General features: G+C 44.7%; 2 protein-coding genes across 2 annotated transcripts in view; one reads left to right on the top strand and one right to left on the bottom strand.

Moving 5' to 3' along the window:
• Positions 1-13,579, top strand: part of LOC311233934 (very long chain fatty acid elongase 6-like) — a 17,423-nt gene extending 3,844 nt beyond the window's left edge. The window contains exons 3-4 of the mRNA XM_084320990.1: positions 10,485-10,636; positions 11,436-13,579. Coding sequence (XP_084177116.1) covers positions 10,485-10,636; positions 11,436-11,866 — 583 coding nt within the window. The 3' untranslated portion in view covers positions 11,867-13,579. The remainder of the gene's footprint in view (positions 1-10,484; positions 10,637-11,435) is intronic.
• Positions 13,580-34,750: 21,171 nt separating this feature from the next.
• Positions 34,751-69,737, bottom strand: aifm2 (AIF family member 2). Its single transcript, XM_084321374.1, has 9 exons — positions 69,713-69,737; positions 65,861-66,040; positions 57,884-57,999; positions 54,899-55,018; positions 51,777-51,869; positions 43,299-43,407; positions 41,888-42,040; positions 38,624-38,824; positions 34,751-38,167 (listed from the first exon to the last, which is right to left on the bottom strand). Exons 2-9 carry the CDS (start codon positions 66,030-66,032, stop codon positions 38,016-38,018), a joined length of 1,116 nt encoding a protein of 371 aa, XP_084177500.1. The 5' UTR covers positions 66,033-66,040; positions 69,713-69,737; the 3' UTR covers positions 34,751-38,015.
• Positions 69,738-72,089: the final 2,352 nt, after the last annotated feature.

Here is a 72,089-nt window from a genome sequence, read left to right as displayed (position 1 = left end):
CGTGGAGGAAAACGCTGTACAAAATAAACGTCTTTTCCGGTGTTTTAGACTTTGCTCTTTTATTTTGAAACCCACCGACCGGAAGTATTGTTATTATCCTAGCAGAACCTATGAGCGGACAACTTGTGTCGTCCGGTTCTGTGTTTTTGAGCTAATGATAAAACAAATGTTGAGATTGTTGGTGAACAACTAACTTTAGGTTAGTTTTAACGTTAGCTACTAACGTTAGATGCAGCTACTACAGGCAATCAACGATGAGGAGGAAGCGTCATAGCATCAACACTAGATCTTTAATCTTTATTTAGCAGTCCAGTTTCTCCGGGCAGTAGCGTATAGCGTTTGTTCACGCTACATCACTACTTGGGTCTAAAAATAGCTACACTACAAAGAACGCTACTTGGTTCAAAAGGAGCGACGCTACCATCACGCTACTGAGAAATGTAGTTAAGCTATGTAGCGTTGCTACTGCCCAACATACGCTCCCGTCCTGTACTCTGTAGTAACGCCAGCGGCCCGCCTCCCCACACGGAGAGGTACTGGTTCCCGCCTCATTAAAACAAACACGCAAATAGCAATTAATTGCGCCCATCAAAATCATTGCATTCATTTTCATTATTGCGCGATAAATTGATTTATTGCTTATTGCAACAGGCCTAGTTCTGATGCACACATCACAGCCCAGCTTACCCCACATGGCTGTTGCGCACTCCCTCTGCAATTCGTTCCCCGCATACATGATCGCCGACATGATGCAAAAGGTCTTCGATCACCCTCCCGGGGGCTCGGATAGTTCTGCTGGCTTGTTCATATATTCCTTTACTGCGAATGCAGCGTCCCAAAAGTCCAAAACTATCCCAGCCGCTGTGTCTATTTTTTTTACCAACGGATTTCCAGTTCCGCGTTGACGCTTCCGGGCCGCGTCTATTCGAATCCCAACCGGTTCATGCGTCGGCTACACGCTGTTAATAATAACACTGCATTATCGAGACAGCGCCCCTATGACGATCTGAATGAATTCCAAGAGTAGGGTAAATCTGCAGTGCCGTTCCGCTCTGTGACATGAGTAGCCTCGGTTACAAATTTGGAATAAAATCCAAAACAACCTTGCAGTTGCAGTTACACTCCCATCCAGCAGGGGGTGCTGCAGCCCCTGCCGCACCCCCCCTTCTCGCGTCCCTGCCCGTTAGCATAAGCTACAACAAGCTAAAAGCCCTGTTCAGAGCGACAGAGAACAGCAGGGTGGGGACTAGTTGGAAGGAGGACTGGGAAGGAGGGGGGGGGGGCATTCTCCCTCTATGTGTGTGCGTTTGAAAAGATGATGAAGTCAGACTACTATATTATATTGATAGTAAATGTACTGAGGGTGGACAGACAGATTATGTTGATATTTAAACATAAAAAATACAATACATAATAAATGTATCCATGATCATCATGCAACATAAAACAATTGCAGGAACGGTTTGGGAGAGGAAGGTGTTTTAGATTGCGTGTTCCAAAAAATGTACTTAAAGTTTAAAGCTCAATATATCAAAACGTGGCACTTTATAGTGAACAGGCACTTTATAGTGAATCCAAATTCTTTTTGGATTACAGAAAATTATCCCTAAAGTGCTATCTGTTGCAGCTGCACTGTTTTCCATGAAAATACCATATTTGGATAAGTTTGACCATTTCTAAAAATCTGAAAATCATTATTTAATAAAACACAGAAAAGGATCACCAAGTTACTCTGGATTAAAAAAAACTTTACAGACAACATTGAGACAAAGCTTCCTGACACATCTCCATCCAAACTCTTGGAAGAACTCATTGAAATCTCATCTGATACCACCTGGAGAGCTAGTTTCAGAGTGTGGTGCTGAGTACCAAGTATCTCATGATGCTGCAGTTAAGGTGTTGATACCATTCAGCCCCACATATCTGTGTGAAGCTGGCTTTTCATCCATGACAGCTCTGAAAACAAAATATAGGGCCAAGTTGAGCCTTGATGATGACATGCGTGTTGCCTTGTCAAAGATCTCCCCACGTATTGACCGTATTATTAGCCAGCAGCAGCGGACCTCGCATTGAGCTAGAAATGTCCACTGAGTGAACGAGTGCTTATTTTCTGTATTTATTTATATTTTTTGAGAAATGGTAACTTGGTGATCCTTTTCTGTATTTAAAAAAAAATACATGATTTTCTGTTTTTGAGAAATTGTCAAACTTATCCAAATATGCTATTTTTATGGAGAACAGTGCAGCTGCAACAGATAGCACTTTAGTGATCCTTTTCTGTATTTAAAAAAAAAACTTGTCATCAGATTCAGATTCAGACAACTTTATTGATCCCGCGTGGGGCAATTCATATTTGCAGATTCACCAACAAGCAACAAAGACAAACAAACCACAAAACATCTCAACGACAGCACGGCAAATAAAGAGTCATTGTATCATCATTGTAGCAAAAAAGACAGGACCGGGAAAGTCTTTATCGTATGTAGGGGTGCCCTGGAATATTTTATTGAACACAGGGGTGCCTTGGCAGCAGAAAGGTTGAGAACCCCTGGCCTAGGGGATGATGGCCTCCTCGAGACCAATGTGACCTTTTTAACCATTTGTCACCCTGGTAACTGAGGCTCTTGCGCTTTGTGCTCCTGTTATGTTAAGATGTCGTTTTATGGTATCCAGTAGCGTCGTGATTGCACAGCCCTGTCAAATGTTCCATCCCTGTATTTTTATTGTAATTAGTATATATATTCGACTACATTGTGCACTATTGTACAGCCCTGGCCCATTTTATTTTATATTACATTCTATTGTACTTTATTTTAATTTAGTTTATATTCCATTTTATTCTACCTTATTTTATTCAACCTTAATTGTCTTGTCTGTTAATGTCGCACCAAACGACTAAATCAAATTTCTTATAAGTGCAAACTACTTTTTTCTTTCTTATGAATGTATGTTTACATAGTGGCATCTACCAAGAATTTTACGACTCCCAAGAAATGTCCTTTATTGGATGTCCGTGGTGTCATCATATCTGCCGTTTGTTACATGAGATCTTGGTTGTTGTTTGGTTTTATTTGGTTACGCATTAATTAAACAAGAAACATCACCCGTTGCAGTTCACCAAGAGGCTGGCGTGTGGAAGGATTTAAAAAACGCCTTCTAACATCATCCTCGATGTGAAACAAAACGTAAAATCAAATGCACAGTCCTAACCTTTTTCTGTTTTTGGTTGTACATTTAGTGGGAGACTATTCTGACTCATGCCTGTGGACAGGAAGGAAGCTCTTGGTAGCAATACCGGTTATCGTGGTTACCAGTAGTGTTGCTCAGTAAGACTTTAGATTAGATTCAAATCTATTGTCATTAAACCGCACAAGTACAGTACAACGAAAATAAGTTGTAACAGTAAAGTGCAAATGTAACGGTAAAGTGAAATGGTAATCTACAATGTACAGGTGACTAAATAGAGTATAAAATATATAAATGAGTACTACTGTCATTTGCTGTAAATTTGTAAAAGAAAAGAGAAATTAAAAGGCAATTGCCTGGCTTTTAATATTTTTTTGCGAAAGCACTTGCGCTATTAATGGTATTCGATCGCAGACATATTTGCAAAAGGGTGTTCGTAATCAACTGGCAGGTGATCATTAAATGACAACCGCCGAGCTGTGATAATCAGGACGTAGACACAGGTTTCAGTTGAATGGGATTTAGCTGTAGATGTATTTTCAATTATCCTTTTTTAGTTTTTTATGTTTGCTTGAAATGCAAACCATTTGAATGCCAAGATAGTTCTACTGAGGGTGGTTCTACGCACGGTGGTTCTATGCAGGGTGGTTCTACTCATCTAGGCCATTTAAAAATGTACAAGGGTTTCATTTTATGCCACAAATCTTAATGTTAAAAATTAATTCAAGGGGGAGCTCCAGTAGCTCACCGCGTATCTCTGCGCTATTTCGGCGTCGGGGACAACCGTGCGCGTCACGGATCTGGGGTACACGAGTTCGACTCCCGGACTCGCCGTATTTTCTCAGAGTGTCTTCCCCTGATCTATATCCCATTCAACCTGTTTCTGTCGGTCATGCTTGACCAGAAAAAGCGATAAACGCTAAAAAATGAAGTTAAAAAAAAAAAAAAATCATTCAAATGAACGATGTATGAATTACCTAACTGTGCTGGGAGGCGCAGAATACAACCCTCGTAATTTAAAATGGCAGCCTGTTGGGCGAGTACATCAACCATGGGATTAAAATGATCTATACAACTATAACGTTAGCACAATGGCTTTTCTGTATATGGGATTGTGTAGTGAGATGAACAAAAGACCAATTTACTAAGTGCTTCAGTGTGTGCGTGTTGCCCAGCCCACCCCTACTCCTAATCCAAGACTAGGAAGGAATGGCTTCCAAATCATTCCTCTTGAAAACAATTTACATTTAGTCATTTAGCGGACTCTTTTATCCAAAGCGAAGGGTACAACTCTTATCAGCTGAGTAACGATGTTCATCAAAGTGTTCAGACTTGAGTGCTGCAGTGTTGAGTGTAAATTAGTACATTAGGAAGAGTGCATGACAATAAGTTAGTGTTTAAAAAATAATAATAATTTCAGATATTGATTGAAGAAGTGTGTCTTTAGTCGACGGCGAAAGATTGGTCAGGTTTCGGCTGTCCTAACTGGTGGGATGTTCGTTCCACCATTGTGGGGCAAGGTCCGAGAATAGGCCGCTTCTCTTTGATGACCCTCTCGGAGCTCTGATAGAAGTGGGTCTGAGGCGGCCAGATGATGCAGAGCATAGATGTCTTGAGGGAGTGTAGTTGGAGACCATTGACCGGAGGTAGGCGGTTGCCATTCCCTTTGCCAGGAGCCAGTGCAGGTCCCTGAGAAGTGGGGTGACATGGGCTGACTTTGGTAGGTTTGAGATCAGGCGGGGGCGGCTGCATTCTAGAAGCTTGGTGGCAGCGGTCAGAAGGCCAGCAAGCTGTGCATTGCAGTAGTCTAGGCGGGAGATGACTATTGATTGGACGAGGAGTTGGGTGGCTTCTTTTGTCGGGAAGGGGCGTATCCTTCTAACGTTGCTTTTACTAAAGCATGTTACATTCAGAGCCCTGTCTCATCTGTCATCTCTCATCACATTTACATAATTTCCATTGACCTGTATCTGAATTACAACCATATACATGTCTTAAAAGCTATAGCGATAGAAATTAATCTCTTGAATTATAAATATCAATCTTTTGCACTGTTAAAATGTCTACCTAACTGTATTTCTTCCTGATAACTTTTCCCATCGGCAGCTAATGTTAATAAAATCGATATCATATTATTTCCAGATCTTAACGTTGTTGAGGAGCGACACAAATTCTTTCCAATGTATTTGAGAGAAACATGCCAATTTTTATCGTGTGCACAAATGCAATAATTGGACCGATCTCAAACCCTGCCCTCTTTTCTTGATCCTCCAATCACCACTCGGGGTGGGTGGGTCTCTTCATTGTTACATAAGTGTCCCTGCTATTGATTTGCTTGTCATCTGTCTTTAATGAACAAGACTCCATTGTCATCATGGCAGCGTGTTACTAATTCTTTTAAAAGATGAACTCTCCTCAAACACTGTAGTGCAAATGTAAGAATAGTGCAATAGCAGGGCTGTACGCTAAGCTTTTTCACTAGGGGCACACTAGTTGGGGGCAAATTTTTTTAATAACTATTTTACCATGTAAGTAAGTCATACTGGCCAGCAGCGTAACTAGTAAGGGATATGTAGCTACAGATGTTACAAAATATATATATATTAAAAAAAGGAAATGTGCAGGTATGTACAGACAAATGTGGATATGTATCATATACAGCAGTGTTTCCCAAACTCTGGGTTGTGACCCAAAATGGGTCGCGGACCCATTTTTATTGGGTCGCCAATAAAAAAAGTTTTTTTTTTTTATAAAAAAGCTGCATATGTGTTTATTCGGTTGGGTTTTCTACTCTAGCATACCTGAAAAACAAATGCAGAAACAGACTAAATGCTCAGCATGACCTCAGAATAGCACTTTCAAAAACCAAGCACAGAATAGATCTTCAACCAGCCACATACCTCTCATTAGATTTCATTGTGCCATAGATTAAATATTATACCCCTTCTAGCATGATGTCAGGTCAGTAGAGTTTTTAAATAAGTCAGTACAAATTTATCAGAATGTTGCTCAATGTTTGGGGTTTAAGGTTGAGGGACGGAGGGAGGGGGTAAGAAATGGAGAGTTGAAAAAGGGGTGAGAAATGGAAAGGATAGTAGAACATGTTTGTTCATTTAAAAGTGTTACAAAATTGTATGTACATATGTTATGAGGTGGTGAGCAACTTAACATTACACTCTGATTATTGCTGATGTACTTTTATAATTAAATAAATACATTTCATATACATTTGAAATTCATGGTTTGTTGTGTTCTTTATCAGTAGTTTATAAATGTATGTTATGGCAATACTTTTTTTTGTATCTATTTTTTTCTCCCCCTTTTTCTGTATTTTTCTCCCATCCCAATTTAGTCGTTATGCCAATTCCCTTCCCTCCCTTCCTGGCCGTTGCCCGCATTTTCCCCCCACTTGCCGGTCTAGGGAGGGTTGATAGATACTATCACATGTCCCCTCCGATACATGTGGAGTCAGCCAGCCGCTTCTTTTCACCTGACAGCGAGGACTCTCACTGGGCAGGCGCCCCGACCGACCTGTAGGAGTCGCTGTTTACAACGACCAGGATACACACCCCACCGGCTTCTCACCCTCTAACACTGCCAATTGTGTTAGTATGGACGACCGACCAAGCCGGAGGTACCGCTGACAGCTGGATTCGATACCAGTGTCTCTGCGGTGGTAGGCAGGTGCTTAGTCCGCTGCGCTACCCAGCCGCCCATGTTATGCTTACCATGTTATGCAACTTGTTCCTGTTTGCGGACGACTCAGCCCTGCTGGTCTCTGACAAGAACAAGTTGCAGGTTGAGAAAACCCTCAGCTCGGAACTAGGCAAAATCTGCATATGGCTTGCTGATAACAAACTATCATTACATAGAGTCCATTCTCTTCGGTTCAAATAACAAACTCAGCAAGACCGACGGCTTCTCAGTTACAGTGGGTGACAATATTGTCACAAGGAAAGATGAAATTACCTTCCTGGGTTCCATCCTAGAGGCAAATCTTTCCTGTGACAAAATGGCATCCAATGTAATAAAAAGTCAACCAACGAACTAGATTCTTGTACCGGATCTCCTCTCTGGTAAACAAGAATACCCTGAAGACTCTGGCAGGAGCACTCATTCAAGGGTACTACGACTATGCTTGTACCTCATGGTACCAAAGCACCTCAAAGGTGCTAAAAACAAGATTACAAACATCACAAAACAAACTGGTCAGACTACTACTTGACCTTACCCCTAGAACCCACCTCACCCCTGCCCACTTTGACAACCTAGGATGGCTTAGAGTAGACGAGTACAGCAACTTGCAATGGGCCTGGTCTACAAGATACACTATACGACTAAGGTACCCATGTACATGTCAAAATACTTCCCAAAGGTCAGTGAATACCATGACCACAACACCAGAGGAAGCTCAACAAATCATGTTGAACCCAGATTCGGCTCAAACAAGGGACTAAACACGTTTCGCAATTATGCCACATCAATGTGGAACGCCCTACCCAAAGCTGTAAAGGAATGTGAATCCCTACCCACATTCAAAACCACTCTTAAAGAGCACCTACGGGAGGCTGCAATTCGAAACTGGCCACCGTAAATGTCCAAACCCCCCACCCCCTCCTAATAGACAGTCTCCTCTTCACCGCATGTATATATTCTCTCCCTGCCGTATGTATATTTCTCTCCCACCCCCTCCAAATGTACAGTCTCCTCACCACCGTATGTATATTTCTCTCCTACCCACCCCCTCCTAATGTACAGTTCCCTCCCCATCATATGTATATACTCTGTCAGGATCTATGGGTAACAGTACTGTATATTTGAATACCGTATATGTCACAAATGTATCCGTACTAAATACCTGTATGTCCCTATGCCATAAATGTCATGTATGTTGAGTGTCATAAATGTCAATATGAATTGAAAATGGGGGACCCTGATGTAAACAAGACAAACGTCTTTCTCTGGTCTGCATCCCCTTAACAATTGTGTGTATTGAGCCGTACTGTATTGTACCCATTCTGCAATCTGGTAAATAAAGTTTTCATTCATTCATTTATTCATGATTTATTTTAGTTTGGGTCCCGGGGAAACACCAAATTTCTCTTTTGGGTCTCGAGCTGAAAAAGTTTGGGAACCCCTGATATATAGCATTATTGCACATGCTATCATACAGTTATATGCAGGTATATAGAAGGATTATATGCAGTTATTCAGATGGATGTGTGTATATTAGTGATGCACCGATGTGAAAATTGTGGCCGATACCGATATTAATATTGCTGTTCTGGCCGATACCGATATTTACCGATGTCGATATCTCTGTATAGAAAACACTTTTTTTATGATAATCAAATAAAGAGCTATTTTCCAAAACACATTTTTTTTACTTGTAACTTATTTTCAGAAATGACTGATATTTAAGGCCAAAACATGCTAAAAAAAACTGCCATATCGGCCGATATATCGTGCATCACTAATATATATATATATATATATGCAGTAAATGTGTGTGTATGTATGTGTATATATATACACGCCATGTGTACATGTAAAAGAGCTACTTTTCAGGTCATTAAGGGCATAGCAGTGCTTTCCTCTCCTGGCAGCTCCTCGCTGTTAAGGGCATCACAGTGCTTTCCTCTTTTGTTTTTTAACACTTTGATCGCCGGGGTTAAATTCATAATTTACCATCCCTCGCCAGCCCTATTTAACATGGAGAAGTTCCCCTTCTTTGCAGGGCTATAACTTTTTTAATTGTATTGCTCAATTGACATTACTATGGCCCATTCAACGTCCTAGATCTATTGTTCAGGGTGTAGCAACGTTATACTTTTTCATTCACATATTCATACTAAAATACGGTCTAAAGTATAAGTATGTTTTTATCGTTTTCTGCAGCTTTCTCCAGAACTTGATTTATAGCCCCAAATGCATTATATTGATGATCAAATACAGTTTGGTAGGAATCTGTGCGAGATAAAAAATGTCAACTGGACGTGGTTCTAGGAGTTACTACGTATGATCTGATGTTGACCGGATGGGCGGGGGGTCGTTTATAATTCCGTGGGCAACGTTATATCATTCATCTAGTGTGGGTGATATGATCATCAGAGCAGTTAGTATCGAAGAAATTAAAAAATAATGCTGAAACTCACCGTAGCTTCCTCTCGCCGTTGGGAGATGAGCGTGGAACAGATTTTTTTCTATTATGGGATGTCGAAATATCTGATCCATTTCCAGGTTGTATAATAGTATATACGTCCAAATCATGTTGTTTATCGAGTTATTGGTAACGGATCACTATCCGTTGTGATCAGCTCGAGTCCTGGGACTATTACCGAGTGATCGGACCCAATTGAAATGAGCACCAGCTTCCACTTCCTGTTTCCCCCCTGGGCGATCCGCCGATCGGCCACCAGATGGTCGCTCTTGAACCGTTGTAGAGTTGAGAGGGACTCAACAGTACATCTCATGTCTCCGGGGGAGAAATATGATTTCGATCACAGATTTTTGAAATATTGATATCAAAGACGCTGTCCAGCGTCTTCGGCAGAATGAGCATGGCGGGGAAAGACGTGTTTCAACGGCGATTAAAGTGTTAAGATAAAATGTTTAGCATTTATTGCTTTATCCGGATAGGCCCGTCAGAGAGGAAGGATGGGAGAAGACATGGGGGGGAAGACATGCGGCAAAGGTCTCCGGGTCCGGGAGTCGAACCCGGGACGTCCGCGTTGCACTGCAGCGTAGCTACGTGGTGTGCCACCCTGGCGCCCCAACAGTGCTTTCCTCTCCTGGCCGTTGCTTCTAGAAGGGTCTTGTTTGCTGGGGTCATTTACCTCCTTCAGGATGTTTGATGGTTAACTTTACACAGGCGGGTCAGCGCTTATCGGTAGTTTCCCATTCAAAGCATCCTGACAAGTTTCATCCTGGTTGGTGGAAGGCTGCCTAGCTAGCAGATCGGTTAGAGATATGAACAAACGGTTGTGTGTGCCTGGTGGAAAATGTGTGGCTGTTGACCAGAGCGGGTTACATTTCCCAAGAAAAGGCAGTTCCCACGAGTGTGAACGAGTTTCAAAAACATAAAATGTATTGGGGCCGACCTCGACTAGTCGACTATCAAAAAATGTTGGCCAATCAAAGTCGACTATACAAATCCTTAGTCGGGGACGGGCGTAAAATGTATTGACATGAAGAAAATATCTTGACATTTCCATGATCTGCAAATTGATGATAATCTCTTTATCTTCTAGTAGACTCTGAGGTTTCTAATGCGTTTGTATACCTTTGTTTATTTGCAGTATTATCGGGGCCGTGCGAACGGGCTGGTACATGTTTAACGTCCTCTCAGCCAGCGGCTTCAGACGCTCCATCTGTGACCAGAGCTTCTACAGCGGACCGGTCAGCAAGTTCTGGGCCTGCGCGTTCGTCCTGAGCAAAGCCCCTGAGCTGGGTAAGGGAAGAGCCATTGGTTTCACTGAAGCTCATTAATTAACTTGGTCTCTTATGTGTTCAGTTCCGGGAGGTTTATATCATCCCCAAAGATGCCAGTGATCGTACACATTACTCCCAACGATGTGTTCCGTCCATTTCAGCTTCTGTGAAGATACCGTTGTATATATTTTAATAAATCTTGTTTTATTGACTTTTTTTAATGTACATACTAGGAACATTTAATTAAACGTATACACTCCTGCCCTCCCAGGGCACCTACTTCCCTCACACCTTCAAAACATGAATAGTAAATAATATTAAGCGCAAAATTGTAAATTAATAAATAATACTAGTACAAACAAAGTAAAAAATAAATAATAAATAAATTATAATTAAAAAGCTGTAGCTCAGGCCCACGTCACTCATCTGCTTGTATCAGAGTGTGTGGCTGATGAAGGCTCTCAAAGTTCTCAAACTTGGCTTGTTTCAAGTTGTTTATTTGTCACAAGGTCACATGTACATTACAGTGAAATGCTTGGTTCTGTGTGAGCCTCCTGAGATTGTGCTTCATACTCGTACAGTAGAAAAATGTTACAAGAATAAAGACCAAACACTGTAATATACAAAACGAAGTAGAAGATGCAAACAAAATGCTAAAATGAGGTAGTGCCAATTCAAAGATCTCCCCTCCATCCTCTATCTTGCTTCAGGTGAACTAGCTAGCCTCGCCTCCATCCGCTTCCTGTACGTTTTGTTTGTGTATGTCTCCTCCCGAAGCTTCCAATCACAAACGTCCTTCCTCTCCCTCCTCCCCCCAGGTGACACGGCTTTCATCGTCCTCCGCAAGCAGCGCCTGATCTTCCTCCACTGGTACCACCACATCACTGTGCTGCTCTATTCCTGGTACTCCTACAAGGACATGGTGGCTGGCGGCGGCTGGTTCATGACCATGAACTACTCGGTCCACGCCCTCATGTACAGCTACTACACGGCGCGGGCGGCCCGCCTCCGCGTGCCTCGGCCCTTCGCCATGCTCATCACCTGCGCCCAGATCACCCAGATGGCCATGGGCCTGACTGTCAGCGGCCTGGTGTACAGCTGGATGCGGCAGGGAGACTGTCACTCGTACACCGACAACATCATGTGGGCCTCGCTCATGTACCTCAGCTACCTGGTGCTGTTCGCCCAGTTCTTCTACCAGACCTACCTCCGAGGAGGCCCAGCCAGTAAGAAGGTCAAGACCAACTAGAAGATCAGGGGTCAATTTGGTACCGTTTCTGCGATTTCCCGGAGCCTGTTCTTGCAAGTAACTCCCTACGAAGTCCGTCCTGGAATTGCAACTCAAGAACTAGAGCCAGAGACTTGTTTTAAATCTTAGAAGGGAAGCAAGCTTCAACCCCCCCCCCCCGACGGACTTCTTCACAGTAAAATACCTCCTTCACACGTCATCTACCTTGTATTAGTCTGGTTCTACTCAAGTGTGCCAAGAAGAACTTGAAACTTGAACTTGAAGACCAGGTCCAGCGCTGAGGTGAAGAAAAGATCTTCTGCGTTTATTGACTTAACAGCCTTTCCCCTCTCCATCCAGCCACGTTGGGCGAACGTGCAGCACAGAGCTTACAGACTTGTTCGACCAGATGTTTCATAATTTTAAAAGTTCTCGTGACTCGCACCTTCAGAAGTACGTTGCAAAAAGAACATTCCTACAGGGTTCTCACCCTTGTGTTCTCTTTTGTTTGGTTCATGACTCATGCAAGTCTGGGTACATTCTAACTGTTTATGTAACAGCCTCCCCCCGCCCCCCCCCAAGTGTTTCAGGTGTGGAACCGGTTTAACAGGTGTCACACCCCTGATGCAGAGGAGCCTGTACAGGGTGCTGGGATGATACTGCTACTGCCGAACTCACCAGCCGTCTCTTTTGAGTATCTAATTTAGACGTAGACGATGGTGGGTTTTGTCACAGCAGTTGATCTGGCAGTGGCCCTTCCTGTTCTCTCTCTCTCTCAAGTCCTCTCTCAACCTTCATATTACAATGTGTCTCATCACAGTGGTGTCTTGTATTCTGACATAATCCCTCTGAAAGCAGCTAACTGTGGTGTATTACGTTCCTTATATTTATACTATAGATTTATTTATTTTGATGGCATGATGGCGACTGAAACGGTGGCCGGAAGGATCAAAACATTCCTAATGGTGTCTCACTTCCACAGAATATACTATCTAGGTTAATATTTATTTTTACACCAGATATTGTAAATATTGTTTTGTACACTGACGCTATGGAGCTGTTTACGTCTTGAATCTCTGGATTATACACCAGAGGAGTGGTCTTGGGTCTCTGTCGTCGTGTTCTGGCTGTGTGGGTGATCGCCATCTCTTGTGGAGGCTTGACATACGTCCAGTTGCAGGTTCTGGTTTGTACCAGTTGTGCTCTGAAGTTTAGCTTGGGCCTGTCTCCCTCCCTCTACCTCTTAAGAAAATAGTTTTTACAGGCTTGTTTTTAATCAAGGAAGAGTTTATAGACTTGTTTTATGTTACTGCAAAGAGGCTTTGAACTTATTATTGTTCTGAAGGAGTGAGTACCCCCGTCTTGCTGATTTGTATTTATGATTCACTAGTATTTATTTTTAAAACTTGTTTATTTGAATTTGGTTTACAGCTCTTGACGGAAATGTAGATTTCTTTCATAAGATTTCTGGCCTGGTTAATGCAAAAGCGCACGATAAACCATAAACTGTTTCCCCCTAGTTTTCCTTGGAATATATTTTTTGTGAAACTCGTTGGTGGAAAAAGAGCAGCACTATAAATCCTAATGTGATGTAAAGATGTGCCAAAGACGTAACGGAGACACACAGAGCCAACGTTGACACCAGCCAAGAACCACTGTGATCCTGTTGTATAGAATGAAAACGCAACCAATCAAGGTTTTAATGTTAATAAAGATGAATGTTTTGAAGTTGTCTTTTGTTGTTTCAAGTCTTTTCTTGAACTTAAAAAAAAATTAATGTTTTGCTTGAGCTTGCTTCATGCAAATGGGATCTTGCTAAACAGAATGGTGTTGAAGATCCGGTCTCACTAGAGGCGTCTCCAATTGTCTCAAGTGATTTCAACAGATCCTTTGTTGTTGCAGAAGTGAGACGTTTGGCCACATTCGTGGTTAAGGGGAGACCACCCCCCCTCCCCCCTAGATAGGGAAAGAAAATCATTTGCAAACATCTTAATTGTTTAGAATAGTCAAAAGTATTACACATTTTTTGGTCGCATAATGTTATTACCCAAAAAAGGGGCGTGGTGACATGGTCTATTCAAAATGGCCCCTTTTTTCATGTTACCCTGAGCAAAATTGTGCAAAAAATTATTATATAGTACTTTTTGTTAGGATCTTTTGAATAAATAAATCATAAATCTATTTTTTGCATAAATTTTTTGTATAAAATGTTCTAAAAATCTGGTTTGAGTGATATATCAAAAAATCCTGTAACAGAAAGTTGTGGTATATGGATAGGAGGAAACGTGGCCAGTTTGGTGTGTGGAGGTACTAGAGAAATTGAGATTTTGTTTTATGTGTAATACAAACTCAATCTCATTTTGAGAAAAACGCCTTTAAAGTTTTGTATTGTCTGTAAATCAGGCTATGTATGACATATCAACAAACCCTTTGGCACAAAGAAGCAGGATATAGATATGAATAAAGGTGGAAAGTTTGGTGTTTGTAGATGCTAGGGAAATGGTACATGTCTACCCTTTGGGAAAACGCCTTCAAAGTTCTGTATTGTAAAATGCCATACATTTTTTTTAACGCTATTTACAAACACCCAATCAAACCATTAGTAATAGACAACCTAAACACATGCCTGATAACTGAATAACATAATAATAATGATGTAGTAGTAGTAACGGTGTAGTAACAAACAACACAACCGATTACTGTACCCCCTAATAGGCAAACATTTTTATTTAATCACTATTAAACTTTCCCAGTTTGTTATGTACATATAAACTAAGAAAAAATATATTGCAAGTTTTTTGAATTTTATGTTTAAATATGCAAATGAGCACATTTATGGATGCAATCATGCAAAATGAAGCAAAACTAAATGTGTTTTTTTGACGTTTTCTTGTCACTATAGTTTGAAAGAAGACATGTAAAGGGACAACATTATACAAAAATCTCAAAATTGCCCCAAAATCTGGAAAATGGTATTTCAGGTGGGTGCACCCACACCGGTCTTTCTGACATGTGGGTTCCAAGTCATTCTTACCTCAATACCAAAATCACTGCTGCTCTTTTTATTTTTGTATTATCCTCAACCAAAAAGATGTGGTCATTACCACTGCTGTCGGCTTCAAGTATATCTGTAGGCCTATACATGTGTAGAGCAACTTTTCAGGAGGAAAAACAAAACCTTTCTGGAAAATAAATGCACCTCAGATGTTGGCATGGTGTTTTAGTCGGATCATGTGAGGATGGTGTGTTAGTTAGATGTTAGCATGGTGTTTTAGTCTGATGTAAAACGTGGTGTTTTAGTTAGATGTTAGCATGGTGTTTTAGTCTGATGTAAAACGTGGTGTTTAGTTAGATAGCATGAGTTTTAGTCAGATGTAAACATGGTGTTTTAGTCAGATGTTATCATTGTGTTTTAGTTAGATGTTAGCATGAGTTTTATTCAGATGTAAACATGGTGTTTTAGTTAGATGTTAGCATGAGTTTTATTCAGATGTAAACGTATGTTTTAGTTAGATGTTAGCATGAGTTTTAGTCTGATGTAAACGTGGTGTTTTAGTTAGCATGGTGTTTTAGTCTGTAAACATGGTGTTTTAGTTGGATGTTAGCATGGTGTTTTAGTCAGATGTAAACATGGTGTTTTAGTCAGATGTTAGCATGGTGTTTTAGTCAAATGTAAACATCGTGTTTTAGTCAAATGTAAACATCGTGTTTTAGTCGGATGTAAACATGGTGTTTTAGTCTGATGTAAACATGGTGTTTTAGTCTGATGTAAACGTAGTGTTTTAATTAGATGTTAGCATTATTTTCTTTACCCATCACCCATACAAAAATATAAACAAAAGAGTGAGTACCAGTAGGCCTATAGATGTTACTGATCCTGGACTGGTAAACCTATCCATCCCTTCATAGTATACATCCAATATCCATCCCTACTCATCCCCACATACATATATAAAAAAAAAAAGGGAAAAAGGACTTGAATTGTCATTATAGGTGTAGGCCTATGGGGTATTCCCCAACAATTGAGTAGTAGATCAAATATAACTCTCTTCCTACTACTACTGCTACTACTACTCTAGTTTTCTATTACTGTTTCATATTACTTAAATCCTCATCTCAAAGCCTGATCTGTCTGTCGTCTAATACCTTTCCATAGTTTAAAGAAACCCCATCTGCTTTCCAGCATATTTTCATTCTTATTAATTTTGTAAGTTACCTTTTCCATAGTATATATGTCCTCTACAGTTTCTAACCACTTGTTTACTTTGGGAGATTCAAGTTTTTTCCAAGCCCTTTTATTTGCTTAAGAGCTGCAGCTCTCAAAATAAAATAAAAAGGTATAATTCTTATTTGTGTAGGTGTTTGGGGCGTGTTCCTAACAGTATATCTTGTTTTTCTAGATACCCCACTTTCTCGAACATCTGTTCCATTATATGTAGAATATCTGACCAGTAGATTTGTATTTTTTTTTTACATGTGAAGAATATATGTGTATGGTCAGCATTATTCTCCCCACATTCCCTCCAGCAACTGGGATTATTTTGTGTGAATTTGGATATATTCGATGGTGTTCTAAACAAAGTACCTCATATTTATTTTCCAAGCATACTCCTGCCAAAAGGGTGATTTTATGTAATGGAAGATATCTTTAAAACTTTGATTCCACTCATTATCTAGTATATTTGTTTTCAGTTCCTTCTCCCATTTATTTTTAATATAGCTTAAATCATAAGTATTTGGTTTTGTCCAGTTGTGTTTTTGAGGTTATGGCTTTGGTGAGTCTTTAATTTGATCATGTATTTCAGAAGGGGATGGAGATCTTCAAGAGTTTTAATTTGGACCTTTTCTCTCAAGTAGCTTCTTACTTGCAGGTATCGATGCAAGTGATTACTAGAACAGGCATATTTATTAGCTACATTTTCAAAAGAATCCACTCCATTGTACATTTGATAAAAACGTATGAGGCCCTTAGCTTCCCATGTCTTAACAGTGTCTTAATTAGAAGTCTTAATTAGAAGATGTGCAGAATTCCTAACACCAAAGTCAGTGATCCATGTTATCCAGGCTCTGATCCTTTCACATCTGGATTACTGTCCGGTGATCTGGGGAAGTGCTGGAAGAGAAAAACTGGGAAAACTACAAATGACAGAACAAAGCAGCGCGCCTTGCTCTGAATTGTAGGAAAAGGTCAAACATAGTAAGTATGCATGAACAAAGGTAGAACAAAGACTAAATGTAAATATCATAATGTTTTTTAGAAATATATATAAGAACAAAAAACCTGCTTGTCTATATGACGAGATGCAATTCACAATCAACAGACACAGTTACTCCACCAGGCATGTGTCACTGGAAAGGTGTACTGTAAAGATGCCAAGAACAAATGCAATGAAAAGGACTGTGATGTATAGAGCCATGACTGCATGGAATTCCTTACCACCTGCATTAACACTTTGATTACCAGCCATGTGGTGCGCCTTACCCCCGTTAAATGCCACCACCCACTTCAATGATAGCGTTGTGAAGGGCCAGATTAAACCGAATATATATATTTATTTATATATATATATTTAATTGTATTTGTATATTCTCTAATATTCCCTGATATCCCTTGTATATTCCTTGTACAATATGCATTGAATATCCATTCTAGCCTACTGAACATCCCATAATAGTCTCCATTCTACTATTGGTCGAGACCTTGGTGCCAGGCTGCCATACCCCCCAGACCCAGTTCAAACGTACCGCTCCACATGTACGAACAAGTCCTAGTTCCGCGTAGGAATCTGACTACCGCACCACTAATGGGACTATTTGTTCATAGTGCGTATATATACTGCGCTACTAAAGTAGGACTTCCTTTTCAGTCCAGTTTCTTACCCTCCAATAGAGTCACAGACGTAAAGCCTCCCCGCGACGCCACGTGTGGGAGTAAGGCCAAGTTCGCCTACCATCGGTATTGAGACATCGTGTATATTAATATTTGAATAGTCATATTTGGCACTATATCGTCGAGTTGGACGTAGTCTATTAAGCTAATAATAGTCTGTTAATATATAGTGCTTCGTGCGGTGAGAATACTACCGTAGTCAGTACCCCATCGTTTCGGGCAGAGAACTGGCTGCTTTTCCAGGGTGGTTGACCCCACGTGAAGCTGCACCCGAGGAGCCCCAGAGCCGACGAGCGAGTGGACCTGTATACCGGATTATTCTACCGACGACAGCCCGCCTTCCCAGGCACGGATTATGCTTTGTATACTTTGATTATTCCATGGATAAAGACCCCCCGACACTGCCATGTGTTGGAACCCCCCCCCCCCTGGAGAGGACGCAAGGTGAGGAGACGCTCTGCAAGACGAGGTCGCTTCACGTCTCTCCTCCGTGGACCGGATGACGCCGGCCCACAAAGAGTCCACCTGCTTTCATCTGTGGTCCAAGGATCGCCGGCGCATTGAACGGCACTACAGTGGGTTCACCTGGGATACCCTTGGCCGGATGAGGCAGCCGGATTCTACCCCCCCCCCCTTCCTACTCCTGTCGGCTTACAAGCGACCGGATTAACCCCCCCTAGTGTATCCAGCCTATAATCATTAAAGTATCATTGCTGTTATTCCTTAAACTATTCCAGGTCGTATATGTACCACCTGCGCCTTCAGAGATTGGACATTCTCTATTGATATACCGACGAATACTCTTGCCATAAAAGTGCATACTAATTTCCATTCATAAATGTGATTGATTTGATTAAGTGCTTGCTCTACACACCATCGCTGTGTAGAAATAAAGACCTATTTCTAATTCGTACATTTGTGTTGGATCCGTTTCATCTACGTGACAGTGTTCATCATAATATATTTATGCCGTGTACTGGGTGGCCGAATATTAAGTACAAAGGTAGTGGTAGTAAGTATCATATCTAGTAATACAGTCAGGGAATTGTACCCCTCAGTTACAATTGGTCCTTCGAGCCGGAGGGTAATTAGTGTAATATTAATATAGTGTTATTAATATTGAAATGGCCTATGATGAACACTCCACGAAACGATCCTCCTAACCAACGCCCGCAGCGCGAACGACGGCTCCCTCAGTACTTGGAGGCTTACGCTGTCAGTCAACAACCTAGTCTTCTACTAACAGTAAACGCGGTAAAACTAGAAAGTAAAAGTATGTCTAACCCCAACGCCCAGACTACCCCGACCATAGAGGCCCCTACGGGTTCTAATGTAACTGACCAAGTTCACGGTGGGGACCAGTGGGAACCAGACATGACTTCACACCCCGCCAGTACTGAAGAAGTAGTCCCCGATGAGTCCCGGGAGGAATACAACGCTACCGAGAGAGAACTCGGCACGGAAGAAGACGGGGAGAGCACCGTGGAGATAGAGCTCCAAGGCTCCGCAAGGAGTACCCCGAGGGAAGGCTCCCCTATACAACCGCCTTCTCCCAGCGAGGCAGAGAGGACCCTACAGCAGGCCTTCCTCATCAGCCTGAACGCCGCTGCTGAACGCGACCGACTGCAGATCCAGCAGCGGAGCGAAGAAGAGCATATACGTCTAGAAATAAGACGCATTCAGAGAGAAGAGAATGTGGCCCGAGACCGAGCAGACAGCCAGCGAGCAGCTGCTGGTGCTCTACGGGACGCAGAGCGCGACAGACAGCAAGCGCAACTAATAGAACAGCTGATCAGACGGACAACACCCTCTCCCTCCGCCAGAGGCTCCAGGAACTCGTCTAGACACACCTCCAGGGCGGCATCCCCTAGCCGAGTAAACAACCCTGAACTTGACCAACAGACGAGGTCTATACCCCCCACAGACCACCTCCCCCCACCGGTCCAAGCGAGACCTAGCAACCGGGAAGGAGCAGCATATCCTGTGGAGAGGCTAAACCAGAGACTACAAGCACTGGATGACCTAACTGAAGACGAAGAGGAAGAGGAGGAGAACCACGCCCGACGACAGCACAGTACTCTACCGGACCAGGAGGTCCGGTACAGCCCAGGCTATACTCCCGCGGAGCTGCGCTACAGACCCCCGACTCTATACACGGGTGAGCACGACGCATGACCCGCACCGAGGAACAGCACCTGGACAAGCGGGCCATGGTACACTGCCGGTACCAGCCCATACCAAGGAGCGGGAGGAGACTCGCCTAGGAGGCCTCTCCCCCAACGCTCGCCGATGTATCCACAGTCAGCGTCATACATTGGCACGCCTATGGTACCCGACTTCACCCAAGAGAACCGGGCCCAGTATACAGAACTCCGCATGTGTCTGGAGACCATGTTGGTGGATGTATTGGATGAACGCCATAAATACGCCATCCTACTGAAGCACTTAAAGGTGCCCCGCGCACATAATATAGCGCTCGCCTACGCGACTTCCACCACCCCATACACAGCAGCGCTGGTAGCATTGGACCAGAGGTATGGGCGCATATGGGATTACGTGATCCAGGAGATCCGACACATCGACCGCTTACCCCCAGCAATAGACAATCGAGCACTGGACGACCTGTCCATCAGAGTGCAGTCCCTGGTAGGGATGTTGGGAGCGCAGAGAGAGAAGGGGAGGCATGAACTTTACGCCAACTCAAATGTGGAAAGGATCTTGGAGAAGCTGCCGCCCGCTCGACAGGAGCGTTTTAGGCGACAGAGGGACCACCGAGACCCGAATGGCCCCGAACCGAACCTCCTCGATCTAGCAGACTTCCTGGCGAGAGAAGTCAGCAGCCTACGGCTAGATACATTCGGACGGAGCACCCCTGGCTCCAGAGAAGGAACCAGACGACTAAATGATGGAAGAAGATCGGTGACTGTGATGCACCAATCGGAGTCAGTACCGAGCAGCAGGAGCCACAGTACCCCCTCCAGAACGGAGAAGTGGAAGATAGTGTGCCCCTACTGTGAGAAAGAACACTGGCTAGCGCAATGTGACTCCTTCCCCAAGCTGAACGCGGAGGAAGCAAGTCAATGGATAAAGTCCAACAAACGCTGTTTTCGCTGTGCGCGCTCACACATGGCAGCCGAATGCCGCTTAAAGAAAAGGTGCACCAAGTGCGATGGAGCCCATCTGGACATACTTCACGACAGTAACAGACGGCGCCCCTCACCCGCACCATCCAGCAGCAAAGCGAGCGTCATGTACATCGATCCCGCCAGCAGCAGTGGAGCCCGAGTACTCCTAAAAGTAGTGCGTGTGACACTAAGCTACCAGAATAAAGTCCTGGACACTTACGCCGTCCTCGATGACGGGTCAGAGAAGACCCTGCTGCTCGCCTCCGCTGCGGCCCAGCTAGGGCTGCAGGGAAGCGAAACCCAAATGACAATTCGGATAATAAGACGAGATTTGAAGACGATAAAGGGCGAGAATGTCTCATTCTCTATCGCAGCAAGCGGCCAGCCTGAGCGACGGTACCAGATTACAGACGCTTTCACCAGCCAAGAAATAGGACTGTCGCGGTACACATACCCCGTCGCCAAGCTGATGGAGAAATATGTACATCTGCGCAAGCTACCGATCCCGCTCATAGACAATGCTATGCCGACCCTGTTGATAGGCTCCGACCATGCAGACCTCATTGTCCCGATAGACCGGGTTCATACCGGACCCCGAGGCTGTCCTGCAGCAGTCGAGACCCGTTTGGGATGGACTCTCCAAGGCCCGCTCGCCAAATCTCTCAACCGAAGTACAGCCACTAGATGTCTCCACTCCCGAGTCACAGAGGGAGAAACCGCACTCCTGCAACACGTAGAGCGGCTATGGACCTTGGAACAAATGCCCTTTAAGAACGGAAAGAAAGACATTCGCTCTAAAGATGACATTTACGCCATTCACCTCCTCGAGACAGGGACCAAGAGAGTCCCGGTCAACGGCGTGTTGAGATACGCCACGCCACTCCTGCGGCGAGAAGGAATGCCTACTTTCCACGCCAAGACAGACGCCACAGAACGGTACCTGCTGAACACGGAGCGGCGCTTAGCCAAGAACCCCGCCCAAGAGAGTGTATACCGCGCTGAGATTGAGAAGCTCATCACAGCGGGACACGTCACAAAGATGGACATTAAAGAGGCTGACCAGACCACTGAATCGTGGTACGTGCCTCACCACAAGGTCCATCACAACGGTAAAGACCGCATAGTATTTAACTGCAGCTACCAGATCGGATCCCAAAATCTGAATAAAGAGTTACTGCCCGGTCCCACACTCGGCCCCTCCCTACTCGGCGTTCTACTCCGCTTCCGCCAGGAAAAGGTGGCCATCAGCGGGGACATTAAAGGAATGTTCCTGCAGGTGAGATTAGTAGAGGCGGACAAGCCCCTGTTACAGTTCCTATGGAGAGAGAAGCCAGGAGATGAGCACCCAGCCATCTACCAATGGGAAGTCCTCCCCTTCGGAACGACGTGCAGCCCCTGCTGTGCTACATTTCCACTACAGAAACATGTAGCAGAGGACCCAGCAGCGGACGAAGAGGTCCGACACAGCGTAAAGAACAGCTTCTACGTAGACAACTGTCTACAAAGCCTTTCAACCCAGGAAGAAGCCGAGGCTCTCCTGATTAAACTCCGCGCCTCATTGATCAACGGCGGCTTTGATCTCAGGCAGTGGGCCAGCAGCGATCCGCAAGTACTGCGCAGCCTCTCCTCCGAGGACAAGGCAGCCAGCAGCGAGACCTGGATGGCTACAATCCCGGGAGAAGCCCAGGAGATGACCCTGGGATTGGTGTGGCGATTCAAAACAGATTCGCTTCACTACAGACACAAGCCCCTGACTACGGAGCAGGGAAGGCCGGCGGCGGCGCCGACCACCAGACGGAGTGTGTACACAACACTCGCCCGACAATATGACCCGCTAGGATGTATTCTACCGTACACCACCAGGGCAAAAATGATTGTACGAGCATTGTGGGACAAGGACCAGGGCTGGGACGACCCCATTCCCGCACAACTTGCATCCACCTGGAGAGAGTGGGAGATGGAGCTCCACTCACTCCCAGGCGTTAATATGCGCCGAAGCTACTTCCCACCCACGGTGAGGCCAGAGACATGTAAAATGGACTTACACGTCTTCAGTGACGCCTCAGAGGTCGCATACGGATCAGTAGCCTACTTGCGGGCCCAAGAGAAGGGGGGAGAGATCTACACAGCATTTGTCCTCGCCCGCTCGAGAATAGCCCCACGCAAGCAACAATCTATCCCACGTCTAGAGCTCTGCGCAGCCCTAGCCGGAGCGCACCTAGCCACGCTCATCCAACGTGAGCTCACCATACCGGTGTCTAGAACAATCCTGTGGTCAGATTCCACGACGGTACTCGCCTGGATCAAATCGGACTCATGCAAGTACAAAGTCTTCGTGGGAGTCAGAGTCACCGAGATTCAAGACTTAACCGAAGAGTTAACCGGAGAAACAGAGTGGCGCTACGTTGATACAAAACAGAACCCAGCTGACGTCATCACCCGGGGGATGCCCCTGGATGACCTCACCCGTCGCAATGTCTACAGTGACGGCCCCGCATTCCTAAGACTCCCGGAAGGACAGTGGCCCATGCCTATCCCGAGGGAAGCAAGTCCAGAGGAGGTGGAAAATAAGAAGTCTGTGTTCTGTGGATTGAGCACCGTAGCCTCCACCGACCCTAACATAGACGATTGCACGTCCATAGAGAGTGCACAACAAAGAACATTCCTGCGGTACCACCCGGAGTGCAAGCCCCTCGGATATGTCTCCAGTGATGTGGCGGATATCGACCCAGTTACCCCCAACACACTCCTGATGGGGCGGCTAGATCCTGCATTACCCCAGACAATGTACCGGCCTGAAGAAGCGAACGGCCGACGAATGTGGAGGTACAGCCAAGTATTAGCCGACAAGTTTTGGAGCAGTTTCCTACTGCACTACCTACCGTCTCTACAGACCCGCCAGAAGTGGGTAAAGGAGAGAGACAATTTGACAGAAGGAACAGTCGTCATGATTATTGATCAATCACTGCCCAGAGCTATGTGGCCGGCCGGCCGCGTAAGCAAAGTGATCACCGGTGCCGACGGCAAGGTCCGAGCAGCTGAAGTGCTCGTCCAGGGTCGCACTTACACCCGTCCCGTGGCGAGGCTCATAGAACTGCCTCGACTCCCAGACACAATCGATGATGACCATGACCCTATAACCCTATGACTTTGTGAAGTTGACTGACCCCTACAGCAAACCCTTATGTGTAAATAGACAACGCGATTAATCTGTCTCTGTTTAACTGATTAGGTCTGGGACCAATCAGGGGGTGGCTGTTGTGAAGGGCCAGATTAAACCGAATATATATATTTATTTATATATATATATTTAATTGTATTTGTATATTCTCTAATATTCCCTGATATCCCTTGTATATTCCTTGTACAATATGCATTGAATATCCATTCTAGCCTACTGAACATCCCATAATAGTCTCCATTCTACTATTGGTCGAGACCTTGGTGCCAGGCTGCCATACCCCTCAGACCCAGTTCAAACGTACCGCTCCACATGTACGAACAAGTCCTAGTTCCGCGTAGGAATCTGACTACCGCACCACTAATGGGACTATTTGTTCATAGTGCGTATATATACTGCGCTACTAAAGTAGGACTTCCTTTTCAGTCCAGTTTCTTACCCTCCAATAGAGTCACAGACGTAAAGCCTCCCCGCGACGCCACGTGTGGGAGTAAGGCCAAGTTCGCCTACCATCGGTATTGAGACATCGTGTATATTAATATTTGAATAGTCATATTTGGCACTATATCGTCGAGTTGGACGTAGTCTATTAAGCTAATAATAGTCTGTTAATATATAGTGCTTCGTGCGGTGAGAATACTACCGTAGTCAGTACCCCATCGTTTCGGGCAGAGAACTGGCTGCTTTTCCAGGGTGGTTGACCCCACGTGAAGCTGCACCCGAGGAGCCCCAGAGCCGACGAGCGAGTGGACCTGTATACCGGATTATTCTACCGACGACAGCCCGCCTTCCCAGGCACGGATTATGCTTTGTATACTTTGATTATTCCATGGATAAAGACCCCCGACACTGCCATGTGTTGGAACCCCCCCCCCCCTGGAGAGGACGCAAGGTGAGGAGACGCTCTGCAAGACGAGGTCGCTTCACGTCTCTCCTCCGTGGACCGGATGACGCCGGCCCACAAAGAGTCCACCTGCTTTCATCTGTGGTCCAAGGATCGCCGGCGCATTGAACGGCACTACAGTGGGTTCACCTGGGATACCCTTGGCCGGATGAGGCAGCCGGATTCTACCCCCCCCCCCTTCCTACTCCTGTCGGCTTACAAGCGACCGGATTAACCCCCCCTAGTGTATCCAGCCTATAATCATTAAAGTATCATTGCTGTTATTCCTTAAACTATTCCAGGTCGTATATGTACCACCTGCGCCTTCAGAGATTGGACATTCTCTATTGATATACCGACGAATACTCTTGCCATAAAAGTGCATACTAATTTCCATTCATAAATGTGATTGATTTGATTAAGTGCTTGCTCTACACACCATCGCTGTGTAGAAATAAAGACCTATTTCTAATTCGTACATTTGTGTTGGATCCGTTTCATCTACGTGACAGTGTTCATCATAATATATTTATGCCGTGTACTGGGTGGCCGAATATTAAGTACAAAGGTAGTGGTAGTAAGTATCATATCTAGTAATACAGTCAGGGAATTGTACCCCTCAGTTACAATAGCGTTGTGAACGCATAATCTCTGTCTTAAATTATGGCTATGTGTCTAATCTGCCCATCGTTTATCAATGACTTGTTTGCAGTCAACATTGTCGAAACGGATTGTTTTTTAATCGCTTCATTTCCGTTTGATAGCATTTTGAAAAGCCCTCGTTTTCAAGGAAAATATAAAGATTCCGTGATAAACGGCATTTACTGGAATATTCTGGCATACACAAAAACGTTGTCATTTTTCGGCCTATTTATGAATCGTTTTCAAATAAACACTAGATTATCGATAGTATATGTGTACTTATGCATGCTATAAAAGCGGGCTGAAATATCGATTCTCTAATTTCCTGATCTCGCACACACACACACACACGCATAGGGCAAACGCTGATATCTCTGTGAAAATAGCTCTGATTATCCTAAGACTGGTAAAATAAATTCTTTACCTCAGATCAGATGTTATCCAAAAAGATTATTCCAATTCCTGATCACCATTCCAAATATCGATCGCGTTTATTGATTCAGCGTTGGGTACTGTAAATACATAATCCACGCGTTTTCCGGGCCGGCGATCACAATGGATTCTTCAGTTGCCCCCCCCCCATCAGTCTAAAATACGACAAACAAACGCTATATAGCGTTGGCGGCATTCAACGGTCGCAGCATGAACTAACGACAAAACGCGTGGCTGGCACTCAAAGTGTTAACTAGGGAAAAACAGACATTTAAATAACACCTTAAAAATCATATAAGAAAGAATGGTACTGTCAGTTAAGTAAACATAGTGGGTGATTGAGAAGATGGGTATGTGTGATTGGTGAACTTAGATTTTAATATATTTGTATGTTGTATTGAGATGTATTGTTGTACTTTAAGTGAACATATATGCCTTAAAACATGATTGAGTAGATGGGTATGTGTGATTGGTGAACTTAGATATTTTATTATATAATATTGTATGTGTTATTGAGGTGTATTGTATTGTTTTATTGTATTGATTTTATTGTATTGTATTGATTTGTGTGTGGACCCCAGTAATAGTAGCCTATGCCTGTGGCAATGGCTAATGGGGATCCAAATAAACTAAACTAAACAGAATGTATGTTGATGTAAAATTCTAAATATACTTTCTTTGTGTTGATTCTACATTAATTCCATGATTTTACTCAAGTAAATATCTGTTACAAGCTTCGGTCTTAAGTAGAAAAATGCGATTTTTTTTATCTAGATTAATTACAGAAAATTGTGAGAGGGGGGAAGAAGAGCGAGCAAGAGCATAATGTATTGTATTGTATTGCAAGTATTATGTATATATCTCGTAAACTACATTTATATTGATTCGAATACTGGAATGTATAGTCCTGTGATTTATTGTGGATATTTACTGTTAATGCTTGTGTGTCTAGTTTTATGTCAAGTCAAAAAAATAATAATAAAAAAACTTCACAAAGAAAAATTGTGAGATTAATTAGTACATTTCTTTTAATCTATTGACAGCACAAAAAAATACCCAAAATGTTAAACCTGCTGTTGTTGTGAAAATGATAACTATGGCTATGTGTCTAATCTGCCCGTCGCTTATCAAAGACTAATTTTCCAGTCAACATTGTCAAGGCAGATTGTTTTTTTTATCGCTTCATTTCCGTTTGATAGCATTTTGAAAATCACTCGTTTTCGCGGAAAAAACAACTATGATAATCGTCTTTTACTGGAATATTCCAGAACGTTGTCATTTGTCTGCCTATTTATGAATCATTTTCAAATAAACGCTAGATGATCGATAGTATATGTGTGCGCACGCACGCTCGTGCCGCGCGCTGATAATCGCTGCTCTTATTTCCTGATGGTTTTTACAGTCAAAACAGCTATATCACATATAGGGGAAACACTTATATATCCGTGAAAACGAGTCTGATTATCCTAAGACTGATAACATAGATTCCTTACCTGAGGTCAGATTGTATCCAAATGGTTTATTCCAATTTCCGATCGCCATTCGAAAAAATCGCTCATTTGATTGATCCATCGTGTATACAGTAAAACACATATTCGCCGCGGCACCAAGGCTCCAGAATGAACTCTGGTAGACCCCGGTTACATCAGTGAGAAGTAAAATGTGGAGTCAGAAATCCTTTCTCCCATTCAGTTTCATTGAGTCCAATCCAAAAGGGTGATTTACCATCTGGGAGACGATAGGGGGCGCTTTTTTCACATCCGAGCGCCGGCGGTGCCTGGATCTCCAACGGTATGCTCGCTTGATGCAATATGATTTCAGATCGCTAATAAAAAAAAATAGTATTCTTGTGACGTGGCATTCAACGGTCGGGGGTAAACCCGAGAAAAGCCATGAGTGGCATTCAAAGTGTTAATTAACCTGCCTGGTTAAATAAAGTAAAACAATAAACGTTTCTCATGATGATACATAGAAGGTGGTGATCTTCCTCTCATCTCTGTGTTTAGCTCAACAGGACAAATCTGGTATGTCATAAATGTATAGATGTAGCAGTAGCCTACTGTCTATCTGTATGTTGTGTATGTCATATGTTATGATGAATTGAAAATGGGGGACCCTGATGTAAACAAGACGAAAGTCTTTCTCTGGTCTGCATCCCCTTAACAATTGTATGTATTGAGCTGTACTGTACTATACCCATTCTGCAATCTGTTAATAAACTTTTCAATCAATCAATCAAACTAAAACCGATCAATACTGGTAGAATCTATTGTGGCTGTAATTCACTGAAAAGCCACAAGATGGAGCTCTAAGCCTGGAAACAGACATGTCGTTCTGATCCTCTCACTCTTTCTCTCTCTCTCTCAGCCTACAGTCTACCAGGGAGGGGCAACTGGCGGCCCGCGGGCCGCATGCGGCCCTCACTGACGTTCCATGCGGCCCCAGGCCAATAAAAAAAAATAATAATTGTATTGTATTCGACTAAGAAGAGTTGGCAGTCAACTATGGCTCCTTTCGATCGATTAGTCGACTATTTGACTAATAGGGGTCAGCCCTAGTGTGCACATATTCAACGCTGTTGAAAGTGCCGTGCAGCAATATGGGGGTTTTGATAAACTGTCGGCTGTTGTTACCGATGGATTCGCCGGGCTTCTAAGGCAGAGTGGCGTTGAGTGTCCAATACTGCACTGCATTATACATCAGGTAAGTTCGCTAACATAATTTCCATCTATTGTGCGTCACTATAATGACCAATGCGAGTCGAGTGTAGTCAAATTATATGCGAGAGTCGTTAAATCATTTTTCTTTTTTTTTTAATCTGATATAGGAGGCTCTCTGTGCCAAGAAGCTTGAATACAGCCATGTTATGGATTTGGTTACCAAGGTTACCAATCTAATTCGTGGAGGCAACAGGTCACTAAACCATAGAAAGTTTGTCTCCTTTTTGGAAGAGATGGACACTGATTATGGCGACTTGCAGCTACACACAGAAATCCGATGGCTGAGCCGTCGGAAAGTACAGGAGCGACATTGAAACACTGCAAATGCAATTCAATGATCGGTTTGAAGATTTCAACGGCATGCAGTCACGGATAGCGCTGTTTGCCGGCCCCCTCACCGCTACGGTGTCAGAGCAGCCCCCACCGTTGCAGCTTGAACTGTGCGAGCTACAGTCAGATCCTTTTTTTCAAGCAAAGAGAAATGAGAGGGGAATTTCGTTTTGGAAACTGCTACCTGAGCCCCGCTTCCCACTCCTCAGGGACTTTGCCCTCTCTATGGCCAGTATGTTTGGGAGCACATACATACGTGAGAGCAATTTCTCAAACATGAAGCACATCAAGTCAAAGGAGAGAAACAGGCTGTCGGATGAAACATTATTTCATCTGATACAGATTGCATGCACAAACATTGAAGTTGACATTCCTGCTATTGTGCGCCAAATGGAGAGACCACAAGTGTCTCATTAAAGACAGGGGGGGGAGGAGATGATGAAGAGGTGTAGAGGGGGGGAAGGAGATGATGACGAGGTGTAGAGAGGGGGGGGAGAGATGATGAAGAGGTGTAGAGAGGGGGGGAGATGATGGAGAGGTGTAGAGAGGGGACCATTATTATTATTATTATAACCATTATTGACCCACTGTGGGGCGAGGGTGAATGTCATGCCAGTTTGATAAAGGGTCAATGGGAGGCATGTAGTATTGCACTTTACTTTACTTGCACTTTACTTGTTTACTTTTGTAGTGTTCAGATAACACTAATAACACAAACACAAAGCAGCATTCCTGCTGCATTTCACTACAACAGTAAATCAAAAGTGCAATAATAAATGATTTTGTTAAATGTATAAACTTGTATCCTGCTACTAAACAAAACATTCCTGCGTGCTTCATATCCATAACATGCATTTCAGTGTTATAATGTTTTGTTTAGTAGCAGGATAAAAGTTTATACATTTAACAAAATCATTTATTATTGCACTTTTGATTTACTGTTGTAGTGAAATGCAGCAGGAATGCTGCTTTGTGTTTGTTGAGCAGTGGGCTTTAAGTTCATACATTTATTTTATTAGAAGCCTTAATTATAATTGATCATTTTTGTATATATTTGGGGTTACAGCAATACTTTTAAATTCAGCTGTTTATAAATTCATAAAGTTGAAATTGCATTACTAAATGCATTTGAAATGGAATAAAAACAAAGTTACAACACATTATAATTGTTTATATACCTTATTTATCACATCTGTGACTATTATGGGCTATTTGAGTGATGGGGTACTACTGGCGGGACTGCCGATAAACAATGCGGCCCCCCAGATTGATTGTGGACATTTTGTGGCCCTCACCATATACAAAGTTGCCCACCCCTGGTCTACACCATCCACAGACCAACAGTATGGTAGTCTACACCCTCCTTCCTTAATTTTATTTATTTTACAAATTTTCCTCCAGATTTTAAATGTGTTATATATAGAGTAATTGTGTATTTTGATCTGTGCTTTTTTATAACTGGAGAAGATCAATGTGCTGAGTGATTCCACTAAATTCAACTCAATTGACTTCCATTTGGGACTCATCTCGTTTTTCATCCATATTCAAATTAAAATCGGTTTTACCTGTGCTGCGTAATAATAATGAATTAAATTAGGTAATGCAAGTCCCCCTCCTTCTTTCTTTTGTTGCAGGATTTTGAGTTTGACTCTAGGCTTCTTTTCATCCCATATACATTTTCTCAACAGCCCCCCTCCCAAACATATAGGTGTTATGTATAATGGCAGGATGGTGTTTTAGTCGGATGTTAGCATGGAGTTTTAGTCTGTCAGGATGGTGTTTTAGTCTGATGTTAGCATTGCGTTAAGTGGTCTGCACACGGCGGGCGACAGACGTCGCCTGCCTATGTGATCGCCTGTCGCTCAATGACAATCGCTTAGCCCCCCACACCAGAGGCGACCGTTCTCAGGTATAATAAGCTATGTGTCGCTCTGTTTAGCTGGGGGTGTTTCCCCCCCGGGAGATATAGGAGGGCGGACCGCCGGGACCGGACGTTAGGTTGTTGTGAAGCGGGTTAGCCGGTAGCTGTGTTGTGCAGTACGAGAGAGTATTAACCTGTAAAACCCATATTGAGCTGGAATTAAACCACCATATACGAATACAACCTCTCCTCATTCTTCCGGACATTACTGCATACCTGATCGCTACGATACGTTCATTAACAACGATTGGACAAGTATTGTTATGCAGCTGCTGAGAGAGTGTATTTTTCACGGAAGACGCAAACTGTTTTGTTCTCAACCATAATTTTCTTTTGACAATAAACCTTACAAACTACATCAGCTGCAGCCTGGACATTAAACTCTGTCAACATCCACAACTTAAACATCTAGTAGGTGCATCGTGGCGCATTGTTCATTTATTAGTTAATGACAAGCGGCCACTACAGCTTCTCAAACTAACGTTATTTATTTAAATTGTTCCCGTTAATAATAATGAACATAAGTAGCAGGTAATAATACGGAGGTTATTGATCAATGAATGTATTGAATGATACATTAATGGTGTACAAATGATACACCAGTAGAACTGTTCTGTACTACTTCTACTGTAGAAGACGAAGTCATGTTATTTCCTCATTGTCCTGCCTGCCGTCGCCTCCAAAAATAGGATCGAGGCGATTTTGAGCGAGGCGACAGAAATAGCTGCGCGACCGTCGCTTCAAAATCTCCTGCCGTGTGTGTTCTCTCATTCATAACAATGAAGGCGATACAATTCTGTCTGTCGGCTCGCTAAGAAAATCGGTCGCCTGGCTAAAATCGCTCGCCGTGTGGGGACCCTAGTCTGATATAAACGTGGTGTTTTAGTCTAGTCTGATATAAATATGGTATTTTAGTCCGATGTGATGACTTTCAAGGCCTTGTGATTTTTAATACACATTTTCAGATGCAATGGAAGCCTCTGGCACTTGGTGAATCAGCAGACGACAACTACTAAAATATTAACTAACGGAAAAAGATTCAGGAAAAAAGTGATTTTTGTATCACAAGAAGAATGACTTGGAACCCAAGACTGGTATGGTCATTTTTTTTTTTTTTTTTTTTTTTTTCTTCCGTTTTTTTTTTTTTCAATTTCAACAAACAACACAACATCAACATCAATAATAATAATAATAATAATAATAATAATAATGACAAGACGATAAGTAATACATTACTTATAGATCAAAACAAAATAAAAAATACAAAATACCAAGTAAAAAATAATACAAAACACAAAATACATTAGACATTCCCCTCAAGACCGCCGGATCCCCCAGGACCAACACACCATCCCAACTCTGCCGCTAGATTGTGCCTTTGTCAGCCGCGGCCCACAGTTCAATACCTGCTTGTCCCACCCCAACCACACGAGCAGTCGAGATCTCCAAATAAATAACATCCAGCAATGTCGAGGACCAGTTTATTGTGAGTTTCTCAGGTTCTTTCCATCTCATAGCAATCAGCTTTTTGGCTGCTGTAACGCCTGCCAGAATAATAATTTTCTGTTGTATGGATGTTGGTAGTAGAGATATATATAGTTTAGAAGTAATGTTGCTGCCGTGAGTGGAATTGATATATTACAGATGTTTGAGAGTTTAGTTGCTATAGATTTCCAAAAATGGGCTACTGGTGGGCAATCCCAGAACATTATGCATATACGTGCCGGTGGCTCTTAAAGAGCATAAAGTGCACCGGGAGTCGGCCACCAGTCCCATAGCAAACAGCTTCCTAGGTGTGAGATACGTCCTATGAATATAATTAAAATGAATTTGTTGGTGATTAGGGTTGCGGGAGGCTAATATAACATTTGTCCAAACGTTGTCCCAGTCAAACTCAGGGTCTAACCCTGGGATGTCCCCTCGCCAGACTATCTAATGTTAATTTTTTATATGTGGATTGATAAAATGTATAAAAATCTGAGACAAACCCTCTTTTTTCTTTTTTTATCCACTTTTTCTCCTCTTTTTTCTCCCATCCCAATTTAGCCGTGCCAATTCTCCCCTCCCTTGTCTTGAACGTTTCTCGCATATGCCCCCCACTGGCCGGTTGTAGGGAGGATAGAAGCCTTGCATCACATGTCCCCTCCGATATATGTGGAGGCAGCCTGTCACATCTTTTCACCTGCCAGCGCGGACTCTCATTTGGCGAGGCTTAACGTGTGGGAGGCTCACACTACCCCCGCCATTTCCCTGTTTCTGCTCTGCAGGCGTCCCCCCCAACCGACCTGTAGGAGTCGCTGTCCACAACATCCAGATTACCACCCATCGACTTCCACCCGCTAACTCCGCCAATTGAGTTAGTATGACGGCCGGCCCAAGCCGGAGGCAACGCCGACAGCCGGAGTCGAACCCGGTGTCTCTTGCGTTGGTGGCGAGTGCAATGTCCGCTGCGCCACCCAGCCGCCATTGAGACAAACCCTCTTGTGGTTGTCCTGTCACCGATAAGTCTGACAAAAGGGTGTGGGTGCAACGCCTGAGCCCATGGTACACCGTGGGCCCTGAGCGCCGACCTTAGTTGTAGGTAAAGGAAGAATGATTAGCCAGGTATATCATAAAACTCTTTTAGGTCCTGAAACGCTCGAAGACAGTTTTTATCATATATATCTTCCAGAGTATGAACTCCCCTCCTCTCCCATTGAGGAATATTAACAGGTTTGTGCCCAGCTGGTTATGACAAATTGGAGAGTCGAGGTGCCACAGGCATTTAACCGCACAGGACCTCTCTACATTACGCCACGTTTGAATCACGTGGGATATGATTGGTCCATATCATAACTGGCATTGTGATATAGGGATAGTGGAGTATACTACACATCCTGTAGTCTTTGTGGTGAGACCGCTGCTGCTTCTATGGAGCGCCAAGACACAGCAATTTCAGGGTCAAGCCAGTTTATCAGGGGCCTCAGCGAGAAGGACGAGAAGTACAGTATAACTTAAAATCAGGGATTGCAGGGCGCCCCAGTGGCGAACCACATACTCAGCCGCGACACGGCCGACCCGGGTTCGACTCCCGAACCCGTCGTTATTTGCCGAATGTCTTCCCCCCACTCTGTCTCCCATTCCTCCTCTGTCTCTCTCTACTGGACTGCCCAGTAGCAATAAAGCGATAAAACGCCAAAAAAGAAATCTTTAAAAAAAAGTGGTAGTTATTTTTATTCTCAGGCGTTTGTTATTCCAAATTAATTTAAATATGATAGTTTGAGTCTTACACCAGTGGTCTATTGGAGGAGGCAGGGGGAGCATTGAACTGACAAAATGTATGCTAGGTAGTATGTTCATTTTAATTATGGATGCTCGGGCCTGTAACAAATTATTAGGAAGGCTCGACCATCTATCCAGGTCCTGGTCTGGTCCTTTAAAGTAACCCTGTTCATTGGTTCCTTTTCACCTGACGAAGATTACGTAGTCATGTATCATGACCTGTGTTCTTGTCTGTTCAATTTGAAAATGAATTGAAACAAACTAACCGGATATGAAATGGATAATAATAATAATAAAACACCACTTTCATTTTACATTTAGCCATTTAGCTGACTCTTTTATCCAAAGCGACTTACAAGTTCTGTACGACAAGTCAGCAGGAAGGGTACAACTCTTTCAGCTGAGTGACAATGTTCGTCAAACAGTGTTGAAACTTGGTTGCTACAGTCTTGAGTTGTTGACAGAATCCGGCTATAGGGCGACAATAATGTGGTCAAGAGACATGGGTTTCTATCTTGAGCCTTAACTGGCGTGGTTTATTTATTCACATGGCAGAGAAGCAGTTCTATAGTTCTCCTCTCACTGAGAGGCTGGGGGAAAGAGAAAGAATGGGAGGAGACATCTCTATTTATACTCGCCACCTGGTGGTGTTCCTGAGTGGCTCCGCCTAGAGCGCCCTCTAGTGGAAACAGTTATATATGCAGTTAGACAGTTACTAGTGGAAACAGTTATATATGCAGTTAGACAGTTACTAACAATCCTACACCGAACCTCTGACTTCAACATGAGTGCATAGTAGTAAAGACATATTAGCATAGTAGGTAATATTATAGGCAATGTAGATTATTTAGTAGCAAAGTGCATAATAGTAAAAGCCAGTACCATGGTTTGTTTCGTTTTTATATTTATTTTTCATTTCAGGTATTGATTGAAGAACTGATTGATTGCAACAAGTACCTAGTCAACCGGAGGTTCTTGTGTCTAAATCAGTGCAAGAGAATTACTTCACTCAAAGTAAAGACTTGAGGGGCGGTCAGGTGGCGTAGCGGAGATTGCACTTGTCACCAATGCAGGAGATGCTGGGTTCGAGCCCAGCTCTCTGCGTTGCCACCAGCTTGGCTGGCCGTTCACACTAATACAATTGGCAGTATTAGGGGGTGGGGAAGCTGGCGGGTGGGAATCTGGCATTGTGGACAGCAACGCCTACAGGTCAGGTCTCTGCGCTTTCTAAGCGGGGCAGGACTTGGTGGAGATAGCGTGCCCTCCCACGCGTTACACTTCACCAATGAGAGTCCTCGCTGCCAAGTGAAAAGACGTCACTGGCTGTCGGCGCACGTCTCGGAGGAAGCGTGCGATCGACTCGGGACGCCCTTGTACCGACTCGTAGGAGAACATGCATACAGCAGCCAGGTAGGGGAGGGGAGGGGGGGAATTGGCACAACGACTAATTGGGACGGGGAGAAAATCAGAGAAAAATCAGAAAAACAAAAACAAAAAAAAGGTAAAGACTTGATCATTTTAATTATAGAGCACGAATCCCAAAACATTCATGGCATTATTTTCAAAATAACAATGTACAGTGATGAATATACAGTATATAAAATATATTGTGCTCTAAGGCATCTCTCGGTACAAATGCAACCATGGAAATTTACCACAAAATGTAAGTGTTACAGAAAAGAATAGGGCCCTGAATTGATTCCATCTGATGTCATGCCTTCCACATACAGATCTGATGGCTTGATGTTTGTTGTAAACAATAAGATAAGAACGAGACCAGTTGAGAAGTGGACAGTGTATTATGTCCAGTTTATTTATATAGTTAGTATAATATAGTTTGTATAAATAGAATATACATTGTGTATTATGTCCAGTTTATAGTTTATTTATATAGTTAGTATAATATAGTTTGTATAAATAGAATATATACGTTGTGTATTATGTCCAGTTTATAATTCAGTTTAGTTATAGTTTACAGTTATAGTTTGTATAGATTTAATCTAGACTTTTAATCTAGATTTTGGCCTGAGGTTTCTTCATGCAAATGGCAATCTTGCTTAACAGAATGGCATTAAGGTGCGGTCTCACTAGCGGCGTCTCCACTCCGTCTCAGAAGTGATTTCAACAGATTGTTTGTTGTTGCAGAAATTAGCCGTTTTGCCACATTCGTAAAAGGACCACACCGGACCATTTCCTGATGAATTGAAAATGGTAAACAAGACGAAAGTCTTTCTCTGGTCTGCATCCCCTTAACAATTGTGTGTATTGAGCTGTACTGTATTGTACCCATTCTGCAATCTGTTAATAAAGTTTTCAATCAATCAATCAATCAATCAAACCGGTCTTTCTGGGAACGAGCGTCCTACTCCTCCACCACCACAGATGCTCTGAGTGTGTCTTTTTATATATAAATGGTGCATTTATATAACTCTTTTATCCAAAGCGCTTTACAATATGTTCCTCACATTTTATCCATCCACTCACACATTCACACACCAACGGCGGCGGCGAACATGCAAGGTGCCGACCTGCTCATCAGGAGCAATTAGGGGGTTAAGTGTCTTGCTCAAGGACACTTCGACATGCTGCCCGGGAATCGAACCGTGAACCTCCGGATTACCAGATGAGATGACTGCTCTACCTCCTGAGCCACTGTCGCAGTGTGTGTCGCACTACAGTATGTATATTACTCCATTCATTACAAACAATACACAGCAGTATACCTATCTTGTGCAGCTTCTAGATATGTAAAAATATGCATATTAAGCTGTCATGTATAGCCAGTCCTTGTATCAAAAGCTCTGCGTTCAATTTGAGAATTAAAAACGTCTCCATGGCTCCGTTCACACTGCAAGTCTTAGTGCTCAATTCTGATTCATTGCTCAGATCCGGTTTTACATTTTTTGCTGTTCACATAATTTTTTTATCATAAATCATCAGATTCCAGTGTGAACTGGTCACTGCTCCTGAACTAACCCGCATGCGCAAATGAACAATAAAGAAGATGGACGTAATTATTATTATTATTATTATTTTTGATTATCTTTTTCCCCCTCCTTCTTTTTCCGATTTTTCTCCCATCCCACTGTTAGTCGTTATGCCAATTCCCAACCCCCTTCCTGGTTGTTGCGTACTCGCCCCTACTGTTGGTCCGAGAGGCCGGAGACTGTCACATGCTTTCCTCCGACGCATGTGCAGCCAGCCTGGCAGCTCAGATTCTCACTGGGAGAGTGTAACGTGTGGAAGGTCGCACTACCTCTCTCCAGATCCTACCCTCGCTGAGCAGGCACCCCGACCAAACTGTAGGGGTCGCTGTCCACAACGCCCAGGACCCACCCACGGCTCCCCTCCCCCTAACTCAGCCAAACGAGTTAGTATAGCGATCAGCCCGAGCCAAGGCAATGCGGACTCTCCGGGAGTCGAGACCGCAGCCTCTTGCATTGGTGACGAGCACAATCTCCGCTACGCCACCTGACCGCCCCCTGGACGTAATTATTATTATTTTTTTTTTAAATGTCGCATGACTGTTCAGACTCAGGTCGCATTGCAAATAAATCTGACATGTATCCTATTTAGGACCACATATGAAAGTGGCCCCAAATCAGAACTGAAAAGATTCAGATCCGAGTCACATATGAGCAAAGAAATCAGAATTGGGCCTCTTTGGACTGCAGTGTGAACGTAGCCTTTGTTCAGTAAGGATTGTGCCTCAAGGAGACTTCTGGCCCATCTCCCTCCAGCTCTTCCTCAAGGAGACTTCTGGCCCATCTCCCTCCAGCTCTTCCTCAAGGAGACTTCTGGCCCATCTCCCTCCAGCTCTTCCACAGAAGCAGGTCCTTGCTCTTTCCCAGGGTGACCAGACAGCGAGGCAGCCTGACTCCGTTGAACTGACCCACACCGTCATCATGGCCCATGGCCAACAGCATCGTCACGTTACCTACCAGGAACATGTTGGTAAACAGCTGTGGTAGTGAAAGGGTTAACCTTCTGTAGTGTGGTAGTGAAAGGTTAACCTTCTGTAGTGTGGTAGTGAAAGGGTTAACCTTCTGTAGTGTGGTAGTGAAAGGCTAACCTTCTGTAGTGTGGTAGTGAAAGTGTTAACCTTCTGTAGTGTGGTAGTGAAAGTGTTAACCTTCTGTAGTGTGGTAGTGAAAGGGTTAACCTTCTGTAGTGTGGTAGTGAAAGTGTTAACCTTCTGTAGTGTGGTAGTGAAAGTGTTAACCTTCTGTAGCGTGGTAGTGAAAGTGTTAACCTTCTGTAGCGTGGTAGTGAAAGGGTTAAACACTGAGCTAATGGAATCCCATCATTGATAATTCACTATCTAATCTAATCTAATGTAATCTAACTACAGCCGATATTGGCAAAGATAATCAGAAATGGCGGCACACTGTACCTGTGTGATAGGAGGTCATGGGCTTCCCAGACAGACTGTTGATGATGTTACTAACGGCTATGGCAGCATGCAGCCCAGCGTGATAAGCTAATTTAGGCTCCCTGACGTCTGCACAGTCTCCCACGGCGTACAGGTTGGTGTGACCTTCGACCTGCAGGTGCTTGTTCACCTTAAGGGCCCCGTTCTCTGCAAGGCACTCAGCTGAGGAAAAACAAGAACCTTTGTTGAAGTAAATATCTTTTTAGCTGCAGCGTTCTGGACCAGTTGCAGGCGGGACAGGGATAGGGTGACCAGATGCAAAAAGTCCAAAAGCAGGACAACAGTAAGATTTTGGTGGGACAAAGTTGGACAGATAGATAATGTAATTTTTTTTATTAGAATAACTCATCTTCACAGAATAGATAAAGGTTAAATCAAAATAAATACAAATTAAATACAGAATTATATCTCTCCACATTCATCTTGGCACTGGCAACCGGCTTGTTACCACCTAACATCTGTTTTAAATATTCAAACTTTATCACTTGACAGGAATGTCTTGTGTTCGATATTTTATTTTTTGCTTCGAAAAGAGGGACATCCTCTCAATATGTGGGACACGGTCTCAAATGGTGGGACAGTACAACCAAAAGGGGGACACCTGGTCACCCTAGACAGGGATGACTGACTAATCCCAGTGTACAGGACAGGGATGACTGACTAATCCCAGTATACAGGACAGGGATGACTGACTAATCCCAGTGTACAGGACAGGGACGACTGACTGATCCCAGTATAGAGGACAGGGACGACTGACTGATCCCAGTATAGAGGACAGGGACGACTGACTGATCCCAGTATAGAGGACAGGGACGACTGACTGATCCCAGTATACAGGGAATTGCTACAGTCTAAGCAGGAGGATATGAAGGCATGGATGACTTTCTCAAGACCTTTGAATGAGAGAAAAGACTTGATTCTGTCAACAGTACGAATCTGGAATAAACAGGCTTTTACCCGTTTGACCTGCTCGTCAACCTGAATGACTGAATGAGAGTCTGTACGTTTTAATGTTACATAATGTGGATCAACCATGTTCCCACAGCCCAACCTGAGTGTTGTGTTCATTCATAGTTAAAGACCGTAGAGGTTGAGTACTTTATTATCTAAATATGATAAGTTAGAGTGTTGTGTTCAATCGTAGTTAAAGAGAGTAGAGGCTGAATATTTTCTGGTGATATATCACATTCACACTCGCAAGTGATTTGGATTGATTTGCAAATACATGGGCTGTCCAAAGAATTTTAAAACAGACATATATGGTTCAATCAGTGCAACAGTTATTGCAGTTATTATTAATCACAGGTCATACATGCATGGATCACCATTAGGCAGCAAATACAAAATCTCTCATACATAATGCAACAGTGACCCCCTGTGGCCATTAACTTCAACTGCACCTCTAGCAAAGTCATTATGCGGAATCTGAAACATTGGTGATGGGTAACTTCCTCTGCCATAGAACTGCAGTGCACCTGGGCTGGAGATGAAACTAGGTGAAGAGTGAAGACTCATGGAGGCTGGAGATGAAACTAGATGAAGAGTGAAGACTCAGAGGCTGGAGATGAAACTAGGTGAAGAGTGAAGACTCATGGAGGCTGGAGATGAAACTAGGTGAAGAGTGAAGACTCGTGGAGGCTGGAGATGAAACTAGATGAAGAGTGAAGACTCATGGAGGCTGGAGATGAAACTAGGTGAAGAGTGAAGACTCAGAGGCTGGAGATGAAACTAGGTGAAGAGTGAAGACTCATGGAGGCTGGAGATGAAACTAGGTGAAGAGTGAAGACTCATGGAGGCTGGAGATGAAACTAGGTGAAGAGTGAAGACTCATGGAGGCTGGAGATGAAACTAGGTGAAGAGTGAAGACTCAGAGGCTGGAGATGAAACTAGATGAAGAGTGAAGACTCAGAGGCTGGAGATGAAACTAGGTGAAGAGTGAAGACTCATGGAGGCTGGAGATGAAACTAGGTGAAGAGTGAAGACTCAAGAGGCTGGAGATGAAACTAGGTGAAGAGTGAAGACTCATGGAGGCTGGAGATGAAACTAGGTGAAGAGTGAAGACTCAGAGGCTGGAGATGAAACTAGATGAAGAGTGAAGACTCAGAGGCTGGAGATGAAACTAGGTGAAGAGTGAAGACTCAGAGGCTGGAGATGAAACTAGATGAAGAGTGAAGACTCAGAGGCTGGAGATGAAACTAGGTGAAGAGTGAAGACTCATGGAGGCTGGAGATGGAACTAGATGAAGAGTGAAGACTCAGAGGCTGGAGATGGAACTAGATGAAGAGTGAAGACTCATGGCGGCTGGAGATGAAACTAGGTGAAGAGTGAAGACATGGAGGCTGGAGATGAAACTAGGTGAAGAGTGAATACTCAGAGGCTGGAGATGAAACTAGGTGAAGAGTGAAGACATGGAGGCTGGAGATGAAACTAGGTGAAGAGTGAACACTCAGAGGCTGGAGATGAAACTAGGTGAAGAGTGAAGACTCACGGAGGCTGGAGATGAAACTAGGTGAAGAGTGAAGACTCATGGAGGCTGGAGATGAAACTAGGTGAAGAGTGAAGACTCAGAGGCTGGAGATGAAACTAGGTGAAGAGTGAAGACTCATGGAGGCTGGAGATGAAACTAGGTGAAGAGTGAAGACTCAGAGGCTGGAGATTAAACTAGGACGGTGAAGAGTGAAGACTCAGAGGCTGGAGATGAAACTAGGTGAAGAGTGAAGACTCAGAGGCTGGAGATGAAACTAGGTGAAGAGTGAAGACTCAGAGGCTGGAGATGAAACTAGGTGAAGAGTGAAGACTCAGAGGCTGGAGATGAAACTAGGTGAAGAGTGAAGACTCAGAGGCTGGAGATGAAACTAGATGAAGAGTGAAGACTCATGGAGGCTGGAGATGAAACTAGGTGAAGAGTGAAGACTCAGAGGCTGGAGATGAAACTAGGTGAAGAGTGAAGACTCAGAGGCTGGAGATGAAACTAGGTGAAGAGTGAAGACTCAGAGGCTGGAGCTGGAACTAGGTGAAGAGTGAAGACTCATGGAGGCTGGAGATGAAACTAGGTGAAGAGTGAAGACTCATGGAGGCTGGAGATGAAACTAGGTGAAGAGTGAAGACGAGGCTGGAGATGAAACTAGGTGAAGAGTGAAGACTCAGAGGCTGGAGCTGGAACTAGGTGAAGAGTGAAGACTCATGGAGGCTGGAGATGAAACTAGGTGAAGAGTGAAGACTCACGGAGGCTGGAGCTGTAGGCAGACGAGTTGATCTTCTGGCCGGTGCAGCAGACCACCATGTTGACTGGGATCTCTGAGCCCTTGTCTGTGTGAACCACAATGTTCCCCCTGGTCACGTTGAGCTCCAGCTCGCTCAGGTGGGACACCTTCTGCCCTGCACTCAACAGACAGAGCAGAACCCGGTTACAGACTATAAACAATATGATTACTTAAAGACATTACAATAATAATCATTTAACCTTTATTTACCCAGGGTAGGTTCTCTGAGCATGGAATGCTTTTTTCCCCAGCAACGCCCTGCTTCACATTCACACAGTTCCATTCACACCTGGGAGCTGCCCAGTACAACCACAGTCTGACACTGTTGACCACTAGGAGCTGCCCAGTACAACCACAGTCTGACACTGTTGACCACTAGGAGCTGCCCAGTACAACCACAGTCTGACACTGTTGACCACTAGGAGCTGCCCAGTACAACCACAGTCTGACACTGTTGACCACTAGGAGCTGCCCAGTACAACCACAGTCTGACACTGTTGACCACTAGGAGCTGCCCAGTACAACCACATTCTGACACTGTTGACCACTAGGAGCTGCCCAGTACAACCACAGTCTGACACTGTTGACCACTAGGAGCTTCCCAGTACAACCACAGTCTGACACTGTTGACCACTAGGAGCTGCCCAGTACAACCACAGTCTGACACTGTTGACCACTAGGAGCTGCCCAGTACAACCACAGTCTGACACTGTTGACCACTAGGAGCTTCCCAGTACAACCACAGTCTGACACTGTTGACCAATAGGAGCTGCCCAGTACAACCACAGTCTGACACTGTTGACCACTAGGAGCTTCCCACTACAACCACAGACACTGTTGACCAATAGGAGCTGCCCAGTACAACCACAGTCTGACACTGTTGACCACTAGGAGCTGCCCAGTAAAACCACAGTCTTACACTGTTGACCACTAGGAGCTGCCCCAGTACAACCAGTCTGACACTGTTGACCACTAGGAGCTTCCCAGTACAACCACAGTCTGACACTGTTGACCACTAGGATCTGCCCAGTACAACCAGTCTGACACTGTTGACCACTAGGATCTGCCCAGTACAACCACAGTCTGACACTGTTGACCACTAGGAGCCACTAGGAGCTGCCCAGTACGACCACAGTCTGACAATGTTGACCACTAGGAGCTGACCAGTACAACCAGTCTGACACTGTTGACCACTGAACAACTCCACTGGAGCAGTTTGGGGGTTAAGTGCCTTGCACAAGGGCACTTCAATGGTTTTAATCAACTTTAATGACATGTTCGTGAAAATGATCTGAACTCAACAAAAAGTTCATGAATTCCGCACCAAACGACGTAGGGGTGTGAGGGTGTTGCTCTGTGTCTGAGATGCTTACCCAGGATCAGTTCCACTCCTTTCTCCAGTAGCACGTCCTTGGCCTGTCGTCTGACGCTGGGGATCAACTCTGGGTCTGCCAGGCCCACGTGAGAATGGATCAGAATCACCTTGTGGAGGGAGAGACAGGTCCAGGGTCAGTTCACACTCCAAATGGAAATCTGCAATACAATGTTTACTGTAGTCAAGTTCCTGTTCCTTTGTTAATCCCCACAGGAACATTCAGGTGTCATAGTATGGGGGAGGGGGGGGGGTACAGGCAGATTGATTGATTGATTGATTGAAAAGTTTATTAACAGATTGCAGAATGGGTACAGTACAGTACAGCTCAATACATACAATTGTTAAGGGGATGCAGACCAGAGAAAGACTTTCGTCTTGTTTACATCAGGGTCCCCCATTTTCAATTCATCATAACATATATGACATACATGACATACAGATAGACAGTACTGCTACATCTATACATTTATGACATATCAGATTTGCAAATACAGTACTGTTTGTGATACAAAAGTGTCCAGAAAAGGAGTGTATAATAGGTTGGGGGGGGGGGGGGGGGGGGTTGGGTAGGGGACACACACACATTTGACACTGTACATTGGAATATTGACAAAGCCTTACTTGGTCATTTACTGTACAACTAGGTTAGGACATTTGTAGGGGCCAGTTTCGAATTGCAGTCTCACGTAGGTGTTTTTTGAGAGTGTTTTTGAAAGTGGGTAGTGATTCACATTCCTTTACAGCTTTAGGTAGGGCGTTCCACATTGATGTGGCATAATTGCGAAACATGTTTAGTCCCTTGTTTGAGCCGAATCTGGGTTTTACATGATTTGTGGAGCTCCCTCTGGTGTTGTGATCGTGGTATTCACTGACCTTTGGGAAGTATTTTGACATGTACATGGGTACCTTGGTCGCGTAGTGTATCTTGTAGACCAGGCCCATTGCAAGTTGCTGTACTCTGTCGTCTACTCTAAGCCATCCTAGGTTGTCAAAGTGGGCAGGGGTGAGGTGGGTTCTAGGAGTCAGGTCAAGTAGTAGTCTGACTAGCTTGTTTTGAGATGTTTGTAATTTGTTTTTTAGTGCCTTTGAGGTGCTTTGGTACCATGAGGTGCAAGCATAGTCGTAGTACCCTTGAATGAGTGCTCCTGCTAGAGTCTTCAGGGTATTCTTGTTTACCAGAGAGGAGATCCGGTACAAGAATCGCGTTCGTTGGTTGACTTTTTTTATTACATTGGATGCCATTTTGTCACAGGAAAGATTAGCCTCTAGGATGGAACCCAGGTAGGTAATTTCATCTTTCCTTGTGATAATATTGTCACCCACTGTAACCGAGAAGCCGTCGGTCTTGCTGAGTTTGTTATTTGAACCGAAGAGAATGGACTCTGTTTTGCCCATGTGTAATGATAGTTTGTTGTCGGCGAGCCATATGCAGATTTTGCCTAGTTCCGAGCTGAGGGCTTTTTCAACCTGTAACTTGTTCTTGTCAGAGACCAGCAGGGCTGAGTCGTCCGCAAACAGGAACAAGTTGCAGTCACAAGCTGACGACATGTAATTTGCATAAATTAGGAATAGAAGCGGTCCTAGTATGCTTCCTTGTGGAACACCACAGCTCACTGTGAGGGGGGGGGATAGGGTACCGTTTACTTCCACCATCTGTTCCCTCCCCTCCAGGTAGGATTGTATCCAGCTCACTGATAAACTCAAAACCAATTGCTTTTAGCTTGTCAATCAGAATGGTGTGATTGACAGTGTCGAAGGCCTTTTGTAGGTCCAGCATGACCATGCCGCAGTATTTGCCCGCGTCCACCTCTTGTTTGATGTGGTCGTTCAAGTAGAGAAGGCATGTGTCAGTGGAGTGGGATGTTCTGAAGCCAGATTGGAATTCGTAGATTAGATTTTTTTCCGCAAGGTACTTTTCGATCTGTTCGTATACTATTTTTTCCATGACTTTCGAGATGGATGTAAGGATAGAAACAGGGCGGTAGTTACCCGGGTCTAATTTGCTGCCCTTTTTGTGCAGGGGTGTTACTCTCGCAATTTTGAAGTCCTTGGGGACGTGTCCCTGTTTTATGGAGAGGTTTATTATGTGTGTGATGACTGGGGTGATGGCTGCTGCTGAGAAAACAGAAAACATAATACTGTGGAATGGCCAAATTCTTAACTTTTGCTATGTGTGTGTGCGTGTGTGTGCGCACATGCAGGCCCAAAAAAGGTCCCTCCACAAATCTGATTAACTCATATCATAGATTAAACATATGTTTATTGCTGGCTACCATGACCCCCCCCCTTTCTTTTTATCCCCTCATGGGCCGGCCTGTGTGTGTGTGTGTCCTGAAGATAAGAACATCCATCGCTCCAAGTACAAACTTCAAAGTCAACATCAGTCTCAATGGAGGAGCAAATCTCCCCCACAACTCCTTTTATATATATATATATATATATATATATATATATATATATATATTTCCAATGCCCCTTCCAAATCCAATCTGAACTCATTCCCTCAGCTGTCATCTCCATGAACTCTGTACCACGATGACAGCCCCCCCCCACACATACCATATAAACTCTGAACTCCATTACCTACACCCTAGACTCTGTTCTGTTTCGTTATGGATCTCGCTCAGCATCATACTGCACTGTACTTCACTTCGTGCACGAGCACTGAATAAAAAATTCCACCATGTACCTTTACATCCCAACATTCGTCTGGCCACACCCCCATCCGCTTACCTTCATAAGCAGGTGTGTGGTCACCTACTCGCCTCCTTCTTCACTTTCACCACAAGGAAGTGCCTTCGGTAGATCCCCACTTGACGAGGTTGTTAGCTGAAGAAAGTTGAGACGCGTTTACATTGTGCTTATTTTTTTCTTCTCTCATATTTTCGATAGAAAAAACTAAGTCATAATGTCTACTCCGGAGAGTCGTGTTCGCAACGCTACTCTTCACCAGCGGTTCTCCATTTCCGCCTCCGTCGTGCGTCTTGGAGCGGGGCTGAGACCTCTCTCGTGGTCGGCAGCCACGCCCTGTAGGCGTCCGATGGGTAGTTTGCCTCTCCAAGGAGCTGGTGCACCGGTGCCGTCGCCTGTGCGATGGCCTGGTTCCGGCTCTGGTTCCTCTGTTTCCGAGGAATCGTCCGCTGTTGGGCGGCCGGTTCCCTTGGTTGCAGGGGATTTGAGACGCAAACTTTTTGCGTCGGTTCGCTCCCGTCGCAAGATGGTGGCTTGCAGACGCGAACGGCCCGGTTTTGGTGAGTTGCTGGAGCCAGGTGAGGATGCGTCGGTCTCTACATGCCCGATGGAAACAGAGGACTACATGATAGAGGCGGACGGGTTCTTATTTGAAGGCCCGGTGGAGACAGGTATCCTGCCCGTCCAGGTAACACTGGAGGGGGGTGAGATGTCTCCTTGGGGCGCCTCGTTCGAAGACGTTGGGGAAGAACCTCTGACTCGTCGGCGGGATGCCCTGCTATCAGCCACATCGGAGTGTGGCTCCTTGACCAGTAGCAGCCTGCTGTATGTGAGGGATGCGGGCTCGGTGGAGGAAAGTCTGCAGGGGGAACTGCGGGCATTGTTTCCCGAGCTCATGGCGGCAGTCGCAAACGGCGTGCCGCTGCCGCAGCCACTGCCTGTTCCTGTCCCTGATGATCTCATAGGTCATCTATGGCAGCGTCGCCCGGTGAGAGGGGTGGACGTTGTCTACCCATTTTTCCCCTCAATGGCGGCCTATGTCCGTCAGGGCCAGGTGGTCTCCCACATCATAGGCCTTACTCCTGCCTACATGCAAGTCACGCGGGTGGCGGGTTTGGTCGACGGTATGAAGGAGGGCGTGCCACGGCTTGATAGGCCGATGGCGGCGCTCCTTTGTCCGGAAGTGGTGTGGGAGCCTTTACGGAAGCCGGTTCCCCAAGGGAAATCGGCGAGGCGGTTGGCATACTGGAGTGACCAGTCATTTATTTCCGGAACACAATCTCTAGCTGCCGCGTCTAACATCGCGCAGCTGGCAAGATTCATGTCCGGGATATTGACGGGCGGCATGGAGCGGAGTGATGTACAACATGACCAGCTCGCCCAGGCGGCAGGAGCTATCCTGCATCTGACTCAGCCGCAGGCTATAGCCGCTGGCAAAGTGCACGCCCTGGCAACTCTGGTCCAGCGCCACCTTTGGCTGGAGCAGGCTCGTGTGCCGGAGAAGAAGAGAGTTCCACTTCTGACGGCACCCCTCTCCGATGCTGGACTATTCGGGAAGGCCCTGCAGTTGATGACCTCGACGTGCAAAGAGATGCAGGAGGAGCGCTCCGTGCTCCAGCCTCATTTTCCCCCTCCCGATGTCGCCGGTGGAGTCAGACGGCTGCCACGTCGTCGATCAACTTCCGCCGTGGCCGCTGCTGCCACCACCACCATCCTTCGAAGAAGAAGGCCAGGAGGAAAGAGGGCGCCTCCGCTACAGCCGGCCCATCTACGCCCGGAGGCGACGGTAGGGACCGTCGAGACCAGCCGGCGATTGTTTACCGTCCCTCCGGTGCTCCCCGGGGTGGCAAATCCCGAGCGTCTCGCGGCAGGCATCGCTAGGACCCAGTGACTTTTTTCCCCTGCGGTCCCCTCTGTTCCCTTCCCGGCCCACCATAATATGATTTTGTTCGAAAATAAAGAGTCCCCTCTAAAGGGGGACTGTATTTTTTGTTAACAAACTGTGTGTTTATTCACCAAACATATGATGGGGTTGCAACGTGTGAATCTTCACTAGTATGGGTTGATAGGAGGGTTACGTTCATGTTAAGAGCTTAAGCAAGGCCTGCAGCCTACACTCTGTTGAAAAAGGGTTTTTTCTGCCTCGGCCTGAATCTCCACATAAAGGTAGAGGCTACTTGTATGTTCTGTTGCTTACACAGTGATGTTGAGCTACAACACTGTTGTGTTGGGTTTGCAGTAATGCTCGTATGAACACGTACCACGGCTCAGCCGTTCTCTCTCTCTCTATCAGTGTTTTTTCTGTGTTACAACATGGATGCGGGTGTAGGATTCACACACACACACGACTTGGTCTTGTTATAAACCCTGTTCACAGATTGTCTGTGGTTAGCGTGCATTGTATTAGCTTGCGCTATTCATTAGCATTGCTACTAAAGGTATCATATGGCTAAAGTTGTTGTTGTATGCAAGGGCTGGGCTTGTGAGGGGGTACCAGATAAACCCCTCCTTCCCTCTTCTGATTGGTCAGGGGGTTTGTTCCTCTCTTGTTAGTCCAGTCGGGGCCAAGCTGTTAGAAGGCTTGGCAGGGAGGGGGGGGGGGGGCAAAGGGTTTCCCTGACTCTGCACCTATTAACAGGCGTTGAGTCTTGGGTTAACTACGCACGTTGTTATTTGACGATGGCTTCCGTGAGTTTGACCCGTATGTAAGGTCTGTTATTGTCAAAGTGTCGGGATAGAGCGTAGGAATTACGGTTCCACTACGCTCGATATATGTGTAACTTGAGTCGGTTGGTCACATGACTCAAGATTACCATGGCTTTTTCAATCTATGGCTCACGTGGGAAGTCTCTCTGGGGAGTTCCGTCTATCCTCTGTGGTGGAGATGACGGGATATAAAAATGTAAACAGTTTTTATCCTCAGCTGTGTCAAGTGGGATTCATGTCAGCCGGTGTTTCTTTCTTTTTTAATAAAAGAATGTGGAGTATATGAAGCACCACACCCTTCTTGTCGTTCTCCAAGGCGCCTTGAGGGTTCAATGGGGGGTCTGGTTAGACTGTTCATTGATGTGTTTTGTGTCCCGACGCATGCATGGTGCTAGCTCGGGGTGTTTCTGATAAGAATCATGCGGGTGGCTAGTACGCCTTGGTTGCTTGTTATTGAAACAGCGTTTTTATAAAGCAACTGGAATGGGTTTTTCTTTTTTTTTCTTTTTTTCCCCTCTTCCGAGAGCCTGTTACTGGGTCTCGACGGATTCTCGTTCATATCTGGGGGATGTTAACGGAATAGATCAGAACATAGGTAGAGGGGTCTCACGCCCTTGGGGTGGGCCACCGAGCACGGTTCAAACCGGCCCGTCTGGATGGTGCCCTCTTTTCATGTTTTTAGATCAACACGCATATCTGCCCCTTCTCCTGGAGTAGGCATGTCGGCGTGGTTAGGGCACGGGACTGGTTCTGGTCACGCTGGTCCAGGTCAGTTAACCCGTTGTCCGCCGGGGATGCAGATCTGCTGTTCTGGTACCCTGAGGGACTTGGGTTTTTTTCAGGGGGAAAAAATGCCGGGTCGGCCCGGGTGTCACAAGGTTAGGCGTTATGGAGACCCTTGTTGGGTACATGTTGTACTCTGCACTATCATAAGGGGCTGGTTCTCTTTTCTTCGCTCCTCTCTCACGCATGGCGAAGAGGGGGCTGTTGGGGTGGTCTTTGGACCTCCTCTGGTAACCCTGTGCTTCCCGAGCCGCCGGGCCCGGTCCAAAGTAAAGTTTTGTTGATACCGTAGGCCTGGGATAACCCTTTTGGAAACTGAAACGCTTGTACTGCGGTATAGCTGGTGTATATATCCGCAGGTGTGTTTTGGAGTTTTTCTTGAGGGGTTATAGGAACAACCACCGTCTGTACCAAGAGGGTGGTTGATTCCCTGGTATGTTGGGGCAGTGTCAACTCCCGGGTTGCCCGGTTGAGTGTGCCCCTGCACGTTCATGACGTCTGCCAATCATGTCAGCCTTCTCTGCCTCGACCCCTCTGGGTGGTTTTTTTTTAATGGAGGCTTTGTCATGGTGACCAACAACGCCAGCATACGCCCCTTCCGCCGGGGGGGCTGTTTTCAGCTGACTCCTTTGGCGCCTGTCTCGTCCACAGTGCTCCAGGCTCGGGTTACAGCCTGCTGCCTGGTTTCCCCGGTGCGCTGCCTGCTTCCGTTGGTTAACGGCTTACGGCCATGCTGACTGCCTGTGTTTCAGAGTCAGTGTGCCAGGCGGTGTACTATTGGGGGGAAAGGGCCCGCTCTTGGAGGGGCCTTATCCGAATACGCTGGCGATGTGGGGGGCGGTGTCACTAAGTGACCGCCTGGTGGGGTCTTGATGCCTGGCGTCATTGACCTCTCCGGGCCCCCTTTTTCCAGGGGATCCAGTCCCTTCAGTGGGTCTGGGTCTTCCTTCGCGCTCCGCTGCTACAGCCTTGCCACTGGGTTGGGTTTGCTCTTGACCCCGTGATTTTGGGGGCAGTAACGAGGTTGTTCCTTCCGTTCGTTCCCTGGTGGCATGCGGGTTGTGCGTGTGTGTAGTCGTGGGGTCAAGCGTTGAGTTGCTTGAGTTCCTCTTCGCACGGTCGGATCCGTCTCCCTCCCGTAAGCCTCCAATAGGGGGGGTATCCTCCATTAGGGAGGGTCAGGGGGGCTCGGTCCTCCCCGGTCTGATGGTTGTGGGGGGCCTCAGCGGGGTACATTTGTCAGGCTATGGCTCTCGCTCAGCCTCCCTTGTGCAGTATGATGCTGAGCGAGATCCATAACGAAACAGAACGTAAGGTTATGTATATAACCAAGTTCTGTGAGTTATGGTGACGCTCAGCATAAGACGCCGCTGCAGCCCTTGATCTCGCCTTGTAGTGAAAGTTTGGGAAGGAGGCGAGTAGGTGACCACACACCTGCTTATGAAGGTAAGCGAATGGGGGTGTGGCCAGACGAATGTTGGGATGTAAAAGGTACATGGAATTTTTTATTCAGTGCTCGTGCACGAAGTGAAGTACAGTGCAGTATGATGCTGAGCTTCACCATAACTCACAGAACTTGGTTATATATACATAACCTTACGTTACCCTTACTGTATGAACTCTGTTACCTAGACTCAATTTATACCTACCTACTGCTTTCACCGTCTACAACTGCCCTACACTACACTGTAATCATAGTAATCATAACTACCTACCTCATACTATAGTCTACCCATATAACTATGTATGATAGCATGTACAATAGTGCCGTATATACCATATGCATATATCTGAATATAACCCATACAACTCTGTATGATAGCATGTACAATAATGCTGTATATACTGTATATATATATATTTATTCTTATCATATATAAATTTATCCACATCCGTCTGTACACACCTGCATATAATCTTTTTTCTGTAGATACTATATCTGTATTCACTCAGGCATTTGTACTATATCTGTACATATCCCTTACCTACTCTTACTAGTTACGCTGCTGGCCAGTATGACTTACTACCATAGTGTCTTTACCTGCATCACTGTACATATTAATACTACAACTCTGTACAAACATCTGATTAGCACTATTACTCAGTAGTACTCATTTATATATCTTATACCCACTTTAATCACCTGTACATTGTATATTACTATTGCACTTTACTGTTACATTTGCATTCGGGTTGGATGTCAAACCGCTTCTCGTTGTACTGTATTTGTGCTGGATGATGACAATACATTTGAATCATGTGATGTGACCTGGACTCTGACAGTGGGACGTGTCACCTTCTTGCTGGGGTATTCTGTCTTCACCTCAGCAGCCATCTCCACCCCCGTGGAGCCTCCTCCCACCACCAGCACTGTCTCTGCTGCCTGGATCTAATCAGAGGCCAACAGACAACATGGCGGTCAACAAATATCAAACAGACCAGTACAGACACATATATTAAGATCAACCCGAGACAGCAGGCCAGACTGAGTCATCACTAGACTCGCCCTGTAGTCTGTGATACCGGTGTTACTTGGTGGTTTAGGCTCCACAGAGTACATTACATGTTTTTATAATGTAAATAAAACCCATTTAGTTCATTTTCCCATATCAGTGCCCACATTCTAATAAAAAAAACACTAATTTGTAAAATACTAAACGTGTTATCAAGCGTGTAAGTCAGACAACATTATAAACTGAATGTGTCACAGCAGCTATTTCTAGGTTTCCCTTTCACTTACAGAGTAGTTTTAACTTCACGTGAAGGAGAGAAAGAAGCTCTAGAGACAATATGACATGTTACACAACGATAGAGGAGGAAGTAGAAATATTTCAGATTAAACCTCCAGCAGCGAAAGCTCGAGTGGAGAGGAGCTCAGAGGACGAGGCCAGACCAGCAACAGATGTAGACGGACAGACACAGTGGGTCAATGTAGCCCCATAACCTTAACTCATTCAGCGCCAGCGTGTATCCCCATCCCTGCTGTCAATGGGCCACGCTTTAAAAGATAGGCATTTTCACGATGCATCACGATGTTTGCAGAGCTATATCTATATTCTATATTATAGCTATGGAGACAATACTATGGCTCATTTGACAGTCACTATCTCTCCATACTAGCTGTACTGTACTGTACCCATTCTGCAATCTGTTAATACAATTTTCAATCAATCAATCGTCCAACATGTAAAAATGTATACGTTCGCGGGAATAATTCCGGGAAGCTGAGTGATGGAGCGCTATGTGCATCTTGCGAAAGTCGTTCGTGTTGCTCGCCTGGACACGATACTATTTACAAATCAAAAGGTATATAATAGGTATTATGTTTCATCATGAAGGCATCAAAGGGGGGGGGGTAGTTTTGTGATGCTCTGACCGTCAGCAACGGTATACGTTTTGGAGTACGTAACATATGATCGTTGCGATCGATGTGAAATCATTGTAGGATCAAAGTAGAATTGATGTCATATAGTCCTTACCTTTGCTAGGAGGTATTCCAAAATGAATATTCCAATTGTCTGATCGCGATTTCCAGTATTGATGTCCATGGGGTCCCTGACATGAAATGGGACAAACTATGCATCAAGTGTGCTGGACGTGTTCCAAGTGGCTCGAATGAAGCCTTTCACTTGCCCAGGTACCATTTCTCCACCCGGACCATATAAAATGTAACACACAGTGTGAAATAAGGTTTCAAAGGGTAGGCGATACTGCCACCCAGGGGCGTAGCTGGGGGGGGGGGGTAGCTTAGGATGATTCCAAGGGCCCAGCACTGGGGGGGGGGGGCCCAAAAAAAAGATGTTTGTTTCTGAAGTGTGTGTGTGTGTGTGTGTGTGTGTGTGTGTGTGTGTGTGTGTGTGTGTGTGTGTGCGTGCGTGTGTGTTATATAGAGAGAGAGGGGGGGCTTTGGTAGACTATTGCATTGGTCCATTCATTGAAGATAGATAGCAAGTATTAGGTATATATCTCGTATACTACATTTATAATGATTCAAATGGTGATTTCATTGGATGTTTACTGTTAATGCTTGTGTGTCTAATTTGATGTTATGTATAAAAAATTATAAAAAAATAAAATACAAAAAACAAAAACAAACAAAACAAAAAAAAGATGAACGCAATGCGACATCCTTTACTAGGCTCACCCACCAACAGTGCAGGTGCTGAACTGCTGATCCGAATGTATAGGTAAAAACCATACTATGCGTTTTCATCAATAAATAAATGGCAAAAAAATAATTATCTTGCGCGCTCGCATTCACTGGGGGCCTACAAATACATTATTTCATGGGGCCCACAATCTACAGCTACGCCCCTGCTGCCACCTACTGTAGCAGGATTCGGCCGGCATTGCAATCTCGGGGTCTCAGAATGAGTCCCAATGATACACAAGGTCCATGAGACTGTATAGGAAAAAAAATCGGGGCGAACGGGTAGCGCAGCGGACTAAGCGTCTGTCTACCACCACAGAGACAGTGGGATCGAATCCAGCTGTGGTGCTTCCGGGTTGGCCGACCGTCCATACTAACACAATTGGAAGTGTTAGCGGGTGGGAAACCCGGCGAGGGTGGGTCCTGGTCGTTGTAAACAGCGACTCCTACAGTTCGGTCGGGCGCCTGTACAGCAAGGGAAGTATCTGGGAGAGGTAGTGTGATCCTTCCACACGTTACACTCTCCCAGTGAGAGTCCGCGCTGCCAGGTGAAAAGAAGCGGTGGGCTGGGTACACATGTGTCGGAGGAAGCATGTGATAGTCTCTGCCCTCCCGGACCGACGGTAGGGGGTAGAGTGCGCAACAACCAGGAAGGGGATTGGGAATTGGCATAACGACTAACATTGGGAACGGAGAACAACGGAAAAAGGGGGGGGGGGAATAAAATCGAATAAAAGAAAAAACTATCGAAAACCCGACTATACTCGGGTTTTGGCGCTCAACGCATGGCGAGATAAACCGACTATAGTCGTGATTGCCGCTGAAAGTGTTAAAGATCAAAGCAATCGCTCTACAGATATTGAGCGTAATTTTGTAAAATGTGTTGTCATGAGTTTATTAGTAGTATTATGTAGTTTGACTGATAGATAGACAAAATGGGTTTATTTATGTTGATTTAATTTGGTTGTGTTGATGTTTCAATTATTTTGCAAAATGGGTATATTCTGTTTGGTTTTACACAATATGTCTATCGGTGTGTTGTGTGTGTGTAGGGGCAGGTATATATAAGATTTTTTCTTCTTCCTGTTCCTTTCGGCCATGGTATTTGGTGAATTATATGAATATGTACTGTTGGACTGTGGTAATTCCATGTACGAATAAATAAATGATGATTATGATTAGTCATAGGAAATTCTGCATGGGAAAACCGCGACAACCCTAATCCTCTCCTCCTCTGCTACACACAATTCTTCCCCCAGAAGATCTACCTCCTTAACAAAGTCTTCATATGCATTAATGGCCGTCCGGTAGGAGGCCACCATGTTGTATTTGCCAGGGAAGGGTCCATCCGTCCCCGTACACAGTATGAGGTGGGAGTAGTGGATTTCCTACAAGGACAAGAAGACAGAAGTCATGAAACAATCATACATCATCATCAGACAGACATCCCACTGGACGACTGATATGAGTAATGATACGAAATTGACCGTATTCACATGGAGGCCATTTGTGGGAACAGGGTGTGAATATGGCCAATAGGCAACAACCACTCAATCAAATCATTCACATTCTATGGCCTATAACATAGGATATAGGGATGCTAGGGACATGTTCCTACCATAGACATGTCCCTACCAAAGACACATGTCCCTACCAAAGACATGTCCCTACCAAAGCCACAGAAACACAAATTGTCCTACAAAAATAAATTGCAGAGTGAAAACTGTAGTTTTAGTTTATAATCGCAGTCTTGTAAAACAGAGTATTTTTATCTGTTGTAAAAGTGCAGGTTGACAGCTGCATCAGCTGCATCAAGAACCAGCAAGCTGTCATATTATCTGCAATATACAAACAACAACCTGGGCTTTCCTCCCTCCCTCTCCTCTAACCCTCATCTCTTATAGGGAGGTGTAGTGGTTACGTCATTGTTGTTTCCGGCCGGTCCACCTCGCTTGAAATTGCAATGTATTTCCAATGGACACATTTCTAAATCGTCTCGTTTAAAACAAATAAAGCATGAACATTGGCATGGTGTACCTTTCTGTGTGTATTCATCCGCAATCTATAGCTCAACATGAAACAATTCGCAATTAATCGTAAAATAATTACGTATAATTTTATTTCAACCAAAACTGCGTAACACTTTAATCGCAGATGACGTGTTTAGACGTCATTCCTCGCCATGCTCATTCTGCCGAAGACGCCGTAACTCGTCTTTGATATCAATAATTCAAAAATCTGTGATCGAAATCATATTTCTCCTCCGGAGACATGAGATGTACTGGTGAGCTCCACTCAACTGTCTAACGGTTCAAGAGCGCCATCCGGTGGCCGATCGCCAGATCGGCCAAGAGGGAGGGGCGCGCCAAACAGAAAGTGCTCATCCATATTAGGCATGGGCGGTATGACAGTATTAAGGTATACCGGGGTATTTAGAGATGCCGACGGTATTGAAAATCAATACCGTCAAAATCACAGATCCATTTCAGTTTATATTACAGTGAAACGGAGATTTAACAGTGGTTGGTTGTAGTGCACTGCACACACGCACCAGCAGAGGGCGAGACCAGTCCTCGAGTCACTAGTGGAGCGAGGCAGCGAGCCGCAGAGCTGGTTGTCTATACACAGGAGGAGGGGAAACCCCGCTTCACTGGAAATTAAATGAGAGTCGAGACACGCTTACCGTTGCTGCCTGGTGCTGCGGGCTAACTGGCTATTCTGAGAGCTAACTGTTGTGTATGTGTATCACAACGGTGGTCACGCTTTACGGTAATGTTGCGACAGTGCTGTGAAAATACCGTAAAACGTTGTGGTAACGAGAGTGTGTGTTGTTGTGGACTGGTGGAACAAGCAAATAAACGGTAAAACGTTACGTCGCAGTCCGGTGTGTTTATGAATACACAATACTAACGTTACTAGGGTGCTGCGGGGCTCCTGGCTACCATTCTGAGAGTTAACGTTAGTATTACTAGGATGCTGCGGGCTTCTGGCTAGTGGCTCCATTCTGAGAGCTAATGATAGTAGCACTCTGATGCTGCGGGCTAACTGGCCATCTCCGCGATCTGTTTACTTGGTAACAGGGGTTGCCACGCCACCCCCCCCCGTCATACCGTTCAATACCGTACACCGGGGTATTATATAATAAAGGTATAACGGTATGAAAAAAGTGATACCGCCCAAGCCTAATCCATATGTCGTCCGGGCACTCGCGATCGGTAGCCGGACTCCATCTCAACACACTGGATAATCAATCGCTCGCCCTAACTCAATAAACAACGTTATTTGGACGTATATAGTATTATACAACCTGGAAATGGTTCATCAGGATCAACATCCCATAATCGAAAACTGTCTACTCCACGCTGATCGTCCAACGGCGCGAGGAAGATACGGTGAGTTCCAACGTTATTTTCTAACGTATTCTATACTAACTGATCTGATGATCATATGACCCACACTAGATGAATGGTATAACGTTGCCCACGGAATTATAAACGCCCCCTCGCCCATCCGGTCAATATCAGATGATACGTAGTAACTTCTAGAAGTACCTCCAGTTGAAATTTTTCATCTGGCAACGATCGCTACCAAACTGTATTTGATCATCAATATAATGCATTTAGAGCTATAAATCAAGTTCTGGAGAAAGCTGCAGAAAACGATAAAAACATACTTATACTTTAGACCATATTTTAGTATGAATATGTGAATGAAAAAGTATATCGTTGCTACACCCTGAACAATGGATATAGGACATTGAATGGGCCATAATAATGGCAATTTAGCAATAGAATTTAAAAGGTTATAGCCCTGCAAAGAAGGGGAACTTCTCCATAGACAAATAGAGCTGGCTAGGGATGGTAAATTATGAATTTGAACCATGGCGATCAAAGTGTTAAACAATAATGTTAGTGATAGAAGGGAACTCATTTTGTGCAAAAATGGAAAGCTTGCCAATGTTCATGAGGCAGAATTATTACAATAGCCGATAATACATTTTCCCAATAATAAATCCCTATACGGGTGGACCGCGCGGGAAACTAAAGTGACGTCAGACTACACCTCCCTATAGGCTACTCCAACTAAAACGTATACTATACTGTAGCCTATGGGTTATCTAGCATACAGACCATTTTTACAAATTTACAAGATTTCACATATTGCAAAGTAGATTCAACTTCAATATATTCAAAACATTCAATTGAAGGGTTTAACTATACTATAAGTATTTGACAGCGAAACGCACTGCCTACCTTCCCCTCTTCCAGCACCACAAGCTGTCTCTCTGTGTCGACCCCCGACACTCTGCCCTGGACGAAGCTCTCTCCAAAAGTCTCAACATATGGAATGAAGGTCTTCTGGGCAAAGCCTATGTAAGGAAGTCATGTGAAATTATTATTAGACTGATATTAGTGAACATCACACACTCATATGACATTAACAAATATACACCTGCATATAACCCATATAACTCTGTATGATAACATCTACAATAATGCTGTATATACTGCATATATATACGGCTGGACTAGCCCCGGGGAGGTGAAGATACTCTCCCGTTCATGCTCTCCCGACATGGAACACCTCTCGATCCAATGTCGCCCCTTCCATCTTCCACGCGAGTTCACTGCAGTGATCATGACTGCAGTGTACATTCCCCCCCAGGCGAGCGTCGGCAGGGCGCTAGCGGAACTACACGACCATCTAAACACACACCAGATCAAGCATCCAGGCGCGGCCATGATTGTAGCCGGGGATTTCAATCAGGCGAATCTGAAAAAAGTCATGCCGTCTTTCTTTCAGCACATCGTCTGCTCCACAAGGGGAGGAAATACACTCGACCACTGTTACACCCTGTTCAGAGCCGGATACAAGGCTGTACCGGCCCCACCATTAGCGGGAGTGACGAACACGTCGGATCATGCCGCCATCTTGTTGGTCCCTGCTTACAAACAAAGATCACGTGACGCCGTCGTGTCACGTGAGGTAAAAAGATGGACCGACCAATCAGAGGCCACGCTTCAGGACGCACTCGATGACGTCGACTGGGGAATGCTCGAGAGGAGCACCAGTGACGTCAGCGAGTTCACAGACACTGTGGTGAGCTTCATAACAACACTCGCTGAGGCCTAACAAAATTAATAGTTGGTTTCAGGTTGGTTGTCAGTTTGGCCATGGGTAGGTAGGGAATTTATTTTATTTTATTTTTTTATTTTATTCTTTCCCACGGCGACTATGGATAGGGAATTTCTTTATTTAATTAAAATGTTCACAACAACATGGATGCATGTACTCTGCCAGCATGTTTAATATCCATAATACTAAATGTTTGACTAAGATTTCTATGAAACTTTATTCTAAAAAAAAAAAAAAAAAAAAAAAACGATTTTTTTTCTTCTTTTTTTTTTAATAATTTTTTTAAAAAAACTCATAAAATATATTGGGTCGCACCTAAATCGGCAGGGTCGGTCGGCAACCTGAAACCAACTATTAATTTTGTTAGGCCTGATAGTATTGTCCCCACAAAAAAGGCGAGGGTGTTCCCGAACCAGAAACCATGGGTGGACAGTACTATCAGAGCAGCCCTGAACTCTCGCACCACTGCTTATAACCTGGGCAGAGAGTCAGGAAACATGGAAGAGTACAAGACAACAGTCTACACTCTGCGCAAGGCTGTTAAACTTGCTAAGAGGACGTATGCCGACAAGATGGAGGCACAAATGGCACAGAATGACACAAGAGGCTTATGGCAGGGACTGAGGACTATAACTGACTACAAAGTCATCGCCCCCTCAATGGGGAGCGACGACGCCTCCCTTGCGGACCAGCTCAACACCTTCTACGCGCGGTTTGGTGCAAACAGTGGCACTGCTAGCTCAACGGCTAGTGGCGTCACTGGTGCGCCGGCTGTTGTGGAGGGGGGGGGGGCATCCGCGGGGGGCGGGGACGCTCTCTCATTGACGGTACACAGTGTGAGAAGAGCATTTATGCAGGTGAACACCAGGAAGGCGGCTGGCCCAGATGGAATAACAGGACGCATACTCAAGTCCTGTGCTAACCAGCTAGCCCCTGTGTTCACCACCATATTTAATCGATCCCTGAAGGAGTCAGTGGTCCCTGCCTGCTTCAAGATGTCTACCATTATCCCGGTACCAAAGAAACCCTCCCCAGCAGGTCTCAATGACTACAGACCGGTGGCACTCATCTCTGTGGCCATGAAATGTTTCGAGAGGCTGGTCAAGGATCACATTTGTGCCTCCCTCCCCAGCGATATGGACCCTATGCAATTTGCATACAGGCCAAACAGGTCCACTGACGATGCGGTCTCCCAAGTACTGCACAGCACCCTCTCTCACCTGGACCGTCAGAAGGGGGGCTATGTGAGACTGTTGTTCATTGACTACAGCTCAGCGTTCAACACCATAGTCCCCACCAGACTGGTGGACAAGCTGATCGAGCTGGGTCTGAGCCCCGCTCTGAGCGCCTGGGTACTGGACTTTCTGAGTGAAAGACCCCAGGCGGTCAGGGTGGGGGGTCAGACCTCCAACACCATCACCCTGAGCATCGGGTCCCCCCAGGGCTGTGTTCTGAGCCCCCTGCTGTACTCACTATACACACACGACTGTGTGGCCAAGTTCAGCTCCAACTCCATAGTGAAGTTCGCAGACAACACGTGGTGGTGGGGCTGATCTCGGACAACGACGAGAAGGCCTACCGGGAGGAGGTTGAGGTACTGGAACGCTGGTGCCAGGACAACAGCCTGCTCCTGAACATTGGTAAAACCAAGGAGCTGATCGTGGATTATAGGAGAGGACAGCAGGAGACACACACACCACTGAGGATAAACGGGGCCACCATGGACAGGGTGAGCAGCTTTAAGTACCTGGGGGTCCACATCTCAGAGGATCTGACATGGTCAACACACATAGACACAGTTGTAAAAAAGGCGAAGCAGCGCCTCTACCACCTGAGACAGTTAAGGAAGTTCAGAGTATCGGGGAAGATACTCCAGTCCTTCTACTCCGGAGCTGTAGAGAGCATCTTGACTGGAAACATCACTGCCTGGTATGGCAACAGCATGGCACAGGACAAGAAGGCCCTACAGAGAGTGGTGCGCTCTGCAGAGCGTACCACGGGTATTGCACTACCTCCCCTGCAGGTTCTATACAACAAGAGGTGCAAATCCAGAGCCTGCAGAATAATGAAAGACCCTCACCACCCCAATAACAGCCTGTTCCAGCTGCTGAGGTCAGGCAGACGCCTGCGAACACCAGCTACTAGGACAGAGAGGCTTCGGCTCAGCTTCTTCCCCCAGGCCATCAGAGCATTGAACAATGAACACTGAGGGTCACAGAACACTGAACCCTACACACACAAGCACACATTAGCACACGCACGACACACACGCTGTGCACGCTCGCACACTAGCAGCCACTTTAACATGAGAAAGCACTCACTCATGCTGCACACGCCCACACTTATGGCCACAAAAAAGGTCACTTTAAAAATAGTATAGCAACAGTGTATTGCACTACCAAGGGACCTAGCATGTCCTTCATGCTCTGTAAATAACTATGTACAAATACCGTGATGTCCCACTATGTTACCTGTTTATTGCACAATGTTGTCTATTGGATTCTACACTAGCAGCCACTTTAACATGAGAAAGCACTCACTCATGCTGCACACGCCCACACTTATGGCCACAAAAAAAGGTCACTTTAAAAATAGTATAGCAACAGTGTATTGCACTACCAAGGGACCTAGCATGTCCTTCATGCTCTGTAAATAACTATGTACAAATACCGTGATGTCCCACTATGTTACCTGTTTATTGCACAATATTGTCTATTGGATTCTATTATATGTTGTACTACTGTATTGCACATCGTTGCGGGCAAGACCACCCGCATTTCATTGTATACTTGTATGCCGTGACAAATAAAACTCTTGACTTGATATATATATATATATATCCACATCTGTCTGTACATACCTGCATATAACCCTTATTACATATCTGTAGATAGATACTATATATATTATATATATATATTAGTGCTGTCAGGCGATAAAAAAAAATCTAATTAATTACAGAATTTGTAATTAATTAATCTAATTAATCGCATAACCTTTTTTTTTACTACGATCTTGCGGCACATCTGCGCATATTGACGAGAGGAAGTGGCACAGCCAAAAGTGAGTTCAGTCCTTTGAAGGAAGAGACCCAGGGCTTTCGATGGGCTTTCGAATTTCGAAAGACTACACTACCCAGCTCACGCCAGCCCCTGTCAATCCTCGGACTTCTGGATTTACTTTTTAATTTCTCTTATTTTTCGGGATTATCTCCCACAAACCTGAACGTTATTGCCATAAAACAGAACGCAGTTAGTTTCTCTACCTTTCTGTAAACGTCTAGGAAAAAACGGCGTTGCAATCTGATGAAAAACGGTAGAGAAATGTACATTATAAAAAAAGTGTTTACAGTAGATTTCATTCACGGTTCGTGAATCACGCCTGGTGAAACTAAATCCAGATTGAACTCTGCCATTGGAAAGGGGAGATTTGGCCCGATCCATAGATGTGCGACTTGGCCATAATAAGGTAATTTATAGGCCTGATATTCTATATTCTATAATCATATTTCAAATTGCATGTGTCCGGATGGCAGAATTCAGTACTGTAGCTACAAAACCTTCTGTTTAATCATCTTCCCTTTATTCATTTGCTTAGATTTTCCAGGTCTGGTCCATTTTAGCATGGTGTTATTCACAGTCAAAGATTTAAAAAATTTATAAAAGATTTAATTGATATTCTAATTTGGTTTATTACAATTTACTCAAGCCTAGTAACAGACACAGTATTTCTGACACTGGGAATACATTCCCTGCAGGGGCGTAATTAACGGGGCGGACACGGGGGACATGTCCCCTGCATGTTTTCAGAAGGCAGTTATTGTCGCCTGCACTTTTTTACCGTCCAAAACAATGTTACACGATAATAAACAGAGACGCGACGCACACGGAAAACGGCAGCTTGTTCCCTCTCTGAGCTCAGGTCTCTGACGACCTGAGCTATTGTTATGCAAAGACAAGTAGCCCGGTGAGTACTTGGCGGGGGACGAGTCACATTTTTGTGTGCATGCGCCAAGTACCGAGTCCGACCTGGCTACTTGTCTTTGCATAACAATAGCTCAGGTCGTCAGGTGTGTTCAAATACATAGGACGGAACACACAGAGCTCCCTGCCCCCTCCCCTCAAAGTTTGGTGTGAACGATGGTCTGTGTGATTGCCATGAAATGCAACAGCATTGCTTGGTGTCTGTGAAATATCTGTCTATGAACTTGTTGTATTTAAAAGCCTCTAGTCTAGGCTGTTGTTTTATACATACAGTATGTTGTCTACTTGACCCTCAAAGTGCACCAGATTGATGCATTTAAAATTCTAAATGTTCAAAATTTTCGCCGGACCACGCCCATTAAAACACAGTGCAACTAGGTATGATATATAATCACATAATAATATAATCATGGTATATAATCACCAACGCACCACTGACCACGCCCCCAAATGTGTCCCCTCCGCGTCTATATTAATCCCAGCCGAAGAGTGCAAGAGCGCTTCCGCATTCTTCCCCATTCGCCGGTAAGCAATGCGCATTTCCTTTTCCTTCGCCCAGGTGCTCGCCGCGCATGCGCATGAGGTCCTCGCTTGGTTCAGACCCCCATTCAACACGGTTAATCACAGATGCCAGAACGCGCCATATAAGCCTTTGGTTCATATTAGCAATGCTGGTCGCAACGCTGGTCAATCACATTAATCACAGAACACGCCATATTAAAGCGCTAATACGGTATATATATATACGCAATGGACGCAGCAGGCGTTACTAACATTCGCTCTATTAAAACAACAACTGTGATATATCTCCTGCATCTTCTCACCGGTCTCTCATCTCGCTAGTGAGTTCAAGGGAAAGCTTAAAGTACAGGAAGGAGACATTAGACTAATTGCAACACAGTCAGTCACGCAGGTTTCCATAGGCGTATATGTCACACTGCTATACTATAGCATCAATGGACTTGGAACTCCTATTGTACATTTGACTGCTTTTAATCCTTGCCAACTATTTACTGACTCATTTCTGTCTGTGTGACCCATTGTCTGGCAGTCCTGCTGAATATTTAGAAATAACATAACGATACAAAGTACAGTTGACAGGGCGGTTAGGTAGCCGAGCGGAGATTGCGTTCGTCACCAGCCCCGGAGCTGAGCTGGATTTGCCTGTTCGAATCCAGCTCACAGCTCCGGGGTTGTCACCAGCTTGGCTGGCCGTCTGCACTGATACAATTGGCTGTATCAGAGGGTGGGAGAAGCTGGCGGGGTGGGTCCGGGTCGTTGTAAACAGCGACTCCTACAGTTCGGTCGGGGCGCCTGCTAAGCGCGGATTGGACGTGAGGGGGATAGTGTGGTCCTCCCACACGCTACGCCCTCTCAATGAGAATCCGCGCTGCCAGGTGAAAAGAAGCGGTGATTGGCTGGACGTGTGTCGGAGGAAGCACGTGGTAGCCTCCACTCTCCCAGATGATCTGACTGTGGGGGGTAAGTGCGCAGCGACCAGGAAGGGACTGGGAATTGGCATAACGACTAACATTGGGATGGGAGAAAATCGGAGGAAAATGGAGGGGGAAAAAGACCAAAAAAAAAAAAAAAAAAAAAAGTACAGTTGACAGCTGTGTTGTGTTAATGTACAGCGAAATAACATTATGGTGTTATGAAAGTACAGTTGACAGCTGCGTTGTGTTAACGTTACAATGTACAGCGAAATAACGTTATGGCGTTATGTGGTCCTCGTTTGGATAATATGTAAAGTACAGTTGACAGCTGCGTTGTGTTAACGTTACAATGTACAGGGAAATAACGTTATGGCGTTGCGAGTGAATCTGGTCCGCTCGCGATAATATACATGATGTATTCCATTTCGGCGTCTGAGCGGGGAAAAAGAAAATGCGCATTTGGAGGGCGTTACCGGGGCCAATCAGGGCAAAATGCGGAAGCGCTCTTGCACTCTTCGGCTGGGATTAATATAGACGCGTCCCCTCCACCATTGAAAACAAAATTACGCCCTTGATTCCCTGAGATCCATAGATGTCCCTAGAATCAGATACCAAGAACATGCAAATGGCCATTTAAAAAAAAAGTCTGTAAATGTTTATTCTACGTTCTTATGGAATAAATTTGATTAAAATTTGTAAAAAGTAAAAATTTTATATATATTTTTTTTATTAATTTTGCGTTAATTTTCATATCGCGATAATTTGCTGTGTAATTAATTAATCGAATTAACGCGATAAACTGACAACCCTTATATATATATGTACATATTCCTTATCTACTCTTACTATGCTGCTGGCCAGTATGATTTACTACCAGTGTCTTTATATCACTGTGCATATTAATACTACAACTCTGTACATACATCTGACTATGATCATTTATATGTTTTATACCCAGTTTAATCACCTGTAGGCCTACATTGTATATTACTATTGCACTTTACTGTTACATTTGCACTCTGGTTGGATGCCAAACTTGTGCTGTATGGTGACAATACATTTTTTTTTTTTTTTTTTTTTATCTTTTCCCCCCTCCTTTTTCCTCCGATTTTTCTCCCATCCCAATGTTAGTCGTTATGCCAATTCCCAATCCCCTTCCTGGTCGCTGCGCACTTACCCCCCACAGTCGGTCTGGGAGAGTGGAGGCTATCACGTGCTTCCTCCGACACACGTCTAGCCAATCAACCGCTTCTTTTCTCCTGGCAGCGCGGACTCTCACTGAGAGGGTGTAACGTGTGGAAGGATCACACTACCCCCCTTAGATCCTATCCGCGCTGAGCAGGCGCCCCGACCGAACTGTAGGAGTCGCTGTTTACAACGAACCGGACCCACCCCTCCAGCTTTCCCATCCTCTAATACTGCCAATTGTATTAGTGTGAACGGCCAGCCAAGCTGGTGACAACGCCCTGAACGCCGGGAGCTGGATTTGAACAGGCGAATCCAGCGTCTCCGGCGTTGGTGACGAACGCAATCTCCGCTACGCCAACCGGACCGCCCTGGTGACAATACATTTTAATCTAATCTAATCTGCCTTGTAAACATGCACAGTCATCCAGGATAGGGTTCATCCTCGTGAACAGTCATCCAGGATAGGGTTAGTCACTTCATCACATACCGCTCTGCACAGACGCGCGCAGTCCAGCCACGTTGTGGTGAAAGGCATCTCGCAGGTCGATGAGAGTGAACGGGACCCCCGTGGACTTGAGGCGCTGGGCCGCTGCGATGCCTCCAAACCCCCCGCCGACCACCACAACGTGAACCCCGTCCACTGAGACTTGACCCCCCATCTCCCCTACTGCTCATAGAAAGGAAACACGAATGTGTGTAATGTGTAATCCGTTTAAACCATATATAGTGGAGTATATGCCTAAGAATTGATTGATTGAAAACTTTATTAACAGATTGCAGAATGGGCACAATACAGTACGGCTCAATACAAACAACTGCTAAGAGGATGCAGACCATTTTCAATTAATCAAGACATTTAAGACATACATGACATACAAATATAGTACTGTTTAAGAAAGAGAGATCATAAAAAAAAATTATACATTCGAAGGGGAAGAAACTGTACATTGGAGGGGGTTGGGTTTGGGTTTGGACATTTACCGCGGCCAGTTTCTAATTGCAGCCACCGGTATAGCCGCTCTTTGAGAGCGGTTTTGAAGGAGGGTAGGGATTCACATTATTTTACGGCTGTGGGTAGGGCGTTCCACATTGTTGTGGCATAATTGCGGAATGTGTTTAGTCCCTTGTTTGAGCCGAAACTGGGTTGAACGTGATTTGTGGAACTCCCTCTGGTGTTGTGGTCGTGGACTTCACTGACCTTTGGGAAGTATTTCGACATGTACATGGGTATCTTAGTGGTGTAGTGTATCTTGTAGACCAGGCCCTTTGCGAGTTGCTGTACTCTGTAGAGGTTTATTATGTGGCGGGTGATGACTGGGGTGATGGTGGCTGCTGAGTCTCTGAGGAATTTGGAGGGGATATTGTCATGGCCAGTGGCCTTGTTAGGTTGGAGGGCACTCCGTTTTTTGAGCACCTCATCTGTTGTTACCATTTCAAGTTTGAAGTCGTCTTTGCGGACCCCTAGGTTTTTGTAGAAGGCTAGGATGTGTTCTACCCCAAAATGCCAAGAGTGGGAGGGTAGTTTATTAACCAGTGTTATGGCTATATATGTTTGTAAAGAATATGTTTAAGTAATTGTGGCCACATCCAGCTTGTCTGTGATGAGAGTGTTTTCTGTCTTTATGTTGATGTTTGTAAATCTGTTTTTTAGTTTTTTTTGGTTGTTGAGTAATTTCCAAAGTTCACAGGGTTTGTTTTTGTTGAGGGTTCTTCCTTCTTTGAGGGTTGTTCCTTCTTTAGCTGCATTTAAAAGTATGATAGCCGACCACTGTGTGTCGACTTGTAACCGATTTTGTATGGTTTATTCTTATTTATTGTGTCAATATGTATGAAATTGCTGATAAACTGTGTCTTGTTTTGTAAGCTCGTCGTCGCTGTAAATTAGGCCCGGTAACCTCTGTCTTGAAATAGTTGCAATAAAGGTTTGGAATTAAATTAAACTACATATGGGATATGCTTTTTTTTTTATCCACTTTTTCTCCCATTTTTTCTATATTTTCTCCCATCCCAATTTCGTATCATCCAATTCAACCCTCCCCTGTCACCCTCCCACAAGCCGGCTGCAATGTGGACTAAGTCATACATAGCACAAGTCCCCTCCGGTACTTGAGGTAACAGCACTTCGCATCTTTTCACCTGCGCAGCTCGATCTCTCAGTGGCGAGGAGTAACGCGTGGGAGGCTCACGCTGCCCCCGACACTTCCTGATTCTACTGCGCAGGCGCACCAACCGACCTGTAGGAGTCGCTGTCCACAACGCCCGATCCCCACCCTTCAGTTTCCCTCCCCGTAATACGGCCAATGTGTATTACTGTGGACGACCAGCTAAACTGAAAGCAAATGTGGAGCGCTGGGCTCGAACTGACGAGCCCAGCGTCTCCAGCATTTCGTGGTGAGTGCCTTGCCCACTACTCCACGTAGCCGCCCCATATGGGATATGCTTTTTGGAACATTTTAAACGTTAACCCTTCATTAATCAAAATATAGTTAAACACCAGTAATTATAAACATTACTAGCGTAAACACTCACAAAACTCAGTCACAAAATACACACCGAATACAATTAAAATATTCATATTTACCCGTTGTAAAAGTCAAGAGCTTGTTTTGTATTTTAGTGGTGGGACTGGGAGAGCTACACATTTGGTTCACGAAATGGGCTTTAAAGTGCTTTCTTTAACTGTGATGATACACAAGAATAGAATCAAGAGGTTTATTTGTCACATTCTCGAAGTCAACTTCCTGTCTGTTATTGCTACGCAACTGCAGCGTGGGGGGAAACTGCCCCGCCTGGTACATTGTGTACACTATTTAGTGGAGAAACGGATAGTTAAAGCGGCAAATTAAAGGCAATCAAGCAGACTTTTCTTCAGTCCTTCACAATGCCAAAGAGCTGCTGTGTTACGCGTTATACTAATGACAAAAACAGAAATCCAAATCGGAAGTTTTATACCATCACAGAGGAAAAAGTGGCTGGTGGCTAACGTTCGGCTAACTCGCTCTGATGTTGTGGTCGTGGTAATCAGGGGGAGTTTCTTTGACTCATATCTCGCCTTAGAATCACCAGAAAGGCTTTCGAAATAGTGAAATGCCATGTTGGCCTCAATATTTTCAAAACAAATCGTATGAAAATGTTATGAAATGAACAAGAATGTGATAAAACATGTAATAAAAACGGAGCTCAATGCATGGATTTGATGGTAGAAATCCGTATGGTCCCCCTATACCAAGATGGCGGCGGTCTCGTGACATCAGAGTGTCTTCGAGAATGGGGGGGACCCTGATGGAAACAAGACAAACGTCTTTCTCAGGTCTGCAACCCCTTAACAATTGTGTGTATTGAGCCGTACTGTATTGTACCCATTCTGCAATCTGTTAAATAAAGTTTTCATTCATTCATTCATTCACATACACACCAGGGCATACAGTGAAATGTGGGTAGTCATGCCCGCATTGATTGTGCAAAATGCAAGCATAGAAAACAAATATTAAATAGGTAAGACACAAGATATATGCATGATAAAAAAAAAGACATGCTAAGTTCCTGAGAAACACTACTATACAAGGCAACTTGTTGGGCAACGAGCGGATGTCTCAACCTTTGCTCTCAACACGTTTGTACTGGTTGCAAGGTTGTTGCAACCTCTTGTTGCACCATAAAAACAGTTATTGTTTGATTGATTGAAAACGTTATTAACAGATTGCAGAATGGGTACAATACAGTACAGCTCAATACACACAATTGTTAAGGGGATGCAGACCAGAGAAAGACTTTCATCTTGTTTACATCAGGGTCCCCCATTTTCAATTCATCAGTACATATATGACATACATGACATACAGATAGACAGTACTGCTACATCTATACATTTATGACATACCAGATTTGCAAATACAGTACTGTTTGTGATACAAAAAGAGTCCATTGCTCATTATGAATTGAAAATGGGGGACCCTGATGTAAACAAGACGAAAGTCTTTCTCTGGTCTGCATTTCCTTAACAATTGTGTGTGTATTGAGCTGTACTGTATTGTACCCATTCTGCAATCTGTTAATAAAGTTTTCAATCAATCAATCAATTGTTGTCAGAATCGGCAGGAGGCGCGGTGGCGATGATACTGCACTGGGCAACTTTTTCGGGCAGCATGATAAGGCAATATGTCTGTATGCCATATAGCGTATATTATGACACTTCCGCTCAGAGTGTTACGTGACGTCTCATCATGTCAACGTTTTACTTGGAGGCTGAGCTGTAATGATAGCTTACGTGTTACGTCTCATCATGTCAACGTTTTACTCGTGATGAGACAGGAGGTATGACGTAATAAAATCAACTCACCAGTGTGTTGAGACGAGTGAATCCGTTAACCTGAATATTGGTTTGTCGACATACCGCCTCTTCGCTACACCGCCGGACCTCTTATGACCCCACTCCCCGTTCCACCAATCACAGCACGTTTTGACCAAATAGAGGGAGGGTCTTTCTTAACCCTTTGAGGTGTGAGATTTTTCAAGCATATCTACAATACCAATAATAGCTCTTAGAAAAACAAGACTGTTAAAAATATATTTTGATCAATAATAAAAACTTAGCTAGCTATAGTGACATAAAAATAATATTTACCCAATAGTTAATTACACAACATACACTGAGCCCATCATCAAAAACAAGTAGGCTAAAGCTTTTAAAGCCCAAAAATGAAAGGTTTTTGACCATATTTTTCCATGTACACATTAATACTCCTATGATTGATTGATTGATTGATTGATTGATTGATTGATTGAAAAACTTTATTAACAGATTGCAGAATGGGTACAATACAGTACAGCTCAATACACACAATTGTTAAGGGGATGCAGACCAGAGAAATACTTTCGTCTTGTTTACATCAGGGTCCCCCATTTTCAATTCATCAGGACATATATGACATACATGACATACAGATAGTCAGTACTGCTACTACATCTATACATTTATGACATACCAGATTTGCAAATACAGTACTGTTTGTGATACAGAAGGAGTCAAGAAAAGGGAGTATATACATTTGACGTAGAAACTGTACATTGGAGGAGGTTGGGTGGGGGGGGTTGGGTACATTGGGATATTGACAACCATACTGGGTAATTTACATTGGAGGTGGTTGGGGGGGGGGGGGGGCACACTGTATAAACAAGCAAAACTGTTCTCTCTCTCTCTCTCTCTCTCTCTCTCTCTCTCTCTCTCTCTCTCTCTCTCTCTCTCTCTCTCTCTCTCTCTCTCTCTCTCTCTCTCTCTCTCTCTCTCTCTCTCTCTCTCGTTAAGTCAGGTGGAGAGTGCAGTGTGCCGCTGCCAGCGGAGCAGCTGAGTGACGTCTGTGGGCCAATTACGTCAGTAATATAACCCCGCCCCAGATGTCATGAGGCTGCCAGATCGTAACTTCGTATTTACTGCAGTTAGTCGTGTTATTCTGCTCTCTCTCGTATTGTTCTTCGACCGTGTCTAACCCTTGTTCTCATCCTTCCCGGCAGTCCTTCCTGGCTCTTCACCCTGTTCTCTGGCTCTCGACAAGACGTGCTCTGACCCCTGCCTGCCTGACAACTCTCCTTGCCTTTTCCCGGAACGTATGAGGACCTGCACCCATTTTGATCTCTGCCGCTGGCTGACTACCGACTTCTGGTTCCTGAGAAGCGCTTTACAAATACAATGAATTATTATTATTATTATTATTATTATTATTGTAACTGAGGGGTACAATTCCCTGACTGTATTACTAGATATGATACTTACTACCACTACCTTTGTACTTTATATTCGGCCACCCAGTACTCGGCATAAATATATTATGATGAACACTCTCACGTAGATGAAACGGATCCAACACAAATGTACGAAGTCGAAGTATGCGTTTATTACTACACAGCAATGGTGTGTAGAGCAACCACTTAATCACTTAATTACATTTATGAATTGAAATAGTATGCACTTTTATGGCAAAGAGTATTCGTTGGTATATCAATAGAGAATGTCCAATCTCTGGTGGCGCAGGCGGTAAATATACGACCTGGAATAGTTAAGGAATAACAGCAATGATACTTTAATGATTATAAGACTGGATACACTAAGGGGGGTAATCCGGTCGCTTGTAAGACAACAGGAGTAGGAGGGGGGGGGGGGGGGGGGTAGAGTCTGGCTGCCTTGTCCGGCCAAGGGTATCCTGGGTGAACCCACAGTTGTGCAGCTCGGTGCGCCAGCGATCCTTGGACCACAGATGAAAGCAGGTGGACTCTCTGTGAGCCGGCTCTCTCCGGTCCACGGGGGAGAGACGTGAAGCGACCTCGTCTTGCAGAGCGTCTCCTCACCTTGCGTCCTCTCCAGGGGGGGGGGGTTCCAACACACGGCAGTGTTGGGGGTCTTTATCCATGGAATAATCAACGTATACAAAGCATAATCCGTGCCTGGGAAGGCGGGCTGTCGTCGGTAGAATAATCCGGTATACAGGTCCACTCGCTCGTCGGCTCTGGGGCTCCTCGGATGCAGTCTCACATGGGGTCGACCATCCTGGATAAGCAGCCAGTTCTCTGCCCGAAACGATGGGGTACTGACTACGATAGTATTCTCACCGCACGAAGCACTATATATTAACAGACTATTATTAGCTTAATAGACTACGTCCAACTCGACGATATAGTGCCAAATATGACTATTCAAATATTAATATACACGATGTCTCAAT

This window comes from Notolepis coatsorum (assembly GCF_963971535.1).
Source record: "Notolepis coatsorum genome assembly, chromosome: 9".
Classification (NCBI taxonomy): domain Eukaryota; kingdom Metazoa; phylum Chordata; class Actinopteri; order Aulopiformes; family Paralepididae; genus Notolepis; species Notolepis coatsorum.
This window is presented reverse-complemented; position numbering and strand designations above follow the sequence as displayed.

Excerpts from the sequence above, each read along its gene's own strand:
- aifm2 (XM_084321374.1), bottom strand. The coding sequence starts at position 66,032 with ATGGGGGGTCAAGTCTCAGTGGACGGGGTTCACGTTGTGGTGGTCGGC. Across the intron at positions 58,000-65,860 it reads GCGCGCGTCTGTGCAGAGCG|GCTTTGCCCAGAAGACCTTC; the intron begins GTATGTGATGAA and ends TTCCTTACATAG. Across the intron at positions 42,041-43,298 it reads AGGAGTGGAACTGATCCTGG|GGCAGAAGGTGTCCCACCTG; the intron begins GTAAGCATCTCA and ends TGTTGAGTGCAG.